The following is a 72,089-nucleotide window of genomic DNA, read 5'->3' on the forward strand; positions in this document are numbered from 1 at the left end:
GAAAAAACTGGTAGACTACCTTTCTCAAAAGAAGAAGAATAGGCAAAATATAGCCTCTCGGTGGAGATGAGGGCTTTCAACCAGTTCAAATTCCAGCATATCTTCAACCTAGAGGATGTAGCCATCGAAGAACAAGCCATGAGGCAAATCATTGAGCGGTGCAATCTGCAAAAATACATGGAATCAATAGGCCAAGGGGTAGACTACATCCATTGTGCAGAGTTCTTACGAACTTTTCACAGGAATCATGGCACCGTGACTGTGCCAGAGGGAGAGGAAACTCGTCGGATGTAGATTGAATTGACCTTGGAGCTGGTAGAAAAAGCATTGGGCTTGGCAAACAAAGTAGAGAGAAAGCCGAAGAGAGACATATATGCCATGCTAGGAATGGACAAGATGAAGGTCCACACCAATGATGATGTCACCTTGGCAAATATTCCGGATCCCAAAATCCAACTCCAAGCCAAGATGGTGCATGCATTGTTCTCTAGTCAGAGGTACAACACAATCATGAGCCACATTAATGTCCCCTTACTAGAGAGCATTGCAACATGGTCTCACTGGATGAGGTAAACCTCAACGGTTTTGTGAGGAATACCATCGAAATCTTGGCAAAGGCTTTGGCAATAGGAGGACAACCCATCGGAGGAGAGTCCCCTGCCACCAAGGCTAAAAAGAAAGCTTCATCTTCAAAGGCCTCAACCATTGGATTCGATGGGGTCCTTACCGCCATCATCAAAGAAGCCTTGGGGCAAGGACAGGGAGGAGGAGAAGGAGTTAATGAGACACCAAGTAGGTCGCCACCTCACTAAGAACAAGAGGCACAGTCTAGCGAAAGGACACTGAGTGAGGATGAAGAAAACAAGAAACATGAAGAGCAGTCTAGCCGGGGAGAGAGACTAAGAAGACGAAGAAGAGAATTTCATAGGAAAAGAAAGAAGAGGAGAAGAGGAAAAAAGAGAAAGTGGACTTACAAAAGGCTCGCAAGGATTCCAAAAAGGCCGAGGAGGAAAGAAAAAGAAAGTAGGAAGAGGAGGAGGAGGAGTTGAGAAGAAAGGATGAGGAAGACATAGCTCTTGCAATGCGCATGTCCATTGAGCAGCAATCCACCAAGCAAGACGAGCCGAAGCCCATGAGCCCGCTTAGAGATGAAGGGCCGAGCTCAAGTGCCCACGTGCCGGAGCTCGTGCCACCTGTAATGCAAGAAGGAAAGGGCAAGGCCCTAGCCACCCCTGTTCCTACTCTCTTGGTGCCCACCACTACTACCACCATGTCCATACATAGTTCTATGACTCAGGTGGATGCCAGCAACCTATTGGCCTAGGTCCAATACTTTGTGAATAAAGAAATAAGCCAAGGAGCAGGATAAGGGACCCCTCTGGTGGGAACCAAAAGACCAGCAGTAGCAGTAGACACCGAGTCTAAATAAGACCCGAAGAGGCAAAAGGTAGCAACCTCTACCACCTCTGTCCTCACAATAGCAAAACAACAGAGAGGCCTCCTCTGTGGAATATGATGAATATGTCAAGGAGCTTCTCTCTCAACTAGAGAAATCCAAGGAAGAGAAAAAAATCACAGTGGTAGAGCTAGAAGCAGAAGAGGCCATGGCTACATTTCAGCTGGAGAAAACCCGCCGAATAGCTTGGCCCAAAGGGAGATCAGTGATCTCAAAGAACAGCTCCAGGCTAAAGACAAAGTGGAAGCTGAATGGCAGGCAAGATTGAACCTAGAAACTGAAGTCATAAAGCGCCTGCGAAGACACAACGAATAGATTGTAGGGCTTTATGAGGATTTGCAAGCCGAAATGGAAAAGATCACTAAGGCCACAGAGGAAAGAACACTCAGGTATGAAAAATAAGTGGAGGAATTGACACAAGAGGCAGCCTCAGCACAGGCAGAGCAGTAGAGAATGAAGAGAGAAACAGAAGATCAAGAATAGAGACTAATAGTGCTAGCCTAGGGGCAGGGGGAAAGCCACAAGGAAATGACAAAAAGGGCAGACAAATGGGCAGCGCATAATGAAAAATGAGTCAAAGCCTTGGCACATCATATGGCTCAAGCTGAAAAAGATAAGGTACTATAGCTGAAAGTCGAGCAGAGGCCGCCCAAGTGGGCTTCGAAGCCTAGCAATGTGTCTTCCTCAATGCACTACTCGATGTCACCTAGACGGAGGAAAGGGTATACCCATCATCTACCTAAGGAAGGCAAAATGTCATGCTGAGAGACTTTTAGTGAGTAGATATACAAGATTCTTGTTAGTCGAGATCTTTGACAAGCTCAACAAACTTGTCCTCTACCATGTCCCTGATGAAGTGATTGCACATCTCAATGTGCTTTGTCTTCGCATGGAAGACTAGATTCTTGACCCAATTGAATAGCACTCATAGAATCCAATTGTTGTATATAGGAGTAGCAATAACACCAATGTCCTGGGCCTCCTTATTGTAAGCTTCAATGGCTGCAACATACTCTACCTCAATAGTAGACAAGGCCATGCATTTTTGCACCTTGGACATCCAAGAGACAGAACCTCCAACAAAAGTGAAGACATACCCAAAGGTAGACTTCTTACTATCTACCTGTCCAATATAATCAAAGTCAGTGTAACCCATGATTGTAGTATCCTAACCACCATAGCAAATGCTTATATCTACAATGCCTTTCAAGTACTCATAACATCCTTCATGACATCCCAATGTCACCAGCTAGGTATTACCATATAGCATGCCATAACTTCCATTGCAAATGCTCTATTTAGACAAGTGGCTAGCTATCATGGCATATGTCAAACTCCCACTGTGGATGCATAAGGGATCTTGGCCACCTCAACATTTTGCTCATCTAATCAAGGATACAATCTATTTGACTGAACTTTATATGGAAAGATAAAGGACAACTAATAAACTTAACATCCTGCATATGGAAGCACTCAAGGACCTTCTGTATGTACTCCTTCTATGTAAAGTGAAGGAGGCCCTTAGAGTGATCGCACATGATACGCGTGCCAAGAATATGTCACGCCCCAAATCCTTCATCTCAAAGCTATTCTTGAGCTAAGGTTTCAAAGCATCCAACTCATCATGAGCTCTCCTAGTAATCAACATATCATCTACATAAAGTACCAAGACAATAAGGCTGCCATCATGAGCCTTCTTCATGTAGAGACACAAATCCATATCACTGTGAGAGTAAGATTGTGATCACATAAATGCATCAAACTTATGATACCATTCCCTAGGTCCCTACTTAAGCCCATAAAGGCTCTTTCTCAATTTGCACACTATGTATTTCATGTCCTTTTCTTGAAAGCCCTTAGGCTATTGCATATAAATCTCATCACACAAGTCCCCATGTAAGAAAGTCATCTTAACATCCATCTAATAGAGATCCAAATCTAGTTGAGCAACCAAGGCCAATAACAAGTGTAGGGTATTCATCTTGACTACGAAAGAAAATACCTTATGAAAGTCAATACCATGCTTCTACTTAAAGCCCTAGTAACCAATCTGGCCTTATATGCTAGCTTGGGGCATCTAGGGGGGTACTCTTCAACTTGTATACCCACTTGCATGGCAGTGCTTGCATGTTTCGCATTGGGCGAAGGAACCAAATCCCCTATATTATTTTTATGCATGTGTTGTACTCTTGAATACACAAGAGTAACTATCATCTCTATGCATGGCCTCCTCATAAGTAAGAGGCTCACCAAAATCCATTAACATAACATAGTCCATGGAGAACTCAAACCAATCAAGTTGACGTCTATCTCTAATAGATCATCTCTAAATAGGTTGTGGGACCTATGTATCCTGTCCAACATCATGATCATGGGCCACTAGGAACATCAACTCCATGTTTTCTAGCTAGGTGTATGGTAACATGAAGCTCCCCTTGAAATATCACCCTCGTACCTCAACTACCTACTTAGGCTGCTTGTGCATCTTCTCCTCATGGAAAACATCATGGCTACAGATGGCCTTCCTAGACTATGCAGATCCTATAGGTGATAGTTCATCTCATATACATCCCCATCATCAAGAAAGATGCATTTCATTGATTTAGGATCTAGTTTATTGCATTTATCATTGGGAACATGGCAAAAAGCCTCACATCCAAAGACATGCAAATGAGCATATGGCAAAGTTTTTCCACACCATACCTCCTCTACAACCTAACAGTCAATAATAGTGTATAAGAATCTCTTTATCAAGTGTACAGTAGTAGTAACTACCTCTGCTAAAAAAATCTACAGTAAGTCTACCTAGCTAGGCATACTACTAACGTTCTCCCGATTCGTCCTATTCATGCACTCTGCAATACCATTTTGGGGTGGAGTATAAGGGATAGTTAACTAACACTTAATATCCTACTTATCACAAAACTACTCAAATGCTTTAGAGACATATTTACTCCCATTATCTAACCTTAGGCATTTCAGCCTATATCCAAATTTGAAAGTAAGGCACCCTCGACATCCCAGAGTTTCAAACCATCCTTGGGCATATTAGCATACATGGCAATATGAAAATTGTCCCATGACTCAAGAAGTGTCACAAGCAAGAATAAGGGAGGAAATTTATCCTTAAAGTCAATAACCTATGAAGTCAACTGGTTGAAAATTTAGTGAAACTCGTTCAAATGTGTGGACACACTAGTCCCTTCCTTCATGCGAAGGTCCATGAGCTGTTTCAACCAATACATATGTGAAGCAAGACTTTGCTTGTCATAAAGATTGGATATAAATTTTCCATAATTGCCAAGCATTATTTTCAAGTACCACAACATTGAAATAAACCTATTTAGACAATGATAATATATGAGTGGATTTACATAGCTTATCCAACTCATCCCAAGTATCCCGATCAACGTCTTCGGGCTTTACACTCTTGGTTTTCAAAGGCCTAACTTGCTTCTTTTGAACTAGTATATGCCCTTTCTATAGGTGAAATTTGTGCCATCAAGCTTTTTAATGTTAAAAATAGAAGTATCATTCGAAAAACCAACAATAATGACATTATACCAATGAAAAATTCAAGAGAATGGGCTGCTGTAAATGGTTGCAAATCAGCTGCCGAAACTCAACCAAAATAAGGGCAAAACATGAGGGAATATCAAAGTGTAGAGCTGTCCACCAATTGCAAACAATAGACTACTAACTTAATGTCTATTTTCCAAAAGGATGCTAAAAACTATAATTATAACAATGCTGAAATAAAGATAATATATATGTCAATCCAATTATGGGCAAATAGCCAAGAACGGAAGCTTCCATTGCCAAGGATATCCGAGTAGCAACCAGGATACAAAGAATGTAACTAGTAGTGACTAAGCATAGACCATCAGTACCAAAGACTGTCATGAACTCAAAGTGTTAGTAAACCATACATTCAATTAGCATACACATCACTAACAAAGTGCTAACATAGGTAAGTGTCGATGTCAAAATAGCATATATGTGAACCAAGAGTCCCAGTGTCTCAAAGAACCAAGCTCTAATGTCAATAGCAAGTAGCTCCCACTAAAGCAAATCTAAAATGCAAAGTGAGTAAGCAAATCTCAAGACATATACATCAAAGCATCCAAGAAGCCCAAGCAAATCTAAAATGCAAAGTGAGTAAGCAAATCTCAAGACATATACATCAAAGCATCCAAGAAGCCCAAGCAAATCTAAAATGCAAAGTGAGTAAGCAAATCTCAAGACATATAATCAAAGCATCCAAGAAGCCCAAGCACATCACAAATACATTTTGGAGTATTAATGTCCAATGAAGTTTCAATACCCATAAGTAAGTAAGCATAAAATCTCAAAGAAACTAACCAAAGCCCAAGTACATCAAATGTAGCTCAAATCCAAGTTCCAAAGCATATCATAACCATATCCAGGCTCATAGATAAATGCTAAACATCACCATAGACATGTAGCATATCCAAAATACCATGTAGGCATAATAGGCATTCAATGCATGACGTTCATTGTTGTATGCTTATAGTCCAAATGGTTGTGACATCAATAAACCTCTATAAAATTGAGCTAATCAGTCTCTAAACAATCCAAATAGTAGCCTAAAGTGTAATCATAACATTCAAGCACCAAAATAGCATCTTCGAGATATTAAACATGCATAATGGTGTTCATTGTCTCCTATCCAAACCAAAACTATTATGTTCCATGTGAAATAAAGAACTAAGAAATAAACTCTATGAGTGCTCAGATATGTAGCTCTTGCTATGTTATTTGTTTCTAGCTATAAAACACTTGAATTCAATATTGTATGCAAAAGTTATGGCCAAAATATGAAAGTGTTGTCAAGCTGTTATAACTGTCCACAACTTTTGAAGCATGCTTTGTATCCACTCAAAATGGATATAATGGCTACTCCTCAACTCAACAAGCACTCAATAAGGCTCAACTAAGCCCTAGGAAGCTCCTCGACAAGTTGAAAGCAAGCTTGAACAAGCTGAGAGAAGGAAATACTCAATGCATACATAGATGTCCATGACTTTTGAAGCATGTTTTATATCCACTCAAAATGGATATAATTCCTACTCCTTAACTTAATAAGCACTCAATAAGGATTAGCTAATCCCTAGGAACCTCCTTGACAAGCCCAACAAGTCGAGAGAAGGAAAGATTCAATGTATGCCTCGAGAAGGAAGGAATAATGACTGCCATGAAATATTGAGTCGAAGCTTTGAATCTAGGGTAAAGCAACAGATAAAGAAGCTCCTCAAATGCTTACTTTGATACCAATTAAAAGGTAGAGCTCAAGTGGAAGCAAACAAGAAAAAACAAGAGCTATGGTAGATGGAGCAAGAGAGCAATAGAGAGAGAGACACCATATGTGGGAACTCTGATAGTCACACCGCCCTTCCCTTATTCAATAGTCTCTGAGAGAAAAAAGAATATAAAGTGATAGTGATGGATGCCAGCCACCTGTAGTGTATAGGTGTGCAGTCACAATATGTGATGGCATACGCACAGGTGTCTTTACCCTCGACAACAAAAACACATCTAAGGAAGAAATGTAAGCCTTAAGAGTCAGAGGGATTTCCATGAATTCACAGTAATGTTTGCTAGAGGCAAACTTACTCTTACTTACCTCATGCTCGCATGTTGCATGACTCTTGAATAAACTATTAGATCTAGGCATGCTAGATGCCATTAAAGCCTCAATAAAATATTAGCATTGACATTGTTTATGCTCAACTATACATACATTTTCTTTGCTTCCCCTATTATATTGAGTCTTATTGATTCTACTTAGGGTTAAAGAAATAAGCTTGAAATAAATTTTTCTAGTAGGGTTTACTTGCTACCCTATTTATGAAGCTCCATGGAAGCTCAATGTGTCATGCCCATGCTTAATATTTTCTCTCCTCCTTTTCTTAACTTACTGGAGCCTTATCAGAGCTTAGGTGAGGTATAGAAGGTGTAGTGGAGTCTTTGCATAGTAATCTACATATTATTTCTATTGAAACACGTGAGATATTTGTTTCTACACTTGTTTAGTATGTTGACTCTTCAATCATTGAAATTAAAAGAAAGTGAGGGTTCCTCTTTTCACTAGACCCTTGCATAAGAGTGTACAAATGTAGTTTGAAGCATGAATAATAGATTGGAAATGTAAAATGGAGGGGAGCAATCCATGGAAGCAAAATAGATGATCTTGAAGGGAATTGTTACCTCCAAAAAAGGTGGGACTCCCTCCAATCTCAAGAAAAAGTCTTTGCTTTTTACATTGCCATTGTAGCCTTTAAAAAAGGTAAGACTCCCTCCATGCAAATCCCCACAAGATAAATGTCAATTTAGTCACCACCCCCTAGCAAGAATTTCTTAAATGGAAAAGCATAGGAATTTCTACCCAAGGCTCAATTAGTTTTAGCAATCACTAAGGGACCAAAGCTAAAGTTGTAGCTAAGTAAACTCTAGCTAGGAGATGCATTTGACCAATGTGCAAGGGACATAGGTTGGCTACCATACAATCTAAGAACGTTATGAAAATAACCATATTCTTTTTGTGAAAGAGCATCCACAAAAGTCATGTAGCTATACTCTCTTTGTGCTCTAAGCATGGAAGTATTCACTCCAAAGAATGAAACTTTTAGTTTTTTGAGTGAAGACATGCATTTTAAGATGTAATTCAAAGCAACCCAAAGGTGTCACTTTAGACTAATTCTAAGAGAATAAACTTGTCATTGATGTCTACATTAGTTGATTGATCTTTGCCTTGATGACTTTGGAATGAACTAACTTACATATCAATTAATTCTTATAACATATACTCATTGATTTATTCAAGTTTTGAAGGAGTATGGCAGCAACATTTATTTTAGCCATGTTAGGAGAGGGGGATGCACCTTAAAAATGGATTCAAATGCAATTCAAATTCAAGCACCATATGATAGAAGTAAAAGTTTCACTTTTATTTACAATAGCTTCCAATGTAGTATTGTTGCATCATGCCATACCATTTTCCTCCCCTTGAGCCAAGGGTTGCATTGAATGGGTCTAGCATCCCATCAAATTGTTGCCCATGACCTTGCTACCTATTATTCAAGAATGCCTTCCAAACTCACTAAGTATAGCATCTTAAAATGTGTTAAAAATCCAACAATATTCATAGGCATCCTCAAGAGGGATAGCTTATATATATTGGAAAGTGTACCAAAGGGCTAGTTCGTTTATTTCCAAAGTAGATATAGAGAAGAGTGTGATCCTTCTTGGGGAGCCTCTTTAAAATACCCAAAACTTTATCCATGAAATCGTCAAAAGCATAAGTAAGAAGCATCCTCCTATTACCATTTTCTAAACATCCGAATATACCATACTACAACAACACAAACCAAGTTGTAGTTATTTTTTACTATTATCTTTATTATTCTTAACTTTTAAAAAAGATCCATGTGAAAATCATATTATTGAATAAGTAAGAGTATATAGATTATCCTATATGACTTAGATAAGCTTTTTGAATATTGTTCTTAGCAACCTTAGCCAATAACTTTAGCTTTTGAGGTAATCTTTACACCATAATCACCAGGCTAAAATTGCATTCTTTTTCTCCTTTCGGGAAAAGAAAAAACATCTCATTCTAAAGACTCTCCAAAATATTAAGTTTAGCTTAAAGCACTTTTTGCCTTCCACCCAACTCTTTTTGAAGGTATAAAAAGAGTCCCGATGTTCCTTACCTTTCTAGCTCTTAACAGTCTTTAAGATCCATAACCTCTTCAAAGTCACCTTTGCACCTAACTTGACCAATCCTTGCCTCTCGAGATTACCCTTTCTTTGTAGTAAACCATTTCATGATTCATAACTTATCTTAGAAGTAAACCTTTGCCTTTTCTTTTTCCTTAGGTACCCTTTGGAGCCAATTCTCATTTAAACCAAACCTATCAACAATATCTTAGAGATTAAGAAGTGCCATACTACTTGGGTCCCATACATCCCTCCATGCTTAATCACTTTCCTAAATGGGGCAGTTGACATCTTAGGATTATCACCAACTGGACTATCTGCCCTACTATTAGCCTCTTTAGACCATTTGCAATCATGAAATTTTTGTCTCTGAACATTTACCAAGGCTTCTACAATAGATGATGCTTGAGCGCTAACTCTGAGGAAAAGAACACCTTGCCTAGTTAGACCTTACTATAAACTAGAAATAGAACTATAGACAATCTAGTGCCTCGAAATTGTTTCCAAGGTTGAACTTCATCCTAATGCTTGAGTTAAAGTAAATCATTTTCTTATTTTGGTGTAAGGCTTCCAAACGAGGCCCTCCTTCCAACTTAGAAGCTATGAGGTGTTCCCAAAGGGATAATGTGCCAAGTATCCTTCTTCCTAAAAGATCATAAAGAGCTCCTGCAATTGAGCCAAATTGCTTTTGAGAATGGAAAAACAATACCAACAAATATCACCGTTGGAGTAATGCTAGAGTTAAAGTAAATCATTTTCTTCTTTTGGTGTAAGGCTTCCAAACGAGACCCTCCTTCTGACATACAAGCTATGAGGTGTTCCCAAAGGGATAATGTGCCAAGTATCCTTCTTCCTAAAAGATCATAAAGAGCTTCTCCAATTGAGCCAATTAGCTTTTAAGAATGGAAAAACAATACCAACAAATATCACCGTTGGAGTAAGCATCCCTTTGACGATTATTGTATAGCCAACAAGATGCAAAAGCATGCTCTTTCTAGTTTTACCTTAGATGTAAAATTTTCATAATAGCACACAAACCTTTGCTTCATTGAAACACCTAAGCCCAAAGGGACAACCCAAATATAAACATCTTGCCCTTCTTGATCATTTTAAAGTTGTATTCAAAGACCCATATAAGATTGCCATTGCAATCAAGAGATTAACCCTCAATTGTTATGATATTTGGGTCACAACAAACATTTGGGAAAACATAATCCTTTCACTAGGGAGCGAGATCCTTTGGTCAATCCATCTTGTAACTATCTTTCAATCTAACTAAGGAATGATTGAGTTAAAAAGGCAAAAAGTAATGGAGCAAGGGGCACTCTTACCTCATTGACCTTTCTTGAGATCAAAGCATTTAGTATGATAACAATAGAGGCAATATAGCAAGTGCCAAAACCATTCTATAGGACATGAACACCAATATCCAATCATATGCCTTGTCCAAATCTTGCTCACCAACAAGTAGTTACCATTTAGAGAATATTCAATACCATGCTCAAGTTTTGCATCTTGAACCTCTTTTTATGCACAAAACCACATTGTTGCCTATGAACAATATTAGGTAATCTAAATTTGATATTGAGAGCAAGCATCTTTGCTAGCACCTTATAAGGGATGTTTGACTTGTTAATGGCCACCATTGGTTTGAATTATTTCTTTTTGAAGTTTGGGAATTAACATAGTTCTTACAAATTCAATTATGATATTGGTTTCTCTGAACCACTTTGCACAAAGAGTTGTCACATGCATACCAAACCTTAACACATAATTCATGCAAAAAATCATCGGACAGGGAAATTGGAGTTTCATCTTTCCTAATGCAGTGCATATTCGAGTGATTTGTTGGAGCTTCATCTTTCTTCATGCTCCTCACTGGATACTCGAGTGACAGGTCAGAGCTCTCGGTTCATAGTGATGGAAGAAAAAGAAGCTTAGGGAGAATCTATTATTCAATACGTGGATGTACTTTAATTTCATAGGCGGTGACTTAGAAACAACCTTCACCACATCGCACAAGAAGCATCTCGATGATTCTTTAACTTATGATAAGAGATAGCCTCCATTAGCAAGGCAGACGACGATGACTCCGGAGTGAAATACTTAACGAGTTCGGATCTGTAGACTCCCATGGCAACCATACTCCGGGTTCTTTCCTTCCCGCCCTCATCATCCAGGCCAGAACCATCAGCACGCTCTTCCTCCATTGCTTCCTCTTTTGCCACTCTGCGCTCGCAACCTATCATCTTACCGTCTCACCATGGTTTTCGGGTCGAGGGATCTTCAAGGAAGGCCAGCTTGAGCTCTTCTGCTGCCAAGTTTCTGTCTGCAGCTCAGGCTTTGACTTCCTTTGCTACTCAGGCTCCTCCGACGCCGCAGCAGAGGCCCCCTGACACCGATGTTATGGGCCTCCTTCTTCGCCAACGCATCATTTTTCTGGGCTTTAACATGGACGAGTATGTTGCCGACGCGATTGTCAGTCAATTGCTTCTCTTGGATGCTCAAGATGCCAGTGCAGACATCCGCCTATTCATCAATAGTCCCGGAGGTGCCACAAGGTAAGGTTTACTATTGAGTTTCTGCTCGCGGAATTCTTCGCCATTTCATGGATGCCAAATGTGATTCCGTTTGTAGCTTGTTCAAGACATCTACGTACAGTCTTTTGCCTTATCGCCGTTCCTGCATCACTTTTTGAACTGTGCAAGTGTATCTCTTCTACGTTGCTTTCTTCTTCTGCAGTCACCAACGTTTTGGAACTTAGTTGCCATTGGCTTTGTCCCTTTCTGATACTTCATACTATATCTGCTCTTGTTTTGCTACGCAGTGCAGCTATGGCCATCTATGATGCTATCCAGCTTTGTCGCGCAGATGTTTGTACTGTTGCTTTTGGTCTGGCTGCATCTACAGCTGCCATAGTGCTTGCAGGAGGTACTAAGGGCAAAAGATTTGCAATGCCAAACACTCGGATTATGCTTCATCAGCCCTTGGCAGGTGCAAGTGGCCAGGCAATTGATGTGGAGATCCAGGCAAAGGAAGCCATGCACCATAGGAGAAACGTTACTCGAATCTATTCTGAGATTACTGGTCGCCCTTATGAGAACGTGGAGAAAGATATTGATAGAGATCGCTACATGTCTCCAGCAGAAGCCATGGAGTATGGGATATTGGATGGTGTGATTGACGAAGATATGATAATTCCTCTCAGTCCCTTGCCTGACAAGGTTTTAAGACGCGGAGGTTATAGGGATGCAGAGAAGGAACCTAGCAAGTTTTTGAGGCCTGTTATTCCAGATACAGACATTAACTAGCCTGCTGGTATGTTTTCCCAATTCTTTTGGTTGTTCTCCTACTATTGATGTGGAAAACATTGGGATAGTGTTCAAAGACACTTTTTTGGCCTTTCTGAAACTTAGTTGTGATACATTCAGTTTTACGTGTTTGTTTCATTTCTTAGATACAACAGCTTTTGTTTAAACATTGTTACAAAAGCTTTACAAGCTACCAATCTTAGCGCTCGGCATGTCAGTGCTGTTAACAGTATAGGGCACCTGACAGCTTCCTATGCAGACTTGGTGATGCATGTTGAGGTGACCAGCATGAAGTGGTGATGCTCTGTCACAAAAGAATTCTCCTTGGTTGATGGCATTGAGCTTTGAACCTTGGAGGAGGTTGTCAACACTAAACAGTTTTCACTGTAAATAATTAAAACTTATACAACCAATTTACCTCCTTGCAAATGTCTTCCCATTGTCCTTGGACTTATCCTTTTTCTCCTTCAAAGACCCTTTGCTACAAAGTTGTCCTCGATTTACTTCTCTCTCTTCTCACGAGTGGTAGCTACAACACAATCTGCTCTAACATAGGCAGCATATATGCCTGCACAACAGTGTTGTGGTTCTCTACAGTCTTCCAACAAAATATCATAAATACAAAGAGAAAAGAAAAGGGGGAAGGGGGGGGGGGGTTTGTGATGGTGCACTAAAAGATGTGTTAACATGCTTGTCCAACTTCTTGAGACTCCTTGTACCGCTGGAATTTATCTCCTACAAAAGAAGAATATTAAATTCATTTGTCTATTGCATTGGTAACAATGCGCTATCCATATCTAGCATGCAACTGTAGACATGCCTTTCATCCCATTGTCATTGAACCTCAAGGTCACCATCTTCTTGGCCTTGACTACTTGTTTCTTCCTAGGTAGTGTGATTTGAGGAACCATTGGCGATTCCCAAGAAGCTTCTTGTGCTTAGGTCTAGAAAAATTTGTCACCATAGACTAAAAAGAATTGCCACCATAGACTATTGAAAAAAGGTCTCCTCGAACATTGTTGCATTTTGTCCTAGATGGATCCATCTAGGCCCGTTAAATTTGTACAACCATTCAGGATTCGCATGGTACAGACAATTAAAGAGATTTGACCATTTCCATCAAAGTAAGAGACAATTATAGTTGCAAAAAGAGACCCCGTTGCATGCTTTTTGACAATTTTCAAGCCAGTTTTTTTGGCCGTTTGGATTTTAGTGCTGGCTAGTCTCTATTAAAAAGGGACTCCTCTCACTTGTCTCATGCACCTCAAGGTCTCAAGTTCTAACCTCCTCTTCCTCTACCTCTCTCTTACCACCTTCAATTCCTCTACCTTCTTTCTCTCCTTCATTTGCCTCTTTGACCACCTCCAATTCCTCTACCTTCTTCCTCTTCTTAGGTTAACGCCCAGCTTGCATGTGATACTCACTAAACATCAAGAGAGCAAAGTGTGTTGGAATACGACATCCACTAATGTAAAGATAGAATGAAAGTACAATCCCTAAGTTACTAAATACCACACTTGAGGTGGATGTTCACAAGGGAAAAAAACCCTTCTCTAGCTAGAAGGTAAAAGTACCCGCGGATAAGGGAGTGTTCACACCAAAACAATGGAGAAACACGATAAGCGTAATGACCCTCTCCCACCTCAATGTACTTAGTGCAAGTTGGGTTCCTTGCAATTGCCATTTCACTCTAATTGTTAGTATAGATAGGAGTGGATGACTGTTGTCCCACATTGAGATCAACCGAAAGGCATCAGAACCATACACAATCCAATGTAGTTGTAAATGTTGCCTCGTATTCAGCTTCACAGTTGGATGTGGCTGTTGTAGACTGCTTCTTGCTCAGTCAAGAGATACACAAATTACCAATCATAAAACAATTAGCTCTAGTGGACACTCACATGTCAAATCAACTAGTTCAGTCACTATCATAATGCTTGTAAGCAAAAGAGAAGTGCCTCTAGGGTAAAAGAGGCCCAATGATTGAGTGCCTTTAAGATAATGAAGACATGTTTTACTACTTGTCAATGCTTAGTGCCAAGGTTGTGTATGAAGCATGCCAATTGAGAAAGCCCAAACTGAACATTTGGCTATGTGTTATACAAGTATAATAGACATCCCATAGTGTGCTGATAGAGAGAAGCATCTATTGGATCTCCTGTATCCTTGATTGTAAACTTGTGGCATGTTTCAAGTAGAGTATAGGCTTTTAGTCTTGCATTTGAAAATGCTCAAGGAACTACCCAATGTACTTAGACTGTTGCTATAGTGAATGGAATGCCAAGATAATAGTGCAATTGGCCAAGATTTGTAATATCAAATGCATGCTGCAATTCAGCCTTCAAGGCTGCAATGTGTGTGTTTCATGGGGTGAAACTAGCCTTCCTACTCAGATAGGGTGATAATACCTAATCAAGGTCTTAATTACAACAATTAATAAATGAGCATAAACTGAATATGTCGTGAAAATAAAGCAAATACAAATTTCTACACATTACCTTATCAATCTTGAATATTAGACACCCCAGTTGGCCCCAAAACTGATGTCCCTTTCGGTATTTCTTTGACTTTAATTGCTAATGAATTGATTACAAGTTGAGATTCCACAATCTCATTTGCTGACCCAAAAGCCCCTTGCTGTACAATCAATTAGCAAGCAATTCGGGTCAATTGCCCCTTTATTTTCACCTAGGACTTGCACAAATGGAACCACCAACTGGCCAAATGTTACCCCAATTCACAATGGATGGTCTGGCATATAAAATCTTTGTCAATTCCATGAATTCTAGGTGTTGATTTCAGTGTATGATGCCTTCTCCTATTGGCATGGGTCCCAAGGTGGGTTGTAAACCCTAATTTTTGCATAAATTTAGGGTTTACAGCAGAAACCCTTTTGCTGTCCACAAAAAATGGCTGAAGATTTGCTCCAAAAGGCTGAGATTTACTAAGATTATTAGAGAATAGATTGGAGAAGATGAGAGAAAGCTATAGAGAGAAATCTCAGATTTTCTTCATAGAAGACTCTTCATTGATTGCTACCCTATCTAGGATTGCTAGGAAGTTGTTGCGGGCTGCCCAAGAGCCCGAAAAATGCAGTTGCCAGGCCCAATCTGTTGTTGGTAGCCTCAGAAGGTGTAAATTTTGTTGTTGCTTGCCTTCTAGAAGGTATTGGGGCTGCCATCTCTTGCCTAGATGGGTCTCCACTGGTGCACTAATTGATTAGCAGCCTGCTCTCTCTCCCTTCCTCTCTCCCTCTCTCTCTCTCTCAGCCTGCTCTCTCTCTCCCTCTCTCTCTCCCTCCCCCAAAAACGGTTTTTCAATTTATATGGGTATTTTTGCCACAAGTGGTAGCCTTCTAAACCCATTTTCCAGCATTATTCAGCCATTGATTTCGTTTTCAGAATTAAATAATTGTGAAAATTAATTTTAGTCCTTTTGACCTTGCTCAAACTTGAATGTGCGCATCCATAATTAAATTGGCTAGATTGGCATTAATTAATTAAATAATGCTAGTCCTTATTGTCATCATTGATACTTATTGACTAAACAATTATCTGAGGGCCAAAGCTGACACCAATTGACCACCAAAACCCAATTTGCATAGCTTAGCAACTTTTACTTTTGAGATCCATTGAATCCATCTCTTGAGCCCCTAAAAACGTTTTTCCAGTTTGTATGGGTATTTTTGCTAAGTGGTAGTCTTTTAAACTCATTTTTCAATATTATTTAGCCATTAATTAAGTTTTCTAAATTAAATAATTCTAATTTTTTAAAAAGTTTTTTTAATCCTGCTCAAAATTAAATATGCCTATCCATAATTAAATTGGCCAAGCCATTGAATTGGCTAGATTGACATCAATTAATTAATTAATACTAGGTGCTAATATCACCACCGATACTTATTGGCTAAACAATTGTCTTGGGGCCAAAATTGATACCAATTGACCACCAAAACCTAGTTTGCATACTTAGCACAACTTTTGCCTTTGACATCGACTAAACCCATCACTTGAGCCCTTCAAAAACGTTTTTTCAGTTTGTGTGGGTATTTTTGTCAAGTAGCAAGCCTCTAAATCCATTTTCAGCATTATTTAGCCATTAATTTAATTTTCAAAATTAAATAATTTTGTAAAATAAAATTAGTTCTTTTAATCTTGCTCAAAATTAAATGTGTACATTCATAATTAAATTGGCTAGATTGGCATTAGTTATTTAATTAATGCTAGTGTCTAGTGTCACCATTGATACTTGTTGGCTAAAGAATTGTCTTGGGATGAAAACTAATATTAATTGACCACAAAAACCTAGTTTGCATAACTTAGCACGATTGTGCCTTTGACATTGATTGAATCCATCTTTTGAGTGCCCAAAAACGTTTAACTGGTTTGTATGGGTATTTTTGTCCAAGTGGCAGTCTTCTAAACTCATTTTTCAGTATTATTCAGCCATTAATTTAATTTTCAAATTTAAATAACTTTGCAAATTAATTTTAGTTTTTTTGACCTTGCTCAAAATTAAATGTGCCCATCCATAATTAAATTGGTTATATTGGTATTAATTACTTAATTAATGCTTGTCCCTAGTGTCATCATTAACACTTATTGGCTAAACAATTGTCTTAGGGCCAAAATTGATACTAATTGACCACCAATACCCAGTTTGTATAACTTAGCACAACTTTTGCCTTTGATATCCACTGAATCCATCTCTTGAGCCCCCAAAACCATTTTTTCAATTTGCATGGGTATTTTTGCAAAGTGGCAATCTTTTAAATCCATTTCCGGCATTATTTAGCCATTAATTTAATTTTCAAAGTTAAATAATTTTTAAAAATAAATTTAGTTCTTTTGATCGTGCTCAAAATTAAATGTGTATATCTATAATTAAATTGGCTAGATTGACATTAATTAATTAATTAATGCTAGTCTCTAGTGTCACCACTGATACTTATTAACTAAATAATTGTTATGGGGCCAAAATTGACATTTGACCTTCAAAACCTAGTTTGCATAACTTATCACAACTTTTACCTTTAACATTGATTGAATTCATCTCTTGAGCATCCAAAAACGTTTTTTCAGTTTACGTGGGTATTTTTGCCAAGTAGCAAGCTTCTAAATCCATTTACAACATTATTTAGCCATTAATTTGATTTTCAAAATTAAATATTTTTGAAAAATATATTTAGTTATTTTGATCTTGCTTAAAATTAAATGTGTACATCCATAATTAAATTGACTAGATTGGTATTAATTAATTAATTAATGGTAGTCGTGAAACTAGCCTTCTTTTTGTGGATGGGTGGTAAATCCCTGATTACAACTTAATTACAGCAGCTAATAACAAATGCAAATCTGAAAATACAAATTTACCTATTGATCTTGGACAATGCACACTCGATTGGTCCCAAAATTGGCCCTCCTTTCGGTATTTCTTTAGCTTTATTGAAGAAAAAGTTGATTTACAATGGGATTCTCCCTATCCCTTTGCAATCCAAACTCTCCGTGTTGTCCAAAGTGACCAGCAAGTCTTCAATCTGATTTGCCACTTGATTCGGGCAATCAATTGGCTTTCACCCACTTCTAAGAGGATGAAAATGCCCCAAATTCAATGGCTGGCTAGTCCTCCACCTGAATTTAGGTGAAATTCACCTTTAGCTTTGAAAAATCCAAGTCTTGGAGCTTCCAATTTTCTGGCGTGCTTCTCGAGGCTTTTGCTAAATCCTAATTTTTGATCTAAAAATCAGTCTAAAAAGAGACCAAAATAACAAAAAAAGGGCTTGAAAATATTGACACAATTTGTAGAATTGTCGATTGGTAATAAATGCTTTATTTGTGAATAGGAGGGTCACGTTGCAAGGGATCGTTCCAATAGGTGGCAAGCTGAAAAATAAAAAAATCAGGGAGATTCTTAGGGAAAGAAGCCTAAAACATCAGTAGGATTGGTGCTCAATGTTATTAGTGATTAGTCCAATAATGATGCAACTGAGTTATACAGAGCATGTGACAAAATTAGGGATCAGCATGCATTGATATTTTTTGATGGTGATGCATGAGCCAACTTCATCTTTGTAGACATGGTAGCCCCTCTAGGTATCACAGAGAATGAGATAGAATCTATTGGGGAAGTTCGAATGACATATAAAAGTCATGCAGAGCCCATTACACCGCTTATTGGAAAGATTTGGTTGCGTATACAGGTATATGTGGATAGCGAAGGGTTCTTCATTGCTCCACTCGAGGGTTGTGATGTATTGGTGAGAATGCCATGGTATCACCGTATGCATGTAACTGACACTTGATGTAAAACTAAAAGGGAAATATGTCCTTATTGTATTTGTTGCTGCCATTTTTAAAGTAATAAAAAATAATCTTTTAGTGTACTTGGTTTTTACTAGGGATAAAGATGATAGTGAGAATGTTGGAAATATGTCTAAGTTAGAGAAGGATCATACGTTATTTTTGAAAATGTATGCTAATTGCTTCTCTTAGTCACATCTAGAGCAGCTATCGCTTGAAAGGTCTAAAGATGATGCCATAAATCTTATCCCAGGAAGTAGCCTACGTAATAAGCTACTCTATAGAGTCAATGCAGCCCAATAGGAGGAGATTATGAGTTAGGTGAATGAGTTGCTAGAAAAAGGGCTAATCTAGCCCAACTCATCTTCTTTTTGTTCTTTAGTGCTTGTGGTGCAGAGAAAGGATGGTTCATGGCATATGTGTATTGATTATCACGCTTTGAATTAGATCACGATAAACAACAGCTTTTCGATCCCTCGGATCGATGATGTTATGGATAGATTGCAAGGGACGTCCATATTTAAGTGTATGCTTTTGAAAAGTGGGTATCATCAAATACATATTAGACTGGAGGATGCGCCTAAGACAGCTTCGAGGATATCTTTTGGCTTATATGAGTTCCTTCTCATGCCTTCAATCGGACAATGGATTGCATCTTTAGGCCATATAGAGGATTTGTGGATACTTTTTTTGATGACATGATTATCTATTCAAAGAAAGAAACAGAGTATAGAAAACACTTGGACATTGTATTCAATGAACTGCGTAAGTATAGACTAGTTATCAATGACATAAAAAGTGAATTCTTTTTGCATGAGATCCACTTTTTGGGGCATATTGTATTGGTTGATGGTATTTGTATGGACCTTGCAAAGGTTGAGGCAAGACGATCATGGCCACCTTTGAGATATGTACATGAGATCCGCGGCTTCTTAGGGTTATGTTCTTATTACAAAAAGTATACACGTGGATTTGTTGAAATTGTATCTCCATTGCATGCTTTGCAGAAGAAAAACGTGCCATGTAGATGGATAGCAGTGTAAATTTTAGCGTTTGAAAAATTGAATGAAAAGATGACTTCAAATCTTGTGCTTGTGTTTCTTGATCTAGGGAAGACATTCGTGGTTCAGGGTGATAAATATGGTAATAGCATTGGAGCTATTCTTATGCAAGGAGATTGAGTTGTGGCCTATGAGAGCTGTATTCTCCATGGTGTAGAGAAGAATTTGCAGGTCTAATGAGAAAAAACTCTTGGTTGTAATTCATGCACTGTCTATACATAAACATTATTTGTTGGGGGTTGATTTTTCAGTATAGATAGGCCATGGTAAAAAGAATATTGTGGTTGATGCACTGTCACGTAAGCCACAAATTTTAGCTGTCAACATGGTTTATCACATTGAGTTCGATGCCATAAAAAAGCAATATGCTACTCATTCGGACTTTGCTAATGTTTATGATTAGCTTTGCACTGGCTAGAGCGATGAGCACTTTGTGATGAGCATGAGTAAAAGCAGAAGCGGAGAGAGGGGGCAGTCACAATAGTCGAGGTGCTCAACAGTGCTGAACAATGAGATAGTGTAAGAGTGAGTCGATGGATAGGTGTATACCAGCATGGTACACAAAGAATAAAAGAATGTATTTATACTTAGGGTATGATACACTTACACCCGTTAGGCTAGGTTCACATGTGTGAAGTAATATATACATGGGAGAGCGCGTAAAGGGCCTTTACACCCAACAACCTCCCACTTAAAAGATTCGGAGCGAACCTTTAACCAACTCCCACAAGTGTGATGCAATGCTCATGTGGAGCCTTTGCAAGACTTTTAGTGAGAACATCTGCAGGGTTATCTTGTGATTTGATTTTAGTTAGGGTGACTAGATCATCATCCAGAACCTATTTGGTAAAATGATACCGAACATCAATATGTTTGGTATGTGTATGAAACATGGCATTTTTAGCCAGGCATACAGCACTTTGGCTATCACATCTAAGAGGTGTTTTGGTGGGCAACCCAAAATCCTTGACCAAATGACCAAGCCAAACTACTTTTGAAGCTTCAGTGATTGAAATATATTGAGCCTCAGTGTGGTAGAGAGTGCTACTATTTTTTGCAATCTAGAGCACCAAGAAACCGCCCCACCCGTCAAGGTAAAGATATACGCGCTAGTAGACTTGCAAGTATCCAAGTCACCTGCCATGTTTGCATCACAATACCCCTGCAGGTCTAACGTACCCTTGCCATAGCAAATATATTTTCTTTGTGTGCCCTTAAGGTACCATAAGATACATTTCACTGCTTCCCAATGTGCTTTGCCAGGATTTGACATGAACTTGCTTACAACTCCCACTGCATAAGCAATATCAGGTCTAGTGGCAACCATAGCATACATGAGTGAACCACAAGCTGAAGCATAAGGAACACCTTTCATAGTACTGACTGCCTTATAATCTTTTGGGCAGTTTGCTTTGCTAAGCTTAAGATAAGGTGGAAAAGGTACTCCAAGAGGCTTAGCATCAGCCATAGAAAAACGATCAAGTACTTTGCTGATGTACTTTTCTTGTGAGAGAAATAAGAGTTGCTGCTCTCTATCTTGTGTTACACACATGCCCAAAATATGTTCAATTGTACCTAAATCCTTCATAGAAAAGGCTGAATTCAACTGCCTTTTCAATGCATTAATCTGGCTTTGCTGGTAAGCATATTATCCACATAAAGCACAAGTATAATAAGGCTTTTATCATCAGCCTTCTTAATATATAAGCAGTGATGTGCACTACTTTTAAATCTATGTGAGAGCATGAATGTATCAAACTTTTTATACCATTGTCTAGGAGCCTGTTTCAAACCATACAAGCTTCTCTTAAGCTTACACACCAAATGCTCTCCTTTCTATGTATAACAAAGCCTTCGGGTTGTTTCATGTACTTCCAGATCACCATGTAGAAATGCAATTCTAACATCCATTTGATCAAGTTTAAAATCCATAGATGCTACAATAGCAAATAACACTCGAAGAGTGGTCATTTTGACAATAGGAGAAAACACTTCCTGAAAATCAATGCCCTCCTTTTGTGTATAGCCCTTAGCCACAAATCTGGCTTTGTATTTGGGTTTGCCATCCACACATTTGATTTTATAAACCCATTTGTTAGGAATGGCTTTTCTATCCTTGGACAATGTAACCAAATCCCAAGTATCATTTTGATACAATGACTTCATTTCTTCCTGCATAGCTAGCTTCCACTTTTTCTTTAACTCACATGATAAGGCCTCTTTATACGTAAGAGGCTCACCTTCATCTGTGAGCAAAATGTAGTCCAAAGAAAGATCAAATCTTTCTATAGGTCTTCTGACACGTGTAGACCTTTTTACCCAATGATTTGTGTTATTAGGTAATGGATTCACATCCAAGGAAATGTCAATGACCTCATTGTTTGGCTGCTGAACTACATGTTCAAGTTGCTGTAATACAATTTCAGGCTGCTGTAATTCATTTTCAGCATGCTGATTTTGGTGCTCAAGCTAATGTTCACAACATCCCCTTGCCGCCCATTTTCATCTGGTTCAATAATGATACGCTGATTGTCATAATCAGCTTCAAAAGGAGCTGAATTTTTAGTGGCTGATGGCTGCTCAAGTAACTGATCATGCTGAAATTTAACTTTCTTTGTGTTTGGGTCATTAGATGTGACATTTTTTAGCAGCTTTGACTCATTAAATACCACATCCCAGCTGTGGTTCTGCTATCAACAGGTACATGTACATAGCATTATGGAGATCGGTTGCAAATATGCACCGTGGTTTTTAGTGCCTCTCCCCAAAACAATTGCGAGAGATTAGCTGTGGACAGCATGCACCGAATCTTCTCACATAATGTGCGATTCATTCGCTCAGGCACACCATTAGATGATGGATTGTAAGGAGCTGTAAGCTCTCGTTTAATCCCATTGTCATCACAAAACTTATTGAATTCTTTAGACACATACTCTCCCCCATTATCTGTTCTTATGCATTTTAACTTTAAGCCTTTTTGAGTATTAACCAATGCATAAAACCTTTTAAAAGCATCCAATGCCTCACTTTTTTGCTTAAGCAAGTAGATCCATAGCTTCCTGGAATGGTCATCAATAAAAGACACGAAATAACGGAAACCACTATGAGTTTTTATTGGCATGGTACAAACATCAGAATGAACTAAATCCAAGATACATGCCTTCCTAGAGGCTCCATGAGAGTAGGGACTCGTTATATGTTTACCAAAAACACAATCATCACAAAAGTCAAGCTTTGAGCTTTTCATATCAACTCTTCCAAGTGAAGAGAGTGCCTGCAAACCCTTTTGGCTCATATGTCCAAGACGCTTGTGCCATAACTCCATGTGTGACTGTACTTTAGCAACTGCAATAAACTTTCTAGGAAGTGCCTTGCAGTAGAGATAGTAGAGAGTCCCCTTTTTACCACCTCTGGTGACTAGCATAGATCCTTTCGGTATTTTCCACATGCCACCACCAAAAGTAGTGAAGTAATCTTTGCTGCCTAGTTGCCCAACAGAAAACAAGCTCTTCGTGATACTAGGTACATACCTAACATTATGAAGAATCAATTCTTGACCATTTTCTAGAGCCAGGTATATGGTGTCCATTCCTTCAATATCACATGCATGATTGTTGCCAAGGTAGACTTTTCCAAGTTTACCTTCTGTAAAAGTAGAAAAACACTCCAAAGATAGAGTTACATGAAAAGAAGCACCGTTGTCAACAATCCACGATTGTGACAAACCATCATGAGCTGACAACAAAGAATCTATCACATCTGTTTTAGTGATATACATGTTCTCCACTGTTATGACAAGCGGATCGGAAAATGCAACCAGCAAATCAGCATCTTTATCATCTTCTATTTCCTCAATAACAACACTAGATACCGCATTTACTTTTTCTATCTCTTTAGAGGTAGAGCTACCATCCTTGTCATTCTTTTTGCGTTTTGTATTAGCTTGCTTCTTGCGTTCTTGTTCCTTTTTAAAGTACATGCAATCGGGCTTTTTATGCCCTTTGCGACCACATGGATAACAAGTTACATCTTGCTGTTTTTCCTTGCTTTTGCTGCGATTTTTGTTTTTATTTGCAGCATTATATCTTTTTTCAGTTCCTCCTCTTACATTGTAGGTTGATCCACAGTTTTTCCCACTTGCCTTGTATCTAATCTCTTCATTTAGAATAGAACCAAGCACACCATTAAATGTCAAGTTGGGGTTATTGCTCAATGACACAACTAATGCTTCCGATGAATCAGCAGGGTCATGAGCAAGAAGACAACCCTCAATTTAGGATCAAAAGCTGGCAAACCTGCATTCTGTAACTGACTCAAAATACCAGTGAAGGCATAAAAATACTCTGAGGCAGGCTTGGACTCATCAAGCTTCAAGTTGACCAACTTCCGCATGAGATGTATCTGATTGACAAGAGTTGTATTCTCATAGGTAGCCTTGAGTTTCTCCCAAACTACATAGGCTACTATCAAGCCCCTTTATATCAACCAAGATACCATCTGTGATGGCCATTTTAATGTAAGTAATGGCCTTTTTATTCATTTTAGCCCAATCCTTATCTGACAAAGCAACAGGCTTATGCTTTTCTAGAGCATCATCACAATCTTTTAGAAAGAGTATACCTTGCATACGATCTTTCCAAAGATCAAAGCCATTGCCATCGAATTTACGAATTTCAAAGAGATTCTTTGTTTTAGATGTAGATGCATTGCCAGCCATCTTCAGCAATACACAGCTGCAATAAAGGGCTGAATGCTTTCAACCACTAGCAAGGTTGCTGAATTGTAAGAGCAAGTACACACTCTTGTACTTCCAAGATGTCCAAGAAGTAGACGTTCAGCTGCGAATTTCAGTCTCAAGTACTGATTACAGCATATGCACGAATCAAATCTGATACATTTGCATTAAGGATAGCTCCCACTTCAGTAATACATCACCAAAATTCCCAAATGCAATGACCCAAATGCTGCAATTACCACTGTTTCACTGCATAATGAGTATTCAGCAATACATGTACCAAGAGAAGCTGTCCTTTTTCAACATTTGAAGCATCCAAAACTCAAAAGGCTCTCACTCAGCAGTGAATTTGCTGCAAATTTCACAGTCTTGTCTCAAAACGACTCAAAATACATCACCAATGTGAGAAATCCCAAAATTTCTGTAGTGAATCTGCTCCAATTGCATAAATACATCTTCTTGAGCATCAAGTACGGTTAAATGTTGTAGAAATTTCATGAATTTTGCAAAAGCCCCAAATTTCGAGGTCCAAGAGTACACAAATTTCCAAGAAATTGGCTCAACCAAGCGAAAATTTCACTTGAATTGGAAAATCCCCAAAACTCATGCACTCATTGTCTGCAATTTATGGTTTAGAAATCACTGAATCATGTGTTTGTCATCAAATCTGGGAAAAGCCCCAAATTTTGAGAATCAGATTTGTCTTTGTGCTTGTATGTGTGAACATCTGGTAGAGAGGAAAAAATAAGATGAAATGAAAATAAATAAATTAGCAGTTGACCTTCTGCTCGTTGTTCGTGCGGCCGCATGACGTCCGTCGTCCGTGCAGCCCGACACCCTGTCCTCGTAACACGTGCGTGTCTGACGCACGCCTCCTCCAGTCGCCCGACACGCGCAGTTGCCTGTCACTGGTCTTTAGTCCGTTGATTGGTTGTCAATCTGTCTGATGCCCGTGCATTGTTGACTGGTTGCCTGCTCTTTAATAGTCCCCAGACTGTTACGTCTGTAACACTCTTGCGTGTAACCTAAGCCTGACATCTGTCGCTACCCTGTCAAGCTTGAAGTTGGCGACTACTGTCTGTGGCATGCAAAAAACCATTGCAGCTTTGATACTAGTTTGATGAGCAGAAGCAGAAGCAGAAGCAAGAGAGAGGGCAGACACAATAGTTGAGGTGCTCAACAGTGCTAAATAGTGAGATTGTATGAGAGTGAGTCGACGGATAGGTGTGTATCAGTGTGGTACACACAAAGAATAAAAGAATGTATTTATACTTAGGGTACAATACACTTACACCCGTTAGGGTGGGTTCATATGTGTGAAGTAATACATACACGGAAGAGCGCGTAAAGGGCCTTTACACCCAACACTTTGTGCTTAGAGATGGATTTCTAATGATGCATGGATGATTGTGTGACACAAAGCAATTGAGGCCTAGAGTTCTCACTAAAAGTCATGCTCCTCTGTATATAGAACATAGAGGTATTGATGCCATAGTCAAGGCAGTGGAGCATTTCTTTTATTGGTCAACTTTGAGGCATGATGTAGAGCAGTTTGTTAGGACATGCATTGCATGTCAAAAGGTAAAGCATGATAGGCAAAAGATGCCGGGCTTGTAGCAGCCCTTGTCTATTCTAGATAGGCCTTGGAAGAGCATTGCAATGGATTTTATTCGTGAACATCCTAGGATATCTACAAGGAATGATGGGATATGGACTATCCTTTGCAAGTTTAGCAAACATGCCTATTTTATTTCGGTGAGGAAGAAAATAAAGGTTGATCATATGACATGATTTTTTTTCTGCAACACATCTTTAAGGATCATGGTATGCTAGAATTGATCATTAGTGATTGACACCCTTGGATGACCAGTTTATTTTGAAAGGGGTTGTTTGAGAATATGGATACCACGCTAAAATTCTTATGATTCTTCCTTCTATAGACAGATAGTTAGTGTGAGAAAGCAAATTTTAGAGTGTTGGATTCTTTTGAGGTGCTATGTTTTAAACTGCAAGGCACAATGGGAGGAGTATTTGCCATTGATTGAGTTTGATTACATCAACATAGTGCGTAGTTGCACTGCAAAGCTCCATTTGAGGTGATTGAGGGTGACAGTTTTGGATAAATCTCGTATATAGTGGATCTTAGATGTATTCAACATGTATCCAAGGTACGGTGTTGGCAGTATGTCTGCCATGAGATCACTATTTTGGTGTGCTAGCCACTATGAGATGTATACAAATGAGTATAGTTGTTACCGCAGCTTGAGACTATACTTTGAATCAATTTGGGATTAGTTCATGATTAATTGGGCATGAGCTTTTGCCTTAGTTTTGAGATCAAATTCTGATAAATTTTACTCCAATTTTTGATTAGTTTGAGAACCATTTATGGCCACTTTTGAGATCAAATTTGCATTAGTTTTTGCAACATTTTGTGGTCAATTCTCAGATCTGCAAGTGATTAATTTATGATCAGTTTATGCTCAGTTTTAAATAGTTTACAACTAGTTCCATGGACAATAGTATGTTAATAAATGTCACTGATAGTTTCAGCCATGGTTTATGCTGAGAATATGCTTTACTATAGTTGTGAAGTCACAACAATTAAGAAACATGAGTTATGGATGCATCCAATGGGTTCCTAGCAACAATTCTAGATCGTTTTTCAGATTTATGTCATGTATATGTTGTTTGTAAGTTTTCAGCAAGGTTTGGGGCATGTAGCATGGTTAGACATCAGTGGCTAATATTGTGACTGTGATGCCTTATGGAAATCCCAGTGTAGTATGCTTTTCCTTTGGCACAATGCAATGCAATTGAGGATACTTGCAAGGATTTCAAGGGGTAGGCTTATCATGAGGATGTGAAATTTTCAGATGCTTTAATCTTGTCGATAATATTTGATTAAGTTATTAATTAAATATGCAAGGTTGTTTAGTACATCTTGCACATGGTAGTTATTTCATGGTAATAGGCGAAGGATCCCGAGGATACAGTGGGTGTCAAAGGCAAAAGTTGTGATGAGTTATGCCAATTGGATTTTGGTGGTTAATTGATGTCAATTTTGACCCTAGGACAATTGTTTAGCCAATAAGTGTTAGTGATGACACTAGGGACTAGCATTGATTGATTGATGTCATTTTAAGAGTCAAGAGAGTTTGGGGACTATTTGAGGTTGCAAATGGCCTAGCCAAATTAATTATGAATGGGCACATTTAATTTTGGGTAGGGTTAAAAGGGTTGAAATTAATCTTTAGAATTATTTTAATTCTGAAAATAAATTTATGTTGGATAATGGGTTTAGAAGGCAGCCACTTGGCAAAAATGCCCATGCAAACTGAGAAAACGTTTTCGGGGGCGGGGTCTTAGCCTTTCAGTCAATTTTCAGCCTGGGAGAGAGGAAGAAGATACTGCTAGTCAGAATTCAGATCTGTTCTCCAACATGTTGCAGATTTGAACTTTGCCAATGACAAATGTATATGATGAGTTTTGTAGTGGCAAGAGTCGTGAGCATTATGTACTTAGAGATGGTATTCTCATGATGCATAGGTGACTATATGTCACAAAGCGGTTGAGGCCAAAGGTAATGACTCAGAGTCATGCTCTGCCTTATGTAGGGCATAGAGGTATTGAGGCTACAGTTAAGATAGTGGAACAGTTTTTCAATTGGCATGCTTTGAGACATGATATTGAGCAGTTTGTTTGAGCATGCATTGTATGTCAAAAAGTTAAGCATGATAGGCAGAAGGTGCCAAGTTGTTTATGCTCTACTAGGGTTGTTTGGCCAATACATTTGTTATTTATTAGTAATGGACACATCCTATGGGTTTTTGAGAGCAGTTTGAGTCTTATGGTTTAATTATGCTAGCTAGAAAATTTCAACAAGTGCTTGGGTGTAGGATGGTTGAGCAATAACGATCAATATTATTGTTACAATGATGTCTTAATGCAAATGCTATTGCAATATTTTGCTTTTGGCACATGGCAATACAATCGAGAGCGATTGGAAGGATTTCAACAGAGAGCTCTATCAAGTCTTAGGAGGACATGAAAATTTGATGCTTTGCTTATCATTTGATTAAGTTGTTAATGTAATGTGCCAATGTGAGATGCACATGTGATTTGCATGTTATTTATTTCACAATGTCGGGCCAAGGGCGCTAAGATATCAGTTGATGCCAAAGGCAAAAGTTGTAATAAGCTATACTTGACAGTTTCTAGGTGGTATTTGGTATCAATTTGGACCTAGGACAATTGTTTAATAAATAAGTGTCAGTGGTGACAGTAGAAACTAGGCATTAATCAATAAGTTAATACCAGTTCAAGGGTTAGACAATGCATAGGACCACTTTGGGGTCAAGATGGCCTAGTCAAAATTAATTGTGGATGGGCACACTCTTTTTGGGTAAGAACAAAGAGCTGAAAATGGATTAAGAAGGCTTACACTTGGCAAAACTTTCCCATGCAAGTGGGGAGAAGATTGTTGGAGGCGGGAGAGAGTTGATTCCAGCCGTGTAGACCTTGTTGGAGGCCGAAAGAGAGAGAAAATAGGCTGTAGGAGTAGTTGGGAAGCCATTGTAGCAATCATAGGAGTTGGGAGGAGCAGGTGACAGCTCTACAAGGGTGTGGAGCAGCAGGCAACAACTTGGAAGGGCAATCAGGCATCAACTAACAACAACTTGGATTGGCGATAGCCATTTTGGAACTCCTAGGCAGCAAGTGATAGCATGCAGGGAAACTTTGATCAAGGCTGTAGCTGATTTGAGGAGTTTCTGCTGATGAAACTTTGAATTGTCTCTCTCTACTGCATTCTCTGTCACCATGTGGTGATTCTTTTTGCAGCTGCTTTCCTTATTTACTTATATAAATATTTTATTTTTCTTTTCTTTAGTTGTTGTTGCTTTTTACCCCCAGAGTCCTCTTGGATTAAGCCAAGATCTTTGCATGGTCAGAAGAGGCAGCTATTGGGACAAATTGGACTAATGGTTTGTCTGAGTCTTAGGACCAGTGCCATATTGAATGGGCATTGAAGAGTAGAATGCCAATGGTTTGGGACTGTGTGCTTAGCCACTGGAGATGGTGCAGGAAAATGAGCTTGGCCAAGACAGAAGATGCACATGTAAGAATGATCACGGAATAAAAGTCAGCGTAATTAAGCCACATTACACTTTTTGATGTGGTTGCAATGATAAAAGTTGCTCAGAACAACTTGAGGAATGCAGAGGTCACCATCTCTAAAATTTAGGGAGTTACTATTTTTGGACCCCTAAATCTGTTTACGTCATTATCTTCGTTTTTGCACGAGGATTAATTCTCTAGTCTATGTCGAGGTCAAATTTTGCACCGAACATGGAGAATTTTAGACCGGAAGGTTTAATCAGGAAAATTGTTACATGTATGCCATGTGGCACAAATTTCCAAGAGAGAGAGAGAGAGAGAGAGAGAGAGAGAGAGAGAGAGAGAGAGAGGGAGAGCATTAAAAAAGAAAACGTAATAGGCATAAGGGGGAGATTTGAGAATGAAGTTTTGAGAAGCTAAGGGCAAACGGCCGCAAGAACATCAGCTATGGAGAGTACTTCTTCAACTTTGACTCATGTACGAAGGTAGAGCTTGCTCCCTTTGGTCAACTCGCTCTCTATTCTCAGAGAAAATGCTTTGCATGATGGGCTGATTCCATCGAAGGGTTTTTCAGCTCTGATTTAGTGCTGTTTGTGGGAGTGTTTTAATGCTGGAATGATGCTTTCCTAAAAGGGATGTTGTTCTGGACATGCTGGACAGTAAGAATAGTGAATTCAGAGATCTGCTGATTGCAATTCTGCACATGAATCATTGAGTTTTGGTCACAGAAAATGCTTTCATAAAAGGGATGTTGTTCTAGATATGCTGGACAGTAAAAACAGTAAATACGGAGTTCTGCAGACTGCAATTCTGCACATGAATCATTGAGTTATGGTCACAAAAAATGCTTTTCTAAAAGGGATGTTGTTCTGGATATGTTGGACAGTAAAAATAGTAAATGGACAGTAAAAACAATAAATACAGAGTTCTGCAGAGTGCAATTTTGCACATGAATCATTGAGTTATGGTCACAAAAAATACTTTCCTAAAAGGGATGCTGTTTTGGATATGCTGGACAATAAAAACAATAAATACAGAGTTTTGCAGACTGCAATTCTGCACATGAATTATTAAGCTATGGTCACAGAAAATGCTTTCCTAAATGGGATGTTGTTCTAGTCATGCTGTACTATTCTTATGCAACTAGGATTTCCTCAGAAAAGATGAAAGCCAACTGTTCACAGGTTATGTATTTTGGAACATTTCATTTTTGTAACTTTCCATCTTTTAATTGATAAAGAAATACCGAGAGGGGCGCCGGTCTTCGGGGCCAATTTGGTGTTGAGCAAGAGAGTGAGGTCTTTGTTTGTGTGTGTGTGAAAAGACCAGGTGTTAATTGAAGAAACTACCGCTTTATGTGAGTCATAGACCGGTTTTATTCTCTATCATTCTCTAGCCTTTACTTAAAGTATCTAAGCAAATCTTAACCATTGGTAGCAGTAATCAACCAAGTTTGGTGGGCAGCATGCGTGTTTAACTGTAAATCCTTATTTACAACAGTAATTAGGATTTAGCAGCTACCTCGGGTTTGGTGCTTGAAGATTGAAGACCTAGTACTTGGAACAAGGTTGAAAATTGTGTAATCTTATTGTTTCCAAGAGATTAGCCCATTCTAATCAAATTTGGGGCTAGATTTGATCCAACAATGGTCAATTGAAGGTCAATCCCTAGGTGAATAAGGTTTTGGGGTTAGCAGGCTATGCATTGTCCAAGATTAAGTGGTAACATTTGCATTTTAGTTAAATTGAATTTTATTGCTTGCTACTACCACCTTTGCCAAGAAGGAAGGTTGGTTTCATGGTTCCATTGCCAGGATTCATAAACTCTCAATCAAATTTGGGCCTAGATTCGAGCCACAAATGGTTAAAATTGAAGGTCAATCCTTGGATGAATCAAGGGACAAACTGATCAGAAGGCTTGCTGGTCACTTTTGTTAGCAAGAGGCATTGGATGGTAGAGGAGACTGGATCAATTTGAGTATGCTTCATCAAATTGCAATTGAAGATAAGGGAATACTAGAAGGGTTGCCAGTTTTGGGGCCAGGAATGTATCCATAATTGTCCAAGATTAAGTGGTAAGGTTTGCATTTGAGTTTATTTGAATTTTATTGCTTGCTGTAATAAGTGGGCTGTAACAACCTTCCTTCTTCGATAGGGTGGTAAATCCCTGCAGCAAACAATTAATGTAAATCTGAAAATATAAATTTACCTACTGATCTTGGACAATGCACACCCGATTGGCCCCAAAATTGGCTTCCCTTTTGGTATTTCTTTAGCTTTATTGAAAAAGAAGTTGATTTACAATGGGATTATCCCGATCCCTTTTGCAATCCAAACTCCTCTTGCTTGTCCAAAGTGACCAGCAAGTCTTCAATCTATTTTGTCCCTTGATTCGGGCACTTAATTGGCCTTCACCCACTTCATAGACGATGGAAATGCCCCTAGTCCTCCACCTGAATTTAGCTGAAATTCACCTTCAGCCCTGAAAAATCCAAGTCTTGGAGCTTTCAATTTGTGGCAGGCTTCTCGAGGTTGTTGCTAAACTCTAATTTTTGCTGTAAATTAGGGTTTACAGTAGAGAAACTTGCAAATTTTTAACCTCCAAGGGTCCAAATGCTGAGATCTTTGAAATAAGGCTGTAAAATGGTTGGTACATGAGAGAGGAAGTTATAGAGAGAGAAAATTTAGAGTTTTTTCGCTAAGAATGACTAAAAATCAGTCAAATGCAGCTGTTGTCTTGCCACAACAGCTTGTAGATGCAAAGAACTAAAGAAAATCAGTCATTTACTGCTGCTGCCCTGTCTCAACAGCCTGTAGATGCTGTCACCTGCTGCTGTTGATTGGTCTTTTCTTGCCTTGGCTGTCTCAGAAGGTTCTCCAATGGCTGCAAATCAGACCAGCAATATCTCCTCCCTCTCTCTTGCATCATAAAATACACTAAAAATGCCTCTCTATAGCCTCTAAAGAGGTTTTAGACTTGCATGGGTATTTTTGACAAGTGGAAGCCTTTCCAAATGGTTTTTTTCAGCATTATCCATAATTTAATATTAATTTTCAATCTTTAAATACTTAAAATTAATCTAATAATTATTTCGGTGCCCTAAAAAATAATATGACTAGCCAATAATTGTATTGGCTAGGTATCTTGCACTCCTGATTGTCTTTGTGCCATCTTTGACCATTAGATCAGCATTAGATATCATTAAACGCCACTTCTCTAGTGTCATCAACTGATACTTATGGCCAAATGAATGACCTAGGCCAATAACTGGCACGAGATACCACCAAGTACCTGTGTGGCATAGCTTATAGCAACTTTTGCCTTTGGTATCCCGTGATTTTCTCAGATCTCGGGCTCGTAAATTTACTCTAGTCCCAGTTGCATCTCACATGCGCAACATCTACTTAATCATGCGATTAAAAATTAATCCACGTGTTAAGTGAGGTTTCAAAAATACATGTCCTCATGACAGCCCTCTCCCTTGAAATCATTGCAATCGTTCTCGATTGCACTGCCAAATGCATCAAAAGCAAAGTATTACACTGAAATTTTCCATAGAGCATCATAGTCAAGACAACATTGCGCACTGCTATTTAACCATTCCATATGCCCAACATATGCTGAAAATTACCGGTCAACATAACATGACATAAGACAAAGAATCTCAAAAACATTGCCAGATTATTATTTGACATGTCCCTTTCTCATGAGCTTAACTCATCTGGCAAAACCAAACCATAGCATAGCATAACCAAGCATAAACCATGGCGAAAAGTTCAATGGCATCATAACATATGTTGTTGTCTATGGAACTAGATGTAAACCATTGAAAACTGAGCATAATTTCAGCCTATAGCATGCATCACTGATCCTCTCGAACACTTACAAGAGGGACAGATTCCCCTTTCAATTTTACATCCAAAGTATGAACTTTGCCTCTATGGAAGAGGGTCACAAACTTATCATGAGAATCAATCACTGCATGTACACAATGACACCAAGGCATACTGAGCAAGACATCACATCCTTTCAACGGAGCAATAAAGAACTCTTTACTGTCCACATAACTTTGAATGTGCAAACAAAGCTTTTCAATGATAGGAGTGACCAACTCTACATGTTCCTTGCATGCCATACCAATCTCATCCATGGGTCCCATCTCATCCTCTCTGATGCCTAAACGGGCTGCCATATCAAGAGAGATGAAATTTGACTGTGCCCTTAGATGAAGAAAAATCAATGCATGTTGATCTTTGATTTTGCCCCATGTCTTGTAAAATTCAATACTATCTTGATTAGGTTGATCTGCTACTACATCAAGCACTAAACTAACAATGGTTTTGCCTTTCTTTATAATTTTCAGTCTTTAAATACTGAAATTAATCTAATAATTATTTCGGTGCTTTGAAAAATAATATGACTGGCCAATAATTAAATTGGCTAGGCATCTTCCACTCCTGAGTGTCTCTACGCCATCTTTGACCGTCAGATTGGCGTTAGGTACCATTGAACGTCACTTCTTTAGTGTCACCAACTGACACTTATGGCCAAATGAATGATCTAGGCCAACAACTGGCACCAGATACCACCAAGTACCTGTGCGGCATAACTTATAGCAACTTTTGCCTTTGATATCCCATGATTTGCTCGGGTCTCGGGCTCATAAATTTACTCTAACCCTAGTTGCATCTCACATGTGCAACATTTACTTAATCATGTGATTAAAAATTAATCCACATGTTAAGTGAGATTTCAAAAATACATGTCCTCATGACATGGGCATTAAGGTTACTACCACCCTAGCCGATAAGGAATATTGGTTTCTGACAACTTTAGGTGTAGGGTGAGGGTCTAGTTGGGATTTTTCCATCGCATGGTATTCCATAAGTTTGTGAGTTAAGGACATATCTCATTAGATTTGACTAAGTGGTATAGTTAAACTTGTTAGGACGAGTCTTGTCAGTAAATGCATGCTTGGTTGATGAGAATTAGGAAGAATTTTGAGGTGTTAGGTAAGAAGGATAAAGTGGAGAGACAAAAGAATAGGGTAGGTAGCCATGAATGGGATTAGGTTTTCCATAAGATGCCAAAGGAGGAGGCATTAGAATGCGATAATTGTGACCAACTATCGATTATGGCATGGTCACTTGGTGATGAGTGGAAATTGCCGCCAATAGGCTAAAAACAGTTGCTAGCAATAGTAAACATAGTGTCTATAGACTGATCGCTAGGTGCCAATGAAGGCTGGTCACTACCACAAATTGAAGTGTCTTCCATGAAGGGATGTAGACAATAGTGGAGAAGTAGATGCCAGTTGACGGAGGACCTAAAAATACAAGATAGATTGAGTGGACAGGCTGCCTCCTATTTATAAACGAGTGGATCCTCCCAAATTAGGGTTTGGCTTATGGGACACAAACGCTCTCCAAGAAAGTCTGGTAATTTAATGAATGTTTGGCAATAAGAATGTTTAGGGGTTGTATTAAAGAGATAATTAATTATAATGCATTTTAGCTCAACACATGGGACCATAAACATCACTATGTAGAAGCTGCAATTTTCTAATCAATCCGCATAGATCTATCATCTACCTTTTGGAAAGGAAATGCAATGCATTTTGTCAAGAATTGAACTTGCGCGTACATTTTTGATTGGTGCTTTCTATGACAGGAGATCAATCATCATGCCTTTGTGTTTAAGATGAAGCAAACTGTCATAATTAAGGTGATCAAATTGACCATGCCACGACTCAATGTCATCCATGATTTTAGCATCAACTACTAGTGCATCCTCTATTGCTCTTCTTCACAAAAATCAAGCTTGTAGAGTCCATTTTGCAATGTGCTTGTGAATACTAGCACATGTAATGGCTAAAATTGAAAGCAAGTTTTCTTAATGCTATGCACATGCAAGACATCTTTGTACATACTCCCTTTCATTGCAACAATAGGAATCTCAACAATGCCTTTGATGTTAAAGGAAGCATTGTTGACATGAATGATTGATTCCCCCTTGGTGCATAGCATAGTGAGATAAACAGCCCACAAAAAGAGGGGATGTGCTTTGAAGCACCACTGTCAAAATATCAAGTATCGTTGGCTTTTGCTACACAAAAAGATCATAGGAGCATTATATTACAAATGCATAAGATGGACGAATGTCGAAATGTGCCATGTGTATTTCCACATCCTACAAATTTACTGAATTCTCAGATACAATCATGCTGGATGGATTTCTTTTCTCATTACCAATACCTTGTCTGCATTCTTCAGTGATATGTCCGGTTTTCCTACAATAGTTGCATCTTCTCTTTTGCTTACCCCCCCTTTTATGATAGTCAAAATGTCACAAGACTGTGACAACTATTACCTTTTTGTTGATTTCTTTATTACATATTTTATTTGGTTTTTCTTTTTGGAAGGATCCCCCTTGAAATCTAAATGCCTGAGTTGCATGGCCAATTTGTGAAATGGACAAGAATGTCTAGTGAGTCAAGACTGGACAGTTAAGGTCTAGTATAAGTCTGGAAGAGACTGATGGCACTGTAGATTGACAAGCCTGGAAGAGACTTGTGAAAGTGTATATGGACAAGTGTGTTGAAGAACTAGCCTGGAAGAGACTAGTTCAAAGTGAAGATGGACAAATCTTCAAGAGATTAGTCCATGTGGGGTGATCAGTGGAAATTCACTTTCAGTTGAGCTACATTACAGATTTGGATGTAGCCATAGTCTGCAAAGATGGTCAGAAGACTAGTGGGGATGCAGTGGAAGCAACTCCTAAAATTTAGGGAGATACTATTTTTGGACCCCAGAATCTGTTCGCGTCATTATCTTCATTTTTGTACGAGGATTAATCTTCTGGTCTGTGCCGAGGTCAAATTTTGAGCCGAGGATGGAGAATTTTAGACCAAAAGGTTTAAACAGGAAAATTGTTATATATATGCCATGTGTCACAATTTGGGCATAAATTCCCAAAAGAGAGAGAGAGAGGGCAGCACAAAAACGAGTTTCAATTCATGGGGGGCTCATTTTGTGAAAGGGAGATGGATTGCTGCAGATGGAGAGCTCTTGAGAGCTGGTCTACCTTGTCTATGATGCATAGAGGCTTGAGCTTGCTTCCTACTCTCTCTCTTTCTTTCCTTGACAGTATGGTTATGCTGCAGAATCAAGGGCCTTTCTTCTGATTCAGGTACAGCTGTGTGGGAATATGCTGTTTTTGCATGAGGCAAGATCCTCCTTTCTCCAGAAATAGGAGCAATTGTATGTTGTCCCAGCAGGGACAGGTGAGGGTGGTAACCTCACCAAGTAAGTGTCTGAAACAGCACTGAATCAGTACTGTTTTTGGACTGTTCAGAGGTTAATTCAGAGCCCAATTGATGTCAGAATCAAGGGGCACTTGGCCCAGATGATGCTGGACAGTGCAGGGAACAATATGAGCTGAGAACAGGTGTCAGAACAGGTCTGAACCAGTAATTACAGTGGGCTGAACAGTACAGGGAACAATATGAGTTGTAAACAGGTTTTAGAACAGGTCTGAACCAGTAAATACAGCAGGTTGAAATGGTCAATTCTGCACTCCAACCAGAAGTTTCAGACTTGGGCAGAGTTTCCCCTCTTGGTTTGCTTGTTTTGGGTTAGTAATTGTACTGTTATGTTGCCAAATTTCACCCTGAATAGGTGAAAGACAGCCCATTGTACTTTCTCTCTTTTTAAAAATAAAGAAATACCGCAAGGGGCGCCTAACTTAGGGGCCAACAAGGTGTTTGTGTTGCAACAGGAGCATTCTAGCTTCCTGTATGTCTTCTTGATTCTGTGTCTTTGAGTTCAGGTAAAGCGGGCGAGTGTTAAATTGGGTGAAAGCATTTATATATTTTGGTTGTACACTACCGCCCTTCCCAGTGAACAGGCCGGTTACACAAAAGATGGGGCTGCTTGCCCCATTTGCTTTAGAACCAGATTGTTGCCATGATTTGCTTTTGCCCTTATGGTTGTTTGTACAAATCCCTAATCTCCCATAACCATACTTTAGCGATTGACTCAAGATTGCTATTCATGCAACAAGGATACCAACTCATCACAAGAGTACAAATTTGCATTACCCTTTCCAAGCACATGAAGAGTAGTGGCAAAACTTTGGTAAGACTTTGGCAGACTAGCCAAAGTTGTGGATACAAGAGATCTAGGAAAATGCTGCCGAGGTTGAGGAAATCTTTTGCCAATATTGCCTAATATGGCCCAAGATGCTGAATTGAGTCTCAATCGCAAAAGCCTCAATGTCCTGTGAAGAAATTTTGATAAGTTTTGCTTAGAATTGAAAAATCCCCATATTCACAGTCAAATTCCCCATAGAATTTGAGAAATTTTGCTTAGAACGGAAAAGCTCCATAGAATTAGGGGAACAGATAGCCACAACTTTTATGACCAAATATCTTCAAATTTGTTTGCTGAATGTTTGCTGAGGTGAGCACCATTGTGAACAGGTGGCATGTTGGAGGATTGGGCAGCAACAGAGGCATAGTCAGTTGGTGGACTGAGCTGAGCAGGTGGAGTAGCAGGCAGTGTGATGCAGCTGCTGGCAGGCAGCATTGCAATAGTGGAGAGCTGGACAGACTTTTTCTAGTGTAGGTGGCAGCCCTGGCACAGAGCAGTAGAAGGCAGCAATGAACAGGGTGGAGAAGTGCTGGTGGAGCCAAGCAGCAGCAGGTGGCAGCCAGGGGGGGCTTTCTTTTGTGGGAAAAAAAAGGGCCACCTGCAAGACGATGACAATTTGGGAGAGAGGGGCATTGGGAGGCTGTAAACAACCCACCAATCTAATCATACCAGCCTCCTTCTCCATTTTTTTGCTCTCAATCACCTGTCTCCATGCTGGAAATGGTGGTGGACTGTAGAGGGAATTCAAAAATCAGTCTGTCTCTCTCCTCTTGAAGGTGATTCATGTGCAAGTAAATGGAAATAGATTGGAATGAAGATTGGTTGTCCGATTTGCACTGGATTGTGATGCGATCATGTAGATGCTAAGGAATGATGGCCACCATGGTTTGAGGATCAATGGTGGGTTCGATGGCTGCCCAAAAATGCAATGTATGGTGGACCTAAGGCATGAGGTCTAGCATCAACTTAGCTCCATTTCCATGTTATAGTGTGTGATTTACTGTCTTTTAGACAAGAAAACAACATGAAATCATTCTCTACACATACCACCACAAGCATAACATTAAATGATAGGGAGGGGAGGGATCATGAGTGCTGAATATAGATTGAAATCAGATTTCTTAATAATGCACTTTAAGGGCTAACCTACATTTTCAGCAAAGACCAATCTATACTCACAAAGATCTTTTCATGAAGGGTGTATTCTAACCATTAGCAGATCTTGGCTTATGCAAAGTTGCATGGATTGGATGTCATGGAGTGGAGCAGGGCTCATCCTTGAAGGATAGACCGAAAAGGGAAAAGGTGTATAGAAGGGGACAATGCCCCATCTATGCCATTAGAGATGTTGGTCAGGGCTTCCTATTGTGGTAATGAGGGTTGCAGGCCCTCCACCTGGAGGCGGGAATGGTCACACGACTTCCAAATGTGTGGTGAGAGGAGGACCTGAGGAGCTCAGCCTGTCAAACCCAACTCTTCTCCCTGCGCTTGACTATCATTACTTGTGTGTGTTGATATTATCTATACAGGGTCACAAAACTCATTGTTTATTTATGTACATATTTATGAATCCATATCACTTCGTGAGGATAAAAACCCTGGGCAGACTTGGTGGTTGTCACAGGTGCTATCGAAGTTCAACAGGAGGCATCAACAGCAGACTTGGTGGTGTTCTTGGCGGGGGACAGGGCAGGGGCACCAGCATTTGTAGTTATGCTGGCAAAGGTAACCAGCAGGCAGATGACTGCCTGTGACTGGAGGCTTAGCTGGTTGAGTGGCAGACCTGACACAGCTGAAGAGTGGAGCTGGTGGGTTGAGCTAGCAGCACTTGATGGCAAGGCTAGTGGGAAATGGCAGGCCTGAGAGCAGTTGAAAGGTGGACTTGCTGGGCAGAGCTGGTGGCAATTTCCAAGCAATGAAGAGGAGAAGAAGCTGAGCTTGAAACTCAATGGTGGTGGCGGCCATGGTGGCTCAAGAGTTTGATGGCCGTGGTGGTGCTACTACCATTGTCGGATCGACGCTTGGTTGCACTTAGAGACACTAATAGTGAACTGTGAACAGCAAGAGAGAGAGAGATTGCTGGAATGTCACATCCACTGATGTGAAATGATGAAATGAAGGTGCCACCCTAATGTACTATAGTATCACACTTTAGTGGGTGTCCACACAGGGAAAAAACCCTTCTCCAACAAGAAGCTGAAAAGTGCATGTGTGCATAGGGAGCGTTGACACTAGAACGGCTAGAGGAACACGATAAGCATAACAAAATTAAACATCTTTTTATGAGTTTGGAACCACCAGATGGTTGAGCTGATCCAATGTCATCTCTCATGTTCAGCGTTAGCGACCCTCGGTTGAAGTTGAGACTCAAGAGAATCACCAAAGAACAAGCCTCCTTACCTTGAGCAGGGTGATCTCTTGGCAGAAAATCACGAACTCCATGGAGGTTTGCTTGATCTCCATTATCAATTCTTTGTAGGAAGTTACCATAGTGAAGAAATATTTTTGCTATTGCTTGGAAGTGGAAACAAAATAAGAAGGAATCTTCCAAAATCTACCTCCACTTAAAAAAATGGTGTTCTTGGTAAAGCAAAGTAATGAGCCCGTTGACCTGATGTGCAAGAAAGTTTGGTTAATTGTGGCTTTTGGGTACTTAGCTCAATTGTTGGTTTGGCATGTGGCATGGCAATGACACTTCATATAAAAGACCAAAGTTTCTGTATGCGTGCTTCACCTTCACTCAACTCTTTGCTTCATCATCATGGTTGATCTTTTGTTACACAAAACACAATTTTTGTATATAGGCTTTACCTTCACTTGGCTGTTATCCAAAATGTAAAAGTTTGTATCATAGTTGCCTGAAATGGAAACGGAAATGGCCCAAAGCGTTTCATGTCCAAAACGCATTTGGGAATAGGTAGGGAAACCACCAGTTTCAGGTTGTTTTGGTCATTTTGCCTCCTTGTGTGCAGTTTGCAGTTGTTTTGCTCTATTCTCCACCCGTTTTACTATTGCTTGTTCATCTTAGCTGCTGCTGTTCGCTTCCCCCCAATGCAGATTTACTGCTATCTACAGATCTAAACCCTAACTTCCTTATCCTTTCATTGCCTAATCCTTTTCCTTTCCTGCCCGCACTATTTAAAGTTAATTTATCTCAGATTTGCAATTGTTTTCCCTCAAATGTGGATAATGCAAAGTCACTCTTTAGATCATAGATGATAGTGGATACATCATGATTCATACTAGATAGATTTGAGAATCAAGATCATGATCATTTTGATAGTATATTCTACACTATATTTTGTAGACTTATTGACCATGTTCATGGATAATTGGCACTAGATGGTGTTGCATGTATTTATTTCTCATGTCATTGTTTAATAAGTACTCATATTTTTGAGTCTATATGACTATGAAATGAAAACGTGAGTCTGAATATTTGGAGTTGACATCATCACTCATGGCATATTGTATTCGTTTATATTGAGTTTTAAATCCTAATCTTGAAAGTTTTTGAAACTCATGGATTGTGATTTTATAGACTTTGGAAGAATCATGTATACTCTTCCCTCTTTCTCCAACAAGACCTACTTTGGAAGTTTGGAGATGATGAATGATATGACTGAGGAGGAGGGAGTTGTATAAATAGACAATAGATAATGCATTAGGTCGGCTAGCAATAAATGTTGGCCAGCCAAACATAAGTGTCTTGAATCACCATAATAATGACCAAAAGAAAAAGCCTAAAATAAACAATAATGCCTAGGCCTCTATTGTACATGCCCAGACTCATGAGCCAACTAAACTACTAATACCCTCTCTCAAATCATGGGTGATTTGACACAATATAGATCATCATAGTCCATCTGCCAACAATGCCTCGTAGTAGCATACGTAACCATTCTATCAAAAATGCTTTTGAGCATACGTGAACATGGATTATCTGCCTTTGGCAAGATTTCCAAAATGTCCCCTCATGTGAGTTTGAACTAGGAGCCAATCTTGGCCAAGAAATAGCCCATTATGAATTTGGAAGCCAATCCCAGCCCTAGGATTTGAAAACTTGCGAGAATTTGATCGATTTATCAGGGGCGTTTCCTCTCTAGATCCTATGCATACATATACTTGCATAGATGAGACTCACTTGCTCCATCTCACCACGCTCTTATACTTCCTCTTTGGCAGGGAGAGTTGTGAGGGATGACCATATCACCTGTACTAGAAAGCAGTAGAAGAAGGGGATGTCAAGCCCTTCTCTCGATCTGAAGAAGATGACTTTGTTTGGACCTTAGCCTTCGCTTTGGCTAGAGGATCCAAGTCGGAGTCAAGGTCAAAGCATGACTGAGCAAAGGGGTCTGTATCCTACTTTTTCTTCTCCTCCTCCTTCCTTGAAGCTGCTAACTCCTTACAATCCTTGCGTAAATGTTCTCTCTTACCATAGTGATAGCACTAAATCTTTGACTTCTTTATGTCACCCCTCTATGAAGCTGCAAATGCCTCATTTGGACGACCATGTCGAGACGGGTCGCACCTCATGCTCAAGCAACATTGAGTACGTATGTGTAAAGCCCATTGGTATTGATGATGTTTGGGCTTGCAAAGCATTGGCTACTCCATCAAACTCCAGAGGGAGCTTGTAGGGCACAATCCCAACAAGACGAGCCTATGGAAGTGTGGATTACATGTGCCAAAGTTGATCTCATACTTATATAACATGAAGTAAGAATGATTGAATAGGATCCTTCAGCTTGAACTTCATTTGTCGAGGCTGTCCATAGAGGGTAATTGCATGCATGATCAAGGGAACCTTGTATATTTGAAGCTTCTTTCATATCGTGGAAGTTGTCATGTAAGAGGTTATTGTCAGTAGAACCTCTTCAGAGATACATCAGAGAAGAGAAGAATACACACTGGTGTGGAGAAAACTGTAGAGTAGCTACTAGGGTTTGCATTAAGGAAAGACAGAGTGTGCGACCATGACAGAAACACAACGATATTGACACAGACTTGCAAATTCAAACCCTAAACGCAAAACACAAAACTCAAAATGCAAAAAAGACAAACATAGATAGAGAAAGAAGGGAGCTCTGAAGTAAATGAATCAATGCAGTAAATGAATGTACGAGGGTACATAATGCTCAAGGGTAGAGCAGTGAGTGATAGAGAGTGACGTCTATTGGAGACGGATCTTGAGTACTATAACCACTAGTCGGAGATGAGAGAGTGCTGAATAATGAAGGGCAGTAGGCTGATCACTAAAACACAGTAGTCGAAGGCTAAAATCTGGTAAATGTAGTAGTATACCACCATAGAAGGTTGAAAATTGATCACCCAAGGTAGAGAACTATAAAGTGATAGTAGGAGAGGTGTCTCATAGGCGGCCTGTTGGACAGCAAAAACATAGGTACAGCAGCAACAGTTGGCTAGTGGGAGAGATGGCAGTAGCCTGTCGCTTGGCACCAAATGTTGACAACGTAAGCTGATCAGGTGCTATGATGACACAACATTTAGAGACCTCCAAACAGCAAGGCGATGGCTGGAAACAGGCCGTGTAGAGCTAGATGGTGATGGACTGTAGTCGGTGATGGCTATACAGCAGATGGTAGGTGGTTGATGGCTGAAACCTGCATAAAAGGATGAAGATTGAATGGGGGCAGCTTGTCTATTTATAGGTGTGGATGGACCCTCCCGAATCAGGGTTTCATAGAAACTCTCTTGAACCGCACACCATTTTTGAGTTTTTCATTAAATAAGCATGTTTTGGTGTTGTTTAAGATGCTAATCAGCATGTGATGCATTTTTTAGCTCAACAATGGGCATCATTGGAATCTCATGTAAGCTCAACTTCCTCATGGTTATCTTGGCCCCAATCATTTGGAAGAGAAGTGGTAGGTTGAGGACACTCAATAACTCCAGAAACCACATACCATAATCGCTTCTGCACAAACCATGCTTTTATAATAGCACTCCATGTTAAGTAATCAGGGCCATGAAGTCTATCATCAGGAATAGGAGTGAGGAGCCATCTAGAGAGGATAGGAAGAGAAGATAAATAATAGAGTATAGCCAAGCATAGCACAGGCTTCACTGTCGAGAGTTCATAGGCAGTGTCAAGAGGAGCTGATCAACTAGCAATAAATGCTGGTCGGCAAGCCTTAAATACCATAAATCACCATAATAATGACCAGAAAAAATGCCTACAATAAACAGTAATGCCCAGGCTTCAGCCCACTACTGCACATGCCCAGACCCACTCATGAGCTGACTATACTGCCACCAATTTCTGCATTTTGTACTCTGTTTACCAAGCGAAGGTGAAACTGGGTTCTGATACCAACCATAAGACAACTAGTTTCCACAAGTTGCACAACTGAAAAGAGAAGAGAATCTTTTAGGTGGAAATGATCCTTGCACTCATATATTACTGCAGTTATTATTATGATGTATACAAAGGGGAAGTCGCCAACGCCCTCCACATGCTCCACATAGAGCATGCCTGCTGTTCTTGCTGTTCAACAGTCTCTGAAACACAATCCACAAACTCATGCTTGCAGAATATGAAGGTTCTAAATTGGCTCCTTTATATATTTCCCTGTTCACTCAGGGTGAAGAGAGCCATTGCAACAAGTGACCAATATATCACTGCCATTTGGCTTGCCAGAAGTTGACCAGGATTCTATTGAAGTACTTGCTTTGCAGAAGCCTCTCCTGGTCAACAGTGATAAGTTGATTGTGCTATGAAGACTCTAGATAGTCTCTAATTCTTCGGTTGTAGGTATGTTCCACTTCCATATATGCGTAAGTAGAAACAAGATATTGGTTTGCTTATTGCAGCTTAATACATACTATCAGCTTGCAAAGAGGGCTCTGACAGTGTTTCAGTATGTTGTTGCAGGGGAGTTTAAGGCAGACAAAGGAACTATGTCACTGCTAAAGTTTTCAAAGGGACAAACTGGTGTTGCCTAGGAAACTCTGGGAAGACTTGGATAGCCATACCATTTCAGAGTGTTCGAGCAATTCTCACTTAGTGTGTAGAAGATTGATGCGAAAGAGATTAAGGTTTACTAGTGAAATGCTAAAATTTGCTCATGTCGATTTTCAAGCACCAACCTTGTTTCTTTAAGGAACCCCGTGTTTATGAACACCGATAATAACAGATGGCGAGGCATCAGGTAGGGCGTGCTCATACTTTCAAACAAGGTAACACGAACTTGAAAGCCGAGCGTCTAGTCTATGCATTCAGGGAGACGTTCATTACAAGTAGAAAATGTATGAATTCAGAGCCCCCCGGGAGCCGCTTCTGTTTTTGTGAGGCGAGTCAAAATTCTGTAGCTCGTCAGAGAGTCGGCTTACAGCGCTTTTTATCTTCGTTGTGGCAATGCTATAGAAACACTAGTGTGAAGCATCGATTAGCTCTATTACGACTCTGATTGGCTGGTAGAAGTTCAATGCAGGGTTTGAAATGTCTACGTAGATTTTACGTGGATCGACATACATATCAGATCCCTGAATCCGATGTTAGTTAGTTATGATGTAACCTAAAAATGTTTACGCATGGTTTCACACGTGCTTATAACAAGGTTCTTGTAGACCTTGGGAATAAAAGTTTTTGTAGGACGAATTCTAAGTAACCACGTTTGATCTTTCGAAACTTGATATGTCGCGTAACAAGTGTGCGCTTTCACACAGCCACTTCGCATGCCGTTAGCCTGAGGTTCCGTATCTACAACAAAGATATGCATTCTCGTGACCATTCCAAATAAAATAGTAGAGGTGATGCTTATGGTGCCATGCGATATAGTTATGCAACGTATAAAGTGAAGAAATGTTGGAAGTTAGCGACTAGAAGAATTACTTTCATTGATTGGACTTATCAAATGCTTCTTTGGTAGGATTCATAGGATGTCAATGGAGTGAATAGTCGAATTTTTTTTGCCAATTTTCCTTCTAACAAGTAGCATGATGTTGTAAGGATATGCCAGAAGGGTATGCCATATACTATAACGCAGTCCGTACAAATGATGCAGAAGGCTAGGTATTAGTTGTATAAACTCTCCATGTTTCAAGAAGTTATCGACCCTTACATGATTTAATTTGGGCTTATAAGAATACATTTTTCTTGAGAGATGATGGATCCCAATAATTAGATTAGTAATAGAAATTTGGTGCTTTCATAATGTAGCAAATTCAAATACTTTATTGAGCTAGACACATCAATAGCACATTGCGATACAATTGTATATATCCTAACGTCTTCAAAATCTCAACCTTACATAGCTATTCTACATGTCTAGTTGTATCCTATTAGCATTGGAATTGTAGAGTTATGTGGTAGAGAACCATTTCAAAAAGGGGCCACTTGAAACCCTTACCTGAGCTACATGGTTGGCCTTCCTTGTCTTAAAAGATTGGTAGCTTTTTATTCGGCGAGTTCAGGGTTGAGCATTACTAGAAGTATTCATGTTGGTTTTATTTGGTGGTTTAGGGTTGAGCATTACTAGAAGTATTCATGATGGTAAAGTCCTTTTGGCTCCAATAGTGAAAATTTGAAACCTTTTGTGAGATTGGTTATTGGTGATTATGCTATAGACCTTAAAAGTTCTTTGTGTTGAGCACTTGACAACCATACCTTTGTGAAAACCAGTAAAGCCAAGGCAATGAATCTCAAATTTCTCTAGCAAGTTGTAATGAACGTGAATCTCAAAGTATAGGTTACATAAAGAAACCAGAAGATCATTGCAATGAAACTCAAATGTAGATGTCAAGCAATATTTGTAACAATCAAGCTCTCCTTTTGCATTTCCTAGCTTGCCTCACCCTATCCTACCTTTCTCCATTTATTTCTTTCCTCCAATGTTTGGGCACTTGTGCAATCCATATAAAGAAATGAAACATCATTAAAAGATCCATCGAGAAGATTTGATCTTTAATTTTTGCGAGTACAAGGATACTAGACTTAGATTCAAGGCAAAAGATTTATAGGTTTCTAAACTAATGAAGGCCACCAAAAACTAGTTAAAATTGAGAGCATTAGTGTTGAACCTCACTTGCACTTTCTCCCTCTACTCCTTAGTGTTGTCATAATCAACAATGAAAGCAAGTTGAAAAGGAACCTGAGAAAGAAACCAAGCTTCATCTTACTGTTGAACCTCACTTGCACTTTCTTCCTCTACTCCATCTTAGTGCTGTCATAATCAACAATGAAAGCAAGTTGGAAAGGAACCTGAGAAAGAAACCAAGCTTCCCAACTACCATAAGAAGTTGTGACCATTGCTTTGCTTGTATATAATGCTTTGCATGACTTAGCGATGGTGTCTCCCATGGTTTTCTTCAACTCTCTTTGCTTGAGTAGTAACAAGGTTTTCCATCTATCAAATTCTCTTACTTCATCGACCATGCAAACACGAAGAATTAGTGGATCTATGTTTTAACTAAGTAATATCCAAGTATGTATGATTGCTTACATACTATATGAATAACAATCTATGCATAGTTTGGGTCCTCAAGTGTGGGACAACACTCTACGCTCACTTAGATTCAACTCATATTACAAACGACTAACATAAGTAATGTGCACTAAAAACAAGAGTAGCACTTGTCGTACAACGTGAATGTATGAGGGGTTTTCCATTATAGGTAGGGAAGATTATGAGGACTCTTACATCATTATCTTTTCAACACTAACAACTTCCACCTTTTACGACCTCTAATTCCATGCTTTAGCAAAGTCTTATCCACCAAAAGGGATTCCTTGTGAAGAATACCACAAATAGCTAAGGTGTTTTCAATAGCTTCATTACCAACAATAGCCATGATTGTCACCGTTGAGTAGCACAAAGCATCCCTCGTGAACAAATACCACCACCCCAAGTTCAACATCTTGATGTCCTAAGCATTTCATATCTTTGGTGTGAGTTGTAGCTTGCCACCTTCACTAGTGAATCCCATAGGATTTCACTTATTTAGGAGATGGGTAGTATTAATTGCAAACGACAAAGAAGGATCAAGTTTAGCAAAGGTATAATGAATGGGAAATGTTTTTCAATGATTATTCTTTTGGGCTACATGTGAAAGCATAGTTTGGTGGTACAATATGGAATGACATGGATACTATCTCGTTTTGATAGAGCATCTGTCAAAATTGGTTTCTTGTTTAGTCTTATTTGGGAAGAAAATTTCATTGGATATATACACATATTTGGTTTTTAATAGTTTTTGGGATATCTTTCCATAGTAATATCTTGAATGTGCATGCTCTCTCTCTCTCTCTCTCTCTCTCTCTCTCTCTCTCTCTCTCTCTCTCTCTCTCTCTCTTTGTGGTCATCACGTTCCATTGTCTATTTTGTAGATTTGTGATGCTTGTGTGTGTGTGTGTGTGTGTGTGTGTGTTTTCCTCGAGATTAATTTAAAATGGATAATCTATGTGGTAGCTTCTCATTTTAGACAAATTGTCCTAGTGAAAATATAGAAGGTTTCTAGCATGGATATTATCCAAAGCAATGAATCCACAAATCAGATTATGGAGAGGAATTCAAATACCTCTAGGATGGAATAATTTCTCACCAAGAGCTATGTATGAGTGCTTGCTTGCCAAAAGAAGAGAGAGAGAGAGAGAGAGAGAGAGAGAGAGAGAGAGAGAGAGAGAGAGAGAGAGAGAGAGAGAGAGAGAGAGAGAGAGAGAGAGAGAGAGAAGGTTGAAAGATCCATCTTCACTGGATGAAACAAAGATGAGAAAGAAAATATGTTCAGCCATTGCAAAGCTTTGTAGGCAAATTCTAGGGCTTGTAAAAGGTGCCTAGAGAGAGTTGTTTAAACAACTCCTACTTGATTGAACTTTTTAGAATTTGTAATTACATAGAATCAATATTAAGAGTGCTATGTTATCTAATGTCAACCTATTCAAGGTGGCCCACTCCACATGTGAGCTTTTCTTTGATGATGCATAACTAAACCATATAAAAATATCAATTATTTTGGACGTTTGTTGCATTGTTGTAGCTAGTTCTCATCATGAGATTAAAGACGATGAGATTACTAATGATGAGGAAGAATATCATGACAATTGCCTTGACATAGCATCATGATAGGTGAAATAGAAGATCTAGTGTATGCCTTTTGGAGGATGGAGACTTGAATTTCATCAAACAAAAAGGACATATATTGGAAGAGGATTGGACAAAAAGTGTTGTGAAGTATCTTATGCTTCTGCTTGATGACTCTCAACTTAATTCAAACCATTAGTAATTTCTTTTGTTCCTCCATTTTGGGTCAGGTGTCATGCAGTCTGTGCATAGTACATACTATTATATCATATATACTTCGTGTAATAAAAGTATAGCACATTATTTACTACCTATGTAAACCTTTGGTGTTAGAGAACCTATATCGATATGAAGATACATAGATTGTATCTTTTATTGCATTATGTTTTCATGTTAGGTGTTCAATAGCACTTTTCATCCAATCATTAAAGGATATTTTTGATCCTTTTTGGCCTTGTAAGAAATTAAGAAGGGTGTGTTGTACTTTTTTAATATATACAAGAAAAAAGGTCACAATCCATGGAAATTTTTGCCCTTTTGTACCTTGGCACTTTCATTGTTTATCGTTGATGATGAAGGTGCCACATATGCACTCACATTCAATACCTCATTGTTGCTTAGAATCTCTCCTTCAATTACGTTCTTCAAATCTATTCTCTTCATTTTTAAATTTTTGTTTCAAGGGACTATAAACCGCATCCATATTGCAAGCATGCATGACTTCTTGTAACTCTATTGCAAGCATGGATAATTATAGATGACATTTGTACAATCTCCATATTGATTTGGAAGATGATTATGAACCTATTTGTTAAAGAAATAAGGTTTTTATGTTAATACACCACCTACCATGGAAGCGTTGAGATTATAGGGTAGAAAGAATATCGATCTATAGGACGATGATAGGTTGTATCATGTGGAACCTACAACAAGAAGCATCCATTTATTCTCTTTGTGTTTCTGATTGCTAAGGTTTGTTGGAGACCTTCATCAAGGGCTTCTAGCTTATCCGTAGAATCTAGTAGGCCATTTAAATATTTTAAAGCTAGAGAACCATTGGTTACACTAGGAAAGAGATACAATAAGAAAAAAATTAAGGAGAGTCAAAACCCAACTACATGTAGCTACACAAAAGGAAATGATGCTCAGGTTATGTGAAAGGTAGAGAAGTATGAAGAATATTGAGACTCTTAAGCTTGGAAGCGGAGGTTGTAAGAGAAGAATAATAGCAATACGGTAATAGCTAGAATCTCACCTTAAAATAGTTATGTTCTTTTATTGTGTTTCAGGAGCATCAAGTTCAAGGTAAGTGCTCATTGTGTTGTGAAAGCAATATGAATCAATGCTCATATATATGTTGTTGTTGTAGCTGATAGGGCCATTCTTCATCTAGACAAAGTAATGAGTAATGTGGAGAGGAGCATCACAAGCTTATAGTAATATCATTCCTCGCAAAGCTATAAGGAACAACTTGGCCAAGAAGAGGTTTAGAAAGGCCAAGGAACAATGCATTGAAAAGTTCTTGCAAAGGTCTTGCTTGGACAAAAGAGGGGTTTCAAGGCATAGAGGACAAAGTGGGGATCAATAAACAAAGCTACACTCAACTCTTCAAAGTTATGCAAGAGATATTAAAGAAGAAAAGGGTCAAAGGTTCATTGCTTTCAAAAAGTTAATCTCAATTTAACGAACAAGATGCAATGTGAACCAAAGAATATTGGAAGTATTTTGTAAGCCATTTTACATCATAGATAGCTATCCTAGAAAGAAGGGAGCAGTAAAGTACGATAGCTTGAATAACATATTCTTTGACCTGAGGACTTTGTAGAGAGCTGTGATCAGGTTTTATTGGATAGAGCATAAAATGGCAAATGGGATTGCAATTTTTGTTATCAAGTTGAAGGTTAAGAGAAAGGAGAGATTTTTTATTACCTTGATAGATAAGGATTTTCAACCAAGTAGTGAGGGGGGGTGAAGGCATAGAGGGCTCAATCACTTTAGCGTGCAATTAGAGTAAGATATTTAGTGGTTGAGAGCATTTCAAATTGACATGGAATATTTTGATATGTTACATTGGGTGTATCAATGACCTTCTATACTTGAGATGATAAGTGCTCAACAAATAGGGGACGAACTAAGCATTGAAGGGTTTGGGCAATATAAAGTGAAGTGGCACATGGGCGTAGATCTAAAGACACTAAAGTGCATGTATAATGTGTCAAAAGGTGCTGCTACTAAGAGTCCTTGCATTTATTGCATACCCTTGCCAAGGAGTGCTATGCTACTAGTTGTAACAAGGTGCTTGATAGACATACCAAAGATCCAAACTTTCAAGCCATTCTAGGTATTCTTTTAACACATGTTCACGTGTACATTGCATGCCTCCTATGAAATAGTTGAGAAAAGTGTGCATCTTTATTTTGGATTTGAATGGAAATTGCAATCTCAAAAGGCTAAGGATAATATTATTAGGGCTATCGAGAAGGTTTTGTTAGACATTAGTCTGCATTGAGGCAATGCTGTGATTAAGGTAGACCATGAAAGATCCAAGAATGGAAATAGTGTTGATAGGAAATCCTCAATAGGCGGAGTTAAGGCTAGAAGGTTTTTGGGCTTCCATCTACTATGGTTGGAAATTGTATAAGTGGTGCTGGAATTGTTGGAGACAATGACTCTATAAGAAACCTGTGTTTAATCCATCGCAAAAATTATCTTTTTGTATAAGGATGCAAATTGTGTAGTTCTTTAAACCCTAGTGTAATGGCACAAGCAGCATATGAGAAGGCATGGGCCCTTAAAGCTTCGCATCCATACCCAATGCCAAACATTCCCAATGCAAATTTCTTCTCGATCATAATTATTTTTTGTGCATTCATTGGAAGGGTATAGCCTTGACAAAATTTGGTTAGTACTTTGAGTGCAATAAGGAGAGCCTTACATTGTCCAAAGAATACTCATTGTGAAAAATTATAATGTGTAACCATGAATATATTTTACAGATTTTATTCAAATCAATATAATCCTTCTCTACAATACATTGCATTACATTGTATTTGCACATGTGTATCTTTTTATGATCCAAATTTTCAATGTATTGTGTGAAAGAGCCACATTTGTTGAGCCGCTAGAAAACGATGTCCTTGAGCCCCTTGGTCGCATAAAGAAGTCATTATTGTCACCTAGGACTTGGTTGCAAAGAAATATTCTTAGAAGGGAAAACCAAGAACTATGGTGACCAAGAATAAGGAGAGCACAAACTAAATACCCATTGATTTTAATTGCTTCCAAGTAAACACGTTCTCCACAAAGGGATTGTGCCACCCTCATCCTCTTGTGTCATTGATGCCTCAAACTTTCCCATGTTTACTAGGCCAAGTCTTTCAATCATTGTAACTTTTTCTTCTTCAATGGGAAATTGTTGCTCCTCATAAGCCTTGGCCTCCACTTCAATGCTTTTGAGAATTTGCTTACTCTTCTCAAACTTTGCATCTTTGATCGCTGTAGTGTCAACCAAGAGGTACAAATCTACCTTGTTCATTGTCCACCCTAATCAGCTAGACTAAATTAGGCTAAGGTAATGAGACTATACTCCACATGGATGTCCAAAAAATTCATTTTATTAGCCACCAACAACACATAGTCTAGCTCATCTGACATTGTAAATGTAGGTATAAGCTTCCTTCCTCACATTATTGAGGGTTGAATGTAATTGATTTTTAGGTGTTGAATGGTTGATTTTATGTTTGAATCATTGGGCTTGAGTGATTTTAGAAGTGTTTTGTAGAGTCCATTGATGGGTTGAATATGTTTGAGAAGCTTATGATGATTTTTGGTTGAGTTACGATATTGTGATAGATTTTGATGTATGTCTGCTTGGTTATGACATGATTGGTTTGCTTTTGTTTGGTACTATTTTTGATACTGTTTGAGCAATTGAGATTGTGAATGATTGGGTTTGAGTATGATTGTGTATATTTTGAATGGTTTTTTATGAGTGTGAGTGGTTTGACTGAAGGTATGACGTTTTGTGGTGTATTATTGATGCCTCTGTATAGGGTACTGTTGAGCTTCTGTATGTCTTTTGTTGGCTTTTGTTTGCTTCCATGAGTATTTTGTGGGATGAGTGTTTAGCGTGGGAAAGTTTTCCAATCTTGGAAAGAGAAGTTTGCAAGATCAAAATTAGGTAGCTCAAATGAAGATGTAGTCAATGAAGACTGGAGTAAAGAGTTGACAGTGATAGTGTTGGACTGTGAAGAGTCACTATAGTGGCTCTAGTGTCTCTTCAAATCAAACATACCATTTGGAGAGAAACTTGATGACCAAGAGAGGATTATTGAGGGTTACTCTATTGTATTCTTATGCATTATTGAGTGAGAGTATGTGTGAGAGAGATCTTGTATGAGAGATAGTCATTTTTTGATGAAGAAACATTGCATATATGATAGAGATTGATATAGGGATTAGATGTTGATAAGTAATCAAGACTATGTGATGAATTATATTCACCATTGGTGCTTCTTTGTATATTTCATTCTTGGTTTGTGGTTACTATGAATAATCTATTATGTTTTGAAAAAGATAAACCCGTGGGAGTTTCATTTTGTGATGTTGCTTAAAGAATTATTATTCTTGGTGTTGTTTTCTTTCTTGTGGTCTCTTGAAGAATAATTGACACGCTTATTGATGATACAAGATAGACTTTCTTACAATATTTTCCTTGTTTACTTGATGTTCTTTTAAAACTCCATGTTTTGGTGTGCGACTAGGGAAAAATGCCATTAATAAGCACCTAGAGAAGGCTGGAAATGAAAGAAACAACATTGTTGAAGAGAAAGAGGAGCAATAAGATTGCAAGATTTCAAGTACTCTAAAAGGATTGGTAGGATTCATAGGCAAAGCCACTTTCTTCAAGAGATTCATTTTCCAATGGCAAGAGCACAATGCTATCTTGATGTAGGCCTTGTATGATGGATTGTTTCCCCTATCTAAAGAAGCAATAGTGACTTGCATTTTAGTGTCAACCTATTTGGGAGAAAACTAAATAAGCATAAATAGAGAGAATGAATATCAATGAAAGATTTGGCTTTCATTGAAGAGTTTCCTGACATTATTAAGTGGGATATTGTGAAGAAGCTCTAAGAGTCGTGGTCAGTGGGGGTGGTGAATGCCCATAAGCATAAGAAGGAAAAGAGCTAGGACTTGTTTGTGGATGCACAACAGAAGGACATGTGGGATGCTTGGTGTACTCACAACCTTATGTTTGTAAAATTGACAACCCATTGAAGCTAGTAGACATAGTGTTTCTCACAACCTATGCCATTGAAACCCTCAAAAGTTAACAAAACAATGGCACTATGGCAATTCTTAGAAGAATGAATTTTGATATCTTTAGAACAAAATATCTTTCCCTTTGTACTAGCATAAAAGCGTAATTCAAAGATTGTGAAAAGAAAGAAGTGGAAGAAATGTTAGGACAGAGTCTTCCAAACACCCAAGCCCCTCTATTTTCCTTCTATAGAGGACCAACAAATTGGGTGGACCTAATGAATGACACAATAAAGAGGTAAGTACTAGAACGAATCTAGAGGTATGTGAGAAGATAGAATGCAAAACTCAAAGTTGAGAACGAGCTAATAGGAGAGCCTCCTTTGATACCCTTGCGAAACTCTTCACAAAAGTTCCAATGGCAGATCAAGGTCCCCTTCCCAGCTAGATCCATCTTGGAAATATTGATGATATACAAGTGAATGTAATCCCATTTCCAATTTTCAATGGAGAATACAATGAAGATCCCGATCTTCATGTAGCCAAGTTCATGGTGTGGCCAACAATACTAGAATCCTAATGCATTGGTTGGAAATATTCTCTGCTATTTCAAAGGCATGGCATTTTAGTGGTATGAGAGACAAGTAATAGGAACATTCAGCACATGGGATGAACTAAAAGGTAGCATTTCTCACCAAATTCAAGCTTCAAGATTTTGAAGAGTAGATGCAGGAGGAGTCCTTGAATTTGAGCTAGTTCTTTAGAGAAAAATGGAAGTATATGCCTCTAGAATGGAACCCGTACTAAAGAGATGGGTCAACCACAACTTGGATGAAGGTATCTAGAAGGGAGTCTTCCTTAGAGACATACAACTAGAGGTTTGCAAGTTTGTGGAATTGAGAAGACCAACTAATTTGGAACAAGCTGCAATAGAAGGTGCAAGATTATATGATCAAGTTGAAGCTAGATTGTTCATGATCTCAAGTAGAGGACCCTTACCTCCCTCAATGCATGGAATTGCGTATTTGCCTAATGCATTCCTAGGTACTATCATCTACTCCCATCCTTTGATGCCTATAGTGCCTTAGTATAGTCCATCAATTCTATAGTGGCTACATACAATGTTTCCAATGATAGTCCAACCATAATAGTGGTGGCCTCAAGCAATTCCCCCAATGGGAAATCAACAATAAGAGTAAAACCCTACAAGCTAGAATTAGCATCCAACATCCAAATAAGAGCTTTGAGCTAGAATCAGAATAAAGACATCTCTACATCAACCCAACTAGTCTAAGCAATGATTATTGAAGACTCCTCAAAACCCCAGTGCAAGTGCTCCATGATAGAAAACTTGAAGGAATACATGCCCAATTTAGTTGTAAACATCAAGAAAGAGTTGAGGGTGTGATAAAAGAATAGTTGCAAACACTAGAAGTGAACACTGCTAGCCTATCAAGCAATGCAAGAGCAAGAAGAGATATGCAATCAAACACTTGGTGTGAAAAGTGCCATTAGGTAGGACATTGAGCCATTGAATGTACTTGAAAGCCACCCATCCCTAGCCTTCTATTTGTTTTTCCTGAGAAAGAACCATACATAGGATATATTCTCTTTGAAGGAGATGAATGAAAGAAGGAAGAAAGATGAGAAAGCAAGATTTAATAAGTTGGAATCCCACTTACAGAGGAAGATAATCAGGTGGTGGATAGAGATCCGAAGTGGAATGTTACATATGTAGAGAGAAGAGTTATATCTCCCAAAATTGTCCAAACCCTACAAGGTCCATGGATTATAAACCTCTCTACAATTAATGTTAAGGAGAAAGCCACACTACTAAGCTGACTGTTCCAGTCTAGTACCTATAAAGGCTAATGCCATTGATAACTAGTAAAAGAATCAAAAGCCTACCTCCAACTTGGTAGAACTGGAAGTAGTTGCAATTACAGAAGCTAAGAGAAGGGAATCTACGGTTCGAAAATAAAATGTTTTACGTGTACAAAAGCTATAAAGTTTAAGCTCCCAATAGAGCCACAAAGTAGTATATCACATGATAGTATAAAGCAAAACACTCTAGTGCCACAAAAGGATACATAGATAGTCCAGAAGGAAGATCCAAAGATCAAAGAGATTGAAGTACCTCGAATAATAGAAGATGTGGTGATGTAGCCACTGTCTGAAGAAAGATGAGAAATTAAAGTAGATGTTGCCACATTCTTGGCCAAAGAAGCTACTAGATCCCATACAAGAGTATGATTTGGTAAAAGACTTGGATAACTTCCATTCTAATTTGACATTCGGACAATTGTTGATGTTGTCTCCTAGTTGGTAGAAAGAGATTCAAAAGCATTCTCCTGTGAAGACATGGCCCAAGGATTACCCGCCTTGCAAGTGCTACCAAAACCAATAAGGCCCTAGAGCCTGTTAAAGAAGTAGATGTGGCCAATGGCTTCCTAGATATTGGCATTCTAGAGAATGGCATATGGATAGAAGGTTGCTTAATTGCAATGCATTGATAGATGAAGGTTCCTCGACAAATATAATGAGTAATGTGACAATGAAAGATTTGGGTATGCAAGGCATGCAACTAATAGTGGCTCATTAGACTAGCAAATCAAAGTAGGAGCAAACCTTTAGGTATCCTCTCATATGTGAAGACCACAATTGTAGGACTAGATTAATGGTTGACGTATTTGGTGGTGAAGCCAAACTCTTATTACCCCCTATTGCTGGGAAGACCATGGTTGTTTGAAGTACGAGCAAGGATGGGTTGTTTTAAAGAAACCCTAACCCTAGGTAGGGGACCCAATAAAGTGGTGCTAAATCTCTATGGTTTGTAGAGAGGATATAGAACAACCTCCATAGAAGTCTCATAAGTCTCATTTGACTCTTCCAATAAATCCACAGATGGCACATTGACAGAAGAAGATGTCGTCAAATAAAAATCTTCCCAAAGAAACTTGAGGCATAGTCCCTGACTTACAGTGGGCAATGTAAGCCATCTCCTAAAAAGAAGCAAAGTCATTGTCAATGGGCAAGTATCTCTTGCTTGAACCAGGAACTAATTTTGAAATCAATTTTGATAGCAAGATAGAGGAGTGAATGTATTGCTCTCCTCATTATATGGCCACAGTAGAGCCAAAGACAAAAGCAAAAGAGGTAGCAAAGAGCCTATTCTTCATTTACAGAGCCCCTATAGAAGTTGAAATAGATCTTGAAGGATACAAGTGAAGATCAAGTTGTAGAGGCCTCAAAAGTTAAAGAGCCCATGTTGTTAGATGGAATGTCGATGGTACCCTTTGGTTTGATCATCAATGGTTCATGAAGCATACAAAAGATGTATAGAAAAGGGGTCACGTAAAATAAGATTTCTTGTACCAGTCACTATTGTTGCCCTAATCCATCTTTTCTACAAAAGAATGATAATGATGCACCATACCAATAAGTGCCAAGGTTGCAATAAAAGAGCAATCAGATGAGTCCTTGTTATGTGTGTGATCTTGATGGATGCATCCTCAAGTCAAGAAGTATCTTATAAACCAAATCAAAGATAGCCCTCATACCATTTTAGCAATTAGAAGGATCCAAAGATTCACAATCCAAGAAAGAAGAAGTTGGTTCCAGTGGATCATCAGAGGAAGAAGCTAATCCTGTTGAGGAGCCAGATCTATACCCAAGAGCTATCCATGGGACCTTTATCCGAGAAGTGGAAGGTGAAAAGCAGTTAACCTTTGTTGATATAGAAGGCATTGAATGTCATTTGAAGGTAGGTAATAGTCCGCCTAATGAGAAGCTAGCAGTCCTTTGTGACCTACTGAAGGAGAACTTAGATGTGTTTGCATGGTCTTATAAAGACTTGAAGGGGATTGATCCCACTGTGTGTCAATACCACATTGATTTGGAGCCAAATGCCAAGCCAATAAGGCAATGTCAATGTAGAGTGAATCCAAATTACCCACCTTTAGTAAAAACAGAGTTGTTGAAGCTCTTAGAAGCCGAGTTTATCTACCTAGCCAACAGTGAATGGGTTTTATCCATTGTGATCATATCCAAGAAGAATGAAAAGTTGCAAATCTAGGTGGAATTTTTATAAGCTCAATTCCAAAAAAAAGAAAGATCACTTTCCCATCCCCTTTACACACCAACTGTTGAGCATAGTGGTAGTAGCAGGGCATGAGTTGTACTGTCTATTAGAATGATTCAATGGATACAATCAAGTGTAAATCATATAAGAAGATCCATTCAAGACAAAATTCATAATATAATGGGATATTTATGCCTGCACGGTGATGCCATTTGGGCTGTGTAACACTCCAGCTACCTTTTGACAAGTGATGATGGTTGCATTTCAAAACCAGCTACATGATTTCAATGGGGTGTATCTAGATGATTTCTATGTCTCTAGTTTGTTCTGTAAGCATGGGGGACACTTGGTGCAGTGCTTGATTAATGCCATGAGTATGGAATTTTCCTCAACCTTGACAAATGTATATTTGGAGTCTCCTTAAGAGTTCTATTGGGTCATATCGTCTCTACACAAAGGATAGCAATAGATCCTGTGAAGATTGAGAAGAGTGCAACCCTAATAGCACCAAGTAATCCTAAACAACTTAGAGGATTTCTTAGCCATGTGGGTTATTATAGGAGGTTCATTGCACATTTTGCAACTAAGGGAGCCCCTTTCATAAGCTCCTCATAAAAGATGCAGATTTCATTTGGATAGGTGATTGTTTCAATACCCTGAAGCAGTGCCTAATCAAAGCACAATCCTACAACCACTTGATTGGACGAAGGAGTTCCATGTGCACACTAATGCATCATTTGAAGGGCTAGGTGCAGTCCTCTACAAAAAGGTGTCTCAAAACTGGATCGTCCCATTTATTATGCAAGTCGTAGATTCACTAATAGAGAAAGAAACTACATAGTGATAGAGCTTGAGTGTAGGCAATGGTGTTTGCCATGGAGAAATTCTGATATTATTTTCTCTCAACCCGTTTCAAATTTTATGTGGACCATGAGGCTCTGTCATTCCTAATGGACAAAGCAGATGCAAAATATAGAATGATGAGGTAGTTACTGCTATTCCAGGAGTTTGATTTTGAAGTGTCACAAAACCTAGTCACTTCCATGTCCTTGATCATCTTTCGTGGATCCTCAGAGTGAAGAAGAGGAGTGGAATGATTCAGACCTTCCTAATCTTCCCTATTTCTAGTGGAAACTATAACCCCATGGTATGCAAACATCACCAACCTTTTGGCCACATAGTGGTAACCTTCTAGTATCTCTAGTAGAGAGAAGAAGAAGCTTTTGTGGACTCAGCCCCTACACCCTGCTAGGTAGTGCATAGTACAAGAAAGGTAAAGATGAAGTACTGCGGAGATATGTTGTAGTAGACGAGTTTGAAATTGTCTTGAAAGCTTTCCATGATGAGCAATGTGGTGGATATTTTGCAGAAGAAGCATCCCTAACAGAGAGAAGAAGAAGCTTTTGTTGGATTCAGTCCCCTACACCTTGTTAGGCAGTACACAATACACGAAAGGTAAAGATGAATTACTATAAAGATATATTATAGGAGATGACATGGAAAACATCTTGAAAGCTTGTAGGATGAGCAATGTGATGGGCATTTTGCGGGAGAAGCAATAGCCAAGAAGGCTCTACTCATAGGATACTAGTGACCCACCCTACATACAGATGCCTGTGATTACTGTAAGCACTATGATGCTTGTCAATAATGGGAAAGCCCACCAAATCCAATGCCATGCCATTGAGCTAATCTTGTGTCTCCTGAAGCTTTGACATTAATTTCTCTCTCTCTCTATGTTTGTCTCATCTTGGATCTCTTTTTTCATAGTAGCGAAGTCAAAGAATCTTCTCTTAGGAAGATGAAGAAATTTTGCATGTTTTGTTCCTTTGTCAATTTTGTGTAATTGTAAAACAAGTAGCCTTTTGTTTACAATTCCTAATCCTCATGGCAAAAATCCCTTTGAACTATGCTCTCCAACACCAAGGATTTGCAAGAGCTTTGTCCTCCTACAATGATTGAAGAAAGAGGCTCCCATAGAGTAGGTAAGGCATTATCACCACTATAGTCACCGGATGCAATGCATGCTCTCTATATGCAGTTCACCATAGAACAATCAAGTTATCCATAGAAGAAGTCTATTTTATTTGAGGAGAGATATCTTATTTTTCTATTTGAGGAAGAAGAAGCAAACTGTAAACTGAGGTATGTTATGTATAAACAATCAAATAAGAACGTAGTCTCTCTCTAGCCTTTTAGATCTTTTGATCTCCAGATAGCATAACCTGATCTTTTGAAGAAAGTTCTAGCATCAAGCTAGTGTGCCCTATCTAGGACTTCTATGCTTATTGGCAATGGCTATTAAGATGTTTCATTAATAGACATAAGTTCTAGATGCGATCCATCACACTTGTCAAAGAAAAACTTATGAAGATGAGGAAGAAGAAGATGAAACCCTAGGATGTAGAGAGTAGCACAATCTTGGTCTATTGTCACATGTGTAAGGTAGCTTCAATGTCAACATAAGGCTACTCTATCTCAAAAATTTTGAGTGAAGAGTGCTCTTCTATCATCTCATTTGATCCATGAAGCTTGTGTGAGGAGAAGAAAGTGCATTTCTCCATGAAACCTTGCTGAAGAGCTTGAGAAAGATGAGAAAGAAGAATACAGAACCCTACCTTTCCAAAAGTAGAATGATTTTTAGTCTCCATTGACCTGTTGTCCAAGCGCATTCAAAATTGGTCTCCAAAAAGGTCACAACTTACTGAAATGGTAGAAAGACCACCATTTCCTCCATGATCTTGTCAGTAACCTCCAAAATGATCACAGTTTGCTGGAGTAGAAACTACTTAGTCACGATTATAGGGAATAATAAGATAGAGACAATATCCTTAACCATTGTAACCAATCTTCCATGCATAGAACCACTCAAGAGCTTGATAATGACATCTTGGTTGGATCAAAGGCTTGCTCTGATACCATTATAAAAGAGCTAGTTACATAGTTCCAAGAAAACATATAAAATGAATAAGAAGAATGAATAAGTCATGATCAAAGCAACCATAGCTGTAATATCTGGTTTTATGAAAGAAAGAATGTAATAAGTAGCAAGGCACACACCCCTTGCAATGGTGGTGCAAGGTACACATCCCTTACAATGGTGGGAGGTCCAAGAGAAGGGGTCCTTAATAAGATGATTTAATTAATGGCAAAAATATTTTGTGCGCAAATATATCCCAGCCATTTATACTCCCCCTAACCTTATGCTAAACCTATCCCAATGTATTCATTTTCTCTATTACATATTTGGTACTTAAAACTCTCGGAGTTAATGTCCTTATATTAAGAGATAACTTTAGTACTATTTGATACCTATATTATATCTAAGATAATTCTTAGAACCTTTTGGTAATTTTGAGTTCTTTGTGTACAAGGTTTTCAAGTTTGGTACTTGTATTTTGGTACCTAAATGGGAAAAATGTCCTTAAGAGATATTTTCATACTTTCTATTGCTCTTATTAATTATTAGATATCTCTTTGGTACTTTTTGGTACCAAGTTGGATTCTTTGTGTAGCAAGTTTTGAAATTTAGTGGTTTTATTTTGAAAGTTAAAAACTAGGATTGTTTTCTTTTGGTAGGGAAGAAATATAATCTAGTAGTATTTGGTACTATTATAATATGTTAGATACCTCTTGTAACTAGTTGGAAATTTTTGTATGTTCTTTATGTAGTAAATTTTGAAATTTAGTGCTTAGAGATTTGGAGTGGTGTATTTGAAAGGGAATTAATACCCTCAAGAGATATTTTTGATACTATTTGATATCTTAGATACTTCTAAAAAATCCATAAATATTGTTTGGGTACATGGTTGGGATCTCTATGTACCAAGTTTTGAAATTTTGTGCTTATGGAAGATTGGACTATTATGTTTTGGTATGAATCTAATATACTTAATAGGCATTTATGGTACTTTTTGGTAGTTTCATTATAGAAGAAATAAGTCTTATAACCTTTTGGTACTTTTTGGTAGGACCATCACATGCACATATCTTGAGTACAAAGTGTGTGTTCTTTGAGGACTTGTTTTGAAATTTGGTACTTTTCATTATACTCATTGATTGTTTTAATGTTAGTTATTGCTATTTACTTTTTATTACTATTTATTGTTTATCACTATTGGTACGCCTTGATTGCTTCAATATTAGTTATCATTGTTTACTATTTATAGTACTGTTTTCATATTTGTCCTATAGATGGAATGTGATTTTTTTGAGATAAGGTGTCAAGAGGATTAGATCTAAAGCGATTTTGTTAAAATGTTTATTGCATAACTCAAAAGAAACAAAACATTCACATTATTTCCTAAACCCCACATCATGTATGAAGGCAATACATTCCATATTTTGGGGTCTTGCATTGCTTGTGGGGAGTGCTTAAACTCTACCTATGTGGTTGGTTCTTTCATATTGGCATGTAAGCATGACTATTACCTTCTTTATTTCATTGCCTATGTGGTTTGTTATTTCATTCATTCTTTGCTTGTGGGCATGAGTATTAACCTCTTTGTTTCATTGCCTATGTGGTTTGTTATTTCATGCTTTGCTTGTAGGCATGATTATTAACCTCTTTGTTTCACTGCCATGCTAATGAAAAATGACATGTGTGAAAGATGGATGCAATTGGTGAATCCACTAAGTGGCCAAGAGTTGGACATATAAGAGATACATTTGTAGTAGAAGACATTGTCTGCTTTTTTTTAATATTTTCTACCTTATTCTTCTTTTCCTTATTTTCAATAGGTCATTTTTTTGAACTCTGCGAAGTATGAAGCAAGTATAGAGTATGTAGACAACCATGCTTTAGACAAGGACTTGAAGGATAAACATGACTTTGGTGAGGACATCAAAGAGGTGCTAGGGGTTAATGACCCCCCAAAAACCTTGAATGACCAGGAAATGTGTGATATAGTTATAGAAAAAATTTGAGATGTTCTAGGTAATCTACAAAATGACACTTCAAATGGAGATAAGGGCCCCACTATAGGACTTGATGAACATATGCAACAATCCCCTAGTAAACCCCTTGGTGGTTTTTGATATGCATGAGGAGGTGCTAGGTATAAATAACCGCAAGGTTCCTAACTTGTATGATGAGATAATGGTTGAAGCAATATAAAAGACAAGAGTATATGCATGATGTAGAGCTAGAGTTTAGGGTGGAGGGAGTCATTGCAAGGGAGGACCTAATGATTTTGAATTGCTTATGGGAGAGTAATGATTTTGAATTGCATATGGGATAGAAAGAGCCATTTAAATCTACTAATTTTGAAGTACTATAGGGGAAGATGGAGGGAGAGAAAGAGGCTATTAAACCTACTATGTGTGAAGAGCTAGAGAGGAGCTAAAGGGAGAGAAGGAGCCCATTAAGCCTACTATCTGTGATGAAGAGCTAAAGGGGGAGCTACAGTAAGAGGAGGCCACTGTAGGACCTACAAAAAATGAGCAATAGCTAGGTGAAGATGAAGCTCCTCTAGTGTAGCCTTTTTGTGTAAAAGGGACAAAGTTCTCTTGTGTGCATATACCCAAATGTGTACATATAAGATGTAGTGCATATGCAAAAAGTAATGTATTGCCTTGTAACTCAGCCTTTTGTTGTGAGTTTGATATGACACCTCATCTATGGTGTTTCTTAAGTTCAACTATTTATTTTATCTCTTGCATATGTCTTAATTGTTAATTTCTTTTGTAGCCACAAGACCTTGGTGGATCGATGAGCATAGTGCTATAAAAGTAAGCTTCCAAATTATCTTGGTACATCAAAAGATAGATTGATAATTGTTTGATGTCAATGGAGTGCTCTTGAAGGATTTCAAAATGCTAAAAAGAGGAGTGGCTGAAACATTTTGGATTGATAGAAAATGTTATAGTGTGTAAGGCCAAATGCCATAAAGTTTGTATTGGAATTGGTATATTGAGCGTGTATCATATTTAGAGCTGTTGTAAAAGGTGAAAGATACGACATATTTTTCTTACATGCTTCTTGTTTACCATGAAAATACCAAACTTTCTTACAAGAAAAGTTTATGGGGGGCCATCGATAATTGTATATTCTATAGCCTTAACGATTAGCTTATGTTATTTTTTTTGTATAAACAAATATATTTTCTTAAGAAGAGTGTGAAGTATGGCGAGAGTCTTCATGAATTTTATTTTGTTGATGATAAATATCGGCCAAAGCCTTTGTTTTTAAAGATTTTACAAAAAGTGTGGGCAAAACACCCTTGATTCAATGCTAGTAACATGATACTTTTGGAAGACACCCATTACAAGTCTTTCAAGAATGAATACTAGTATACCTACAACAAAAAGATCAAAATATCAAGGAGACCCTAGATTATATAACTTACAACTTGGCATTTCCATGGCTTCCTTTTATAGAATTGATGAGGAAACATTGCCTCTCCACACAATCTATTCCAATTAGGCTCAATGAGAACTCAAAACAAAAATATTTCAATAATCTAGTAAAACAAGATCTCATAAAATCTAACAAAATATCAAATTACTTACTTTTCATTGTATTGAATTAGAAGAAGCTCCAAAGATTCAAAGTCAATTGAATTGAACCAATGGTCAAAAGCACTTGCATCAAGCTTACTCCTCGTATAGTATGAGATAGATGGATTAAGAACCTCAATCTTTTGTTGTATATCGAAGGGGAGCTCATGCATTACACATCTAGCAAAGGAATGGAGATAGTAAGCATCAACATGAAAGTCTATTGCTAGAAAAATATGGTGAGTAAAAACAAATTTTGATAAACTATACCTCATCCTAGTAAGAAGAATCAAGTCATTTACTTCTCTCAATTTATTCTTAAGAATTTGAACACAATCAAAGTCCAAAAATACCATATCAGATCTTTTGTTAATATCACTAGGTAAAAAGCAAGAAACATTGAAGCCCTTAGGGTCAGCCCTTTCAAGAAGGGTAGATAACTCCTCTTCAAAAGAAGATGGGAGTTGTTCTGCTTCCTTTTCTTCTTTCTTATTTCTTTTATACTCCCTCCATTTATCTCCCTGCTCTACTATGGCCTTTTCCTCTTTCTCATGTTGTCTTGTGTCCTTTACATGTGTAACATCTTCAACCTTCAGACCAAGATCATTTTTCTTCTTTCTATATGGAGGCACATTTAAAATATTGAAAGCCTTCACATTAGAAAGAGGTATTGGCTCAAGGACCTTTGAAAACCTGTATCTCAATCTCCAGAGAATTATCATGTCTTTATCCATAAGCGTAAGCCTATGTGCATGAGAAGTACAGATATAAGAATCTTGGAAAAACTCATGAATATAGTTGAGACCTACCCTAGTCCATTTAAAACTATGTAGACTATGCTTGCCATAGATTTCTCTGGCAAGCCTCTAAAAAGGCAGCTTTGGAATTGCATTATTCAGAGCCTTCATTGCACTTATAATCTCCTTAAGGCACCTCACATGCTGTGAAAACATTCTTCTTGGCTTTGGTTTCCTTGTAAGTTTGGAAGGCTTGGAGGACTGATGGATCTTTGAAGCAAGACCTCTAGGATCAACTTTCTACTTCTCCTTGCAATGGCCTTAGTTCTAGCCATCTGAAACATCCAAAAAAATAAATAATAATAATACATTAGGAAAGATCTCCTAATCTCTCATATTAATTTATCTATAATCACTAAGTAGCAAGCAAACACTAATCACATAGTCTAAATTCAATTTCAATAAAACAATGCACAAGACGTATGAAATGCGAAGAGGCGTTTTAGACTAGGGAACTCAACACCATATCGCATTTCATACGACACAAGGGAAACAATGCAAGCTCAATTCGTATGAAATGTGAGGAGGCCTCACTCGAAAAAGTGAACATAACACCAATCATGTTTCATATGTCACAACAGAATAATGGCAGGCCTTGGTCATATGGAATGCGAAGAGGCCTCACATGGGCAAGAGAAACCTAACACCCATCGTGTTTCATACATGCATATTCTTGCTATATCATTCAAAGAACAATATGTGGCATCCAATTACTTAGTACCTTCAAGCAACATTTTCCTTCTCACTATCAGGTAGCAAAATTTATATTTCAAGGAATTTTTATTTGAATTTTTATTGTTCGACTCAGCTTTTAGACTACTTTATGGGCAACATTATTTACCCTAAATATTTTGACTTTGTAATATATGTTGTTCCAACAGACATGCATTTGGAAGATTCAAAGAGATTCTTTCACTTCAACTTATTTATTTACTTGAAGCTTGAAGTTAAAGGTCATAGAGGATATTGAAAGTTCTATAATCTGCATGTGCATGATGTATGAAATGCGAGGATCACAACAAAAACAATGCAAGCCTTAGTCGTATGAAATGCGAGGAGGTCTCACATGGACAAGAGAAACCTAGCACCCATCATGTTTCATATGTTCGGAATTTTGGGGATGATTTGGTAGAAATTGTCAAGAAATTCTAAGCTTACTCATATTTTAGCAAAAAACTCACATTCTCGAGGTTTCGGTGCGTATGTTGGGCGATGAAACCTTCTTCAGTAGACTTGAGCTGAAGAATAATTTAAAACTCTTTTGCGGTTCAGAATTCGGGTTTATAAGGATGTTGGTTTACACGTGTGGCTATTGTGATCTATAGTTAATTTCACAAGTGCAACTATAGACCCTTTTTGCTAGGAAGTTGTGCCACATGCCACTTACTTTTTCAGCATGATAGCACTTTTTTGGCTTCGATTTTTAAGTTTTTTTCTTTTGGTTTTTTCATTTTAAGTGCACCTCCTCTGAATTAGTGCAATATACTTTTTGATCAAATGTGCGGTGACCGTTGGCATATATATATGAACACTCAGGTTCAGGTTTTGGTTACTATTTCTTTCACGTATCTTGTCTTGTCTTCGACCAACTATCTATCTTGTAAGCATCACAAGCCAAACCAAGCATATTCTTACAAAAAATCATTTATTCTCAAGAGCAAGGCCTGCAAATATCAGGTATTACACTTTTCTTAATATTTTTCGCTGCAATCTTGAATTTCGAGGCATTGAAAATGTTAGTTGGTTTAAGAGGAGAAAGATCCATCTCGTTAGTTGGTTTAAGAGGAGAAAGATACATCAGGGACTTAGAAATTATGTAATGGTTTTACTTTGTTTTTCTATCAACATTGTTTGGTACACATGTTAAACAATGTTGTTTTGATATTCTTAACAGATTGTTTTGTTCAAAATTTTCAAATGTATAAAGCGTGAATTCATCAAGTTTTTTTAAAAGTGACATGTGAAACACGATTTTGTGAACTGTGAGGCAGTCTGAATCATTATTTTCACGTTTCATGAGTCGTAAATGTTAAACAAAGTTTGATAGATGAGACTTGGAATTTTATGCTTTCTCTGTTGCATAAAGTTTTAATTCATTTCATTCATCTTTTATTTCCTAAATTTTTTTAGCAATCTTTCTTTAGTCTACTGGATATGAGCAAATGTGGATTTATATTATGCCCCTTATTTTTATTTTTATTTTCTAGTTTTTCTTTTGTGAGTAATCAAGATGACTAAAAGGAAGTTGTTTTTAGAGGGAATGGAGGAGGAGGATCTAGAGAATACATGTGATAAAAAGTTGTTTGATTTTCTTCATGCAACTGGAAATTCATCTAGATTTATATATGTTAGAGATATGCTCAATTTCCCTTTGATTTGCAAGAGCTTTTGAAGGATCTTAAAGATAAACAGAAGGATTTCAGGGAGCTTTATGATAGACATGTGGAAGGCCTAGAGATTGAGGGATTGTTCCATTATAGCGATGTAATGGAAGCTTCCAATGTTGCTAGAACAACTTTGCAAATAAGGTTTAGCCTTATTGATGAAGAATTCAAGAAGTGGAAAGCAAATTGCCCTTTTCATTAGAATTAGCAACAATGTCTTCTTGTATAGAAGGATGTTGGATTTCTTATATATCTTCAATATATGGATAGTTGTTCTTCAGATACAATACAAGAGAAGAAGATGGAGGATATTGCATGCATAGACAAAGAAGTTGAAGAGAAGGGTCAAATGTTTCAGGAGGATATTGAGAACCAGTTAGTGTAGGGATTTGATGTTGTTTTGTTTAAAAGTGAGAACATTACAAAAGTGGAAGAAAAGGAGATAGAGTTGAGTGCAGAGATTGAAATAGGTCCTCTTGAATGTGTACCAACATTTTCCAGTCATCTCATCAACATAAAGAGATATGTATTGCTAAATGATATTCAACACCTTTTTTTTATCTTAGAGAAGATTATTGCTTGGCAATCCTTGCTGCATGGGGTCAAAATGATAAGAATTTTATAGGTTATGAAGAGGAATTGCTAGCAACTCTTGATGTTGAGGGAGAGAATTTTCAAGACAGTTCTATAGCCTTGCATTCTTGTATTAATCAAATCGTGGAATATGAAAAGGAGGGGATACCTACAAAGAAAGAGTACTTACAAATTCAACAATGACTTGGCATTGATAACATGGGGTATGAAGAGAAACTGAAGTCTCCATTAGAGGAGAAACCAAAAAGTTCAATAAATCTATATGGTGATAGTATTTTTGAAGAAGATGAAAACCCTAAGGTATGAAAGATAATTCTAAGATATCCATTGTGATTTATAGTAGAGTATGTTACACATTATAGATAAATATTTTTGGATATTTATCTACTAACATCTTATACTATTGTGGTTTATTAGGCAGATAGAAATTGAAGATGTAGATAAATTTCTTGGGAGAGCCAAGGGCTCAAGGCCATTGAAGCTTGGCAAAAGTTAAGGCCTTGGTCATTATATTGGAAGCTTAAATAATCAAACAGTTGCAATTTATCATAGTAGGTTGTCAAGCTCTCCAAGATTACCAATAATGGCTTTGAAAGCTATCTCCAAGGTGATTGGATCCCAAGCTTTCAATAGAGGTTCATACAAGATAATTTTGGTGGAGAAGGAAGAATCTGTAAGAGTTTTTGGCTTCATGCCTGGATACAGTGGATCTAGGGCAGGATACTTTGGAGTTCTTGCCTCTTATTTGCTCTCCCATCTAGGAGATGCCAAGAATTCGAAGCTCCTTCCAGGCAATAGGAAACAAAAGTTCCTGAAATGTAAAGGTCTCATCGAGTGGGATGAAACAAAAGATTCTCTTAGAGGACCTAGTGAATTTGCTGAAACTAAAGACTCTTCTACAACAGAGTCAGACTAAAAGATGTTAAGGGTTTCTTGAAACCCATATTTTTCCATCTCTTTGTCTAGTTTGTAACCATTCAGAACATCTTTACTTTGCACAAGAGTTTAAATATTCCTCTTTTCTTCTTTGGGTAATAGTGGATATAGTCCTTGCCAAAGATGATGTATTACATGATGCGATTGTGTCTTTGAGCTTGAATTTGTGCCAAATTTGTCTGTAGAACCATTGAAAGACCTCTGATAAATTGTTTGCTTTGTATCTTCTACCTCCATGTCTTGTGTGTCTAAAGTATTTTGTTCTTGCTTGATAATGTGATTTTTCCATGCCTTGGATTGACCAAATAGATAAAGTTTCATATTTCTTAATAAAATATGGAGCATGATTGTATAAAATATGTTGCATAGTTAACAAATAAAGAAATTCAATTAGAAAACCCTATATGAGTTAGATAATAAAGAGACATACATATGCAAACGTCTTACCATATAGTGAGTGAAGTGTTGATTATCCCAAGCTTCTGTCATTATCTTTTTAAAAATGTTCAATTGGTTTTTGAAGTCTTTGAGATCATCATCATTCCACTTTGTTTTATCCCAATAAAAGAATACTTTTTCTAGTGTTTCCCAAACATTGGCTTTTCTATTCCAAGCTTGTCCATTATCAACATGATCCTTAACTGCATTATGTAGGCACTTCCATTGATTGTATCTAATAGTTGAGCCACCATTCCTAGAGTTTATCTTACCAAGTCTCCCGTGAAAGTCTAGGAACCTTCTAGCTTTCACTCCACCAATAGATGGCTTTTTGGGGACACAATTGCCATCCTTAGACTTTTGAAGATTTGGTTCAATAACAACATTGCCACCATGCAAACCAATCCTAGATAAGACTTTTTCAATCTTTGTTATAACGTCTGTTCTAGTTCATAATGGCTTCACCTTCCATGAAAATGAACAAGCTTTTCAATTATCCTATAAAGTGCATGAAGTGTAAAAATATGGGCATTCACTAAAGGAATATCTAGGACTGGCTTAAACTGTGGATCCTTGTTGTGCCTAGAGGGAGCTCAATTCCAATTGCTTGAGTTCAACTCTCTAGCTAGGGACATGCAATATAGGCAAGGAGATCTAGAGTTGGCTCTCCCTTTAATACATTGTACATACATTTAAGTGTCTTTAAGTCACCAGCTATGTGCCACTCAGTCTTATAGTTCCCAAATCCTTCAACAAATAGTTCTTCTCCTTCTTGTTGTCTCTTAATAACATTAGGTATTGGTGTTCGATAAAAAATCCAATACAATATATCAAAATTCTCTGTATCTACTTCGAATGCTCCTAGCCACCAGATGTTGTGTTTCGATTGAACACTAAGTGACATTGAATGATTGTAATGATTTGATGAAAGTGCTCTATTAATCAAGGTAATAGAGACCCTCTCTAGTTTTGTACATTTTAGAATCTCACTTTCATCAAGTTTAACCACAAATCTAGTCACTCCTTGTGCCTCTTCTAATGACAAGTCACAGAATCTAATCATTAAGCATTGTAGGGTGGGAAAGTCAAGTAAAATATTGTTAAATTCATTGAATACAACTTCCTTTTTCTTGCCCTTGAAGCTAGCCTTGATATGGAAAGGCTCACCCAGAATCTCCATTACCTTGTTATTCACTCTCTGTCTAATAGTTCTAATCACAAATGGCCTTGGAAGTATGCAATTACATACTTGTCCTTGCTTCATATTTGACTGTAAAATCTGAAAAAGTTGTATATAAGCATATCGACTGATACCAATATTATCTAGTCTTTTGCACTAACTTAGAATCCAAAGAGAGATCCTTTATAAATGACTCCAAGCATTGTTTCTTTGCCTTTTTAAATTTCTTCTTGTCCAAAATATCTTTTGAAACTATTGAAGGAAGAAGATGATAATAAAACTGAGATGCTTTCAAAGAATCTCTTTCACTTACATTTGGTTGAATAAGAGACCTAAACAAAATCAACATCTCAAATCAATACAATTAATTATAAACAAAGTCATATTTCATATTTTTAAAGTGGAAAAAATGTACCTTGCTGCTTGGATTCTTTTACTACAACCACATCTTCCTCATCTGAGATTCTCAATATTTCTAAGAGCCTTTTGTCGATTTCAAAGTCCAAAAATAGTTTACTTTCGTTGATAAGATTTGATGCGTTTCTCCAACAAATGAATCCTCTTTTGATAGCCTTCTAGCTTCTGCATTAACTCGTTGCTATGTTTTGATAAAAGATGGATCTCCAATTTGAGTACATCCTTTTCTGCAACCAACTTAAGTGTATAGCCTAGAAACCCATTACAACCATCACCAATGAATCTCAACAATGAAGAGCTATAATAGAAAGGCAAATTGCTATTTTTGCTAGGATCTTTGGGATATATCCTACCATCTAACCAAAGATCAAGATTCTTCTTTCCTTCAAACCTGAGTATATGTTTCGTAGACTCTGTAATAGTAATGGGTTTTGTTCTCTTCCTTATTGGTTCATACTCACTATCCAACTCAATATGAAGATGATAGAGATTCCTTTTACTAGAGCAATAGAGATCATTAGACGAGACTGATCCATAGCTAAGGATGTGATTCGAAGATTGGAATGAAAAAGTGTGCGAATTAGAAACAA

General features: G+C 38.2%; 1 protein-coding gene across 4 annotated transcripts; it reads left to right on the forward strand.

The window, feature by feature from the left end:
• The first annotated feature begins 11,201 nt into the window (after positions 1–11,201).
• Positions 11,202–45,024, forward strand: LOC148009555 (ATP-dependent Clp protease proteolytic subunit 4, chloroplastic-like). Of its 4 annotated transcripts, XR_015689659.1 has the most exons (4): positions 11,202–11,757; positions 12,024–12,514; positions 44,475–44,645; positions 44,766–45,024. XR_015689659.1 is itself a non-coding variant. In XM_087672448.1 (3 exons), the coding sequence occupies exons 1-2, from the start codon at positions 11,330–11,332 to the stop codon at positions 12,505–12,507; spliced, it is 912 nt and encodes a 303-aa protein (XP_087528574.1). In that variant the 5' UTR covers positions 11,202–11,329; the 3' UTR covers positions 12,508–12,514; positions 44,753–45,024. The 4 variants fall into 4 exon arrangements, 3 of the variants coding, with proteins under 3 accessions (XP_087528574.1, XP_087528575.1, XP_087528572.1); XM_087672448.1 differs by lacking the exon at positions 44,475–44,645 and having other exon boundaries at positions 44,753–45,024; XM_087672449.1 differs by lacking the exons at positions 44,475–44,645; positions 44,766–45,024 and adding an exon at positions 44,301–44,323.
• Positions 45,025–72,089: the final 27,065 nt, after the last annotated feature.

The sequence above is a fragment of the Lygodium microphyllum genome, chromosome 30 (assembly GCF_053477565.2).
Source record: "Lygodium microphyllum isolate KBCC chromosome 30, Lygodium_microphyllum_v1.1.10, whole genome shotgun sequence".
NCBI lineage: Eukaryota > Viridiplantae > Streptophyta > Polypodiopsida > Schizaeales > Lygodiaceae > Lygodium > Lygodium microphyllum.

Bases quoted from the DNA above. Each gene is read 5' to 3' on its own strand.
- LOC148009555 (XM_087672448.1), top strand. From the start codon at position 11,330: ATGGCAACCATACTCCGGGTTCTTTCCTTCCCGCCCTCATCATCCAGG. The intron at 11,758-12,023 runs GTAAGGTTTACT...TTTGCTACGCAG, and splicing joins AGTCCCGGAGGTGCCACAAG to TGCAGCTATGGCCATCTATG.